The sequence below is a fragment of the Protobothrops mucrosquamatus genome, unplaced genomic scaffold, assembly GCF_001527695.2.
Source record: "Protobothrops mucrosquamatus isolate PMUCROS unplaced genomic scaffold, P.Mucros_1.0 scaffold637, whole genome shotgun sequence".
Taxonomy (NCBI): Eukaryota; Metazoa; Chordata; class Lepidosauria; order Squamata; family Viperidae; genus Protobothrops; species Protobothrops mucrosquamatus.
The window spans coordinates 328,803-400,891 of NW_015386929.1; the positions used below are offsets into that span (position 1 = coordinate 328,803).

The following is a 72,089-nucleotide window of genomic DNA, read 5'->3' on the forward strand; positions in this document are numbered from 1 at the left end:
GGAAGGTTGCAAATGGTGATCACCTCACCCTAGGGCAGGGCAACCATCGTAAATACATGCCAGTTGCCAAGCATCCAAATTTTGATTACGTGACTGTTGGGATGTCGTAACAGTTGTAAGTGTGAGAATCAGTTGCAAGTCACTTTTGTCTCTGCAATTGTAATTTTAAGTCGAGGATTATCTATATGGTCAAAATAGTGGGAATGTCCAGAATAATGACATTTCGCAGTTCTTTGGTACAAAAACAATGTTTTGCCATCATCATATGGCAATGTTCATACAATTTGCTAGGCCAAAGATATCTACAATATATTGCAATATAACATGCAATATGAACCCAGCTATTAGAGTTTATAAACTATGGTTTATGGTTCAGTATATTGTATGAATCTGGCTAATTGTGGTTTTATTTAATAGACAGAACCTATGATGTAGCACAAATATCAAACCCTTCTTTCACCAGTCACATCTGTTGCAGTCAAAACCTCATGAAGATACCAAATTAAGGAAAGCCAATGTATATATTCATTATGGATTTGCTCTTGGGCAATATTCAATATGTGTCTCTTTAAGTATGATCTTTAAAATCACAACCAACTATTTCATAATAATTCATAATATGCTAGGATTAGATTTATGGCTGCATGTATGTATGTATGCATACATTACAATGGGCAGAATTTATATAATACCATAAGCTACAGTGTGGTTTCTTCCTGTCTTATTATGTCATGTGAGCCATTCCATTAAGTTTCAGGTCAAAATACTAAGATCAGGTTGGCAGTATTTTTGTAGGTATATCTAGTTATCTGAAATATTCGGTTCTTATCTGAACTATAAATAGATTCCCCTGACTTTGGAAATGGGAATGGCTTTTTGCAAAATAGTTCAGAACAAGAACACATGGACATTCTATTTGTATCTCATCAAAGGCTAGCCACCTACTCCTAAATGAAAAGATTACAAGAAAGTAGACATTAAGGAGGGACTTATCTTAATTTACTTACTGACAAAAGGAGGGCTGAAGTACATGTTGCTCTGTAACCCAACGCTCTTTCCTTGCAATAAGCCTGGGTGTAACTCTGTGAGAATCCAACTTTTTTTAGTGCTGGGGCCATTTTTATATTCAGTGCAATATGCCTGGTTCTAGTTTCTTAAACGCTTTAAACCAATTTGGTAGTTGTGTTTGTTTAGGTTTTGAATGATTATGAACTAGCTCTCTTGGTTTGCTGAGAGAGATTTGCTTTGGGAGTAAGTAATGATTACAGGGAAGGCAGAATAGAGAAGTTCAAATTAAATATTTTGCTTTACTTCATTGGTCTAGGCAGCAATCAGGATACAAGAGTAACCATAATAGGTTATTCTGTATTTCCATTTACTAGTATTATAAATAGCTGAATTTAAGGGAGGCCTCCCTTAAACATTATTTTTTTGCTTTCTTTCGTATGACTGGTTTTAGTATTTGCTTTCATCATTTTGAACATTCTCAAAGCTGACTTTTTTTGTGGTACAATGTAGTCGTGAAGCTAACAGATCCTGATTTGCGCTGGGAATGTGTCCTAGGCCTATGTTACAAGTTCTTAACTTCATCTTAAAATGGCTCTTAAAGAAAGCTAGAAGTCAACCAGGATATTTAAATAGAAGAACATGCTACATCTTTAAAATTTATTCATCCCAATATGTGAAAGATTTAAGTTTGTCATAGATCAAAAATAAATTCAGAAAAAGTGTAACTTCTTCTAATTTTTAAATGCTTTTAGCTTTTCGATTAGAAACACTGTTCTATGAAAAGCTGGGTTGCTTAGACAAGATACCGAAAACTTATCAGGGTCCAACATCAGATGATGTTCCTTCTAATTTATAGGATGCTAAGGAACTAATTAACAAACTTGATTTAAACAAGGTATATTTTACTGTTTCAAAGAAGAGAAAATAATAAAATGATATAAAACAAGCATGCCACCTTCAAATCTGCCAGATGAAATCAGTATAGTACATTTGATAAAGTCACTATCTGAAAGCAAATTTTATACTGCACATCTGTGGGGTTGAAAAGCCATCTTGTTTTCAGAGGGCCACAAAACTTGTTGCAGCAGACTCCTACCTAATATTAACAAATGGCTAACTGCCATCATTAATACATAGATTTGAAATAATAACACAATCAAGGGATAGTCTGTTTCTCATTTTACCTAGGCAGCCCCCACATTTCCCATGCAGCAGTCACTGTCAGCCATTAACCATGTAGTAGCACTTAGACTGGTTTGTAATCCAACTTAGACTCCAGCTTCTTGGAATCCGCAACTTTCCTAACTGCCTTCATGAAGTCTTCCTGAACTACAAAGTCATGATCAGCACGAATAGCAAACATGCCTGTAAAAAGACAGTGTGAAAAACATATATTTATTGGAAACAAAAGGGCCTGAAACCAGATTCTGCACAATAGGCAAGATTTCCTTTGTGAACCACAAGAGATGGAGCTATAATAACTGCATAAAACTGTTCTTCATTCCACATAAGCATTTTTTGTCAAATACAGCAAGGGTCTCCAACCCCTGGTCCGTGGACTGGCACTGGTCCACAGCATGCTAGAAGCCGGTCCGCACAAATATGCGAAGCGGGAGGCAGGCAGCACGCAAAACCACACTCCCTCCAGGCTGTGGAAAAACCTCTTTCCATGGAACCGACCCCTGGTGCCCAAAAGGTTGGGGGCCGCTGAAATACAGTCAGTGACTTATGACCTTAATTGAGCCAGGAATTACGACTGTATGTCGTGCCGGTCATCACTGTGCCAAATTTTAAACCTTTTCTGTGGCAGTTGTTAAATGAATCACTGCAGCTGTTAAGCAAACACAGCAGTTGTTAAATATCTCCATTGTCTGCAATGGGTGTTTTTTTTTTTTTTTACAAGAAACTAGAAGTAAATGCTGGTTTCTGGCAAAAATGCCATATATTATGATCATCTGACCGCAGATGGCCATAAATGTGCGCTGGTTGCTGTGCAACCAAACTGTGATCACATGACTACAGAGGTGGCAGTAGCCATTGGATCTTCAGACCTGGCGAGGTCTGTTAGAACTTTGGTCCCTAAGCAATTGATCATAAGTTGAGGACTACTGTAAGGTTTATTTTAAATTATTACACCTCTTTGATTTAACACTCACACCAGATTTGGTATGGCAAGTTAAGAGTCCGCCCTGAGTCCGCGAGGAGAAGGGCGGGATATAAATTTAAATATAATAATAATAATAATAATAATAAGACTTCATTCCACAAGTGGTGGGACCAAATCCACCTTGAGATGGGCTTTTAAGAGTTTGAAAAGGTGACCACACAGTTTAAAATGCTTATTTTAACCCTTAAAACCACTCAAGCCAAAGAAATACAAAAAAATCTCACCCACTGGGTGTGCATGTGTGCATGCGCTGGCAGCCACACAAGAGAGGCTCGGATGCCACAAGTAGCTCCTGAATACTCTTTTGCACCCTATGTTAAACTAAGAACTAAAGAAAATAGAAAGAATTCATTACCTGCTTCAGTACAGACATTCCTTAGGTCAGCACCATTAAATCCATCAGAAAGCTTCACAATTGCTTCATAGTCTAATAGTAAGAGTCAAATGGCTAGGTTAATCAGAACTGTGACCCACAGTGCCTGTTGTAAAGATGAGAACCAAATTTTCTGCTTTGAAATACCAAAGAATCTCTGGATCTTTTCACTACCTATCAAGCTTCAGTGGAGGCGAGCAAGCAAGTCTGATGCTGACTGGAGTATTGCAATTCTAGAGCTATACAATAATATGGGAACGCTATTTTGAACTAGTTGAAGATTCTTCAAAACTCCCCTTGTTAAGATCGTATTTACAATTGGCTGTTTTGACTAGACAATTTCCAAAAGGAAGATGAATACAACTCTGGAAGCAGGGACAATCCATGGAGCATTTCTAAATTGGTAAACTTCAACCCCAACTAGGGCCTGCTTTATAGATTATGCTGTTCTAAACCTCCAGGAGGAAAAGGAAATTATATAAAATAAACGAATACAGTATGTAAATGTTTCAGAAAAAATAAAGGATTATACTTTAAAAAGCTATTGCATGATTGAAATTTCTGCTCCGAACAGTCCAAATTTACAATGAATTGCATTAAATATTGAACAGGAACTGTATAAAACAATGCCTTAAGATGTGAACATGATCTTGGGAACTTACCTATTTCTCCATGTTTAGTTATAGGTCCAGCATGGATTTTCAGGATGTCTAACCTAGCTTGTTCATTTGGCAAATCAATATCTAGGTGAAAAGAATTTTTTTTTTCAATTACTAATTTTGGCTGCATACCAAACAAAGGCAAAGGCTTATGCTGACATACTGAGTTTACTCACGAATCTTCCTATCCAATCTTCCGGGTCGCAACAATGCTGGATCTAGAGTATCTGGTCTGTTTGTAGCCATTATCATTTTGACTCTGTGTAAAGTATCAAATCCATCCATCTGATTCAATAACTGGAAAAATATTCCAAGGAAGCATAAGTTTTAGTGAACTTTGGTATTTTTCCATTGAGAAGTTGATTCCAACAAGACAGTTAAGAAATGTATTGACAGTTGTTGATTTGGACAGCGTTTGTCATATTTCAGAAACACGACTAAGAAACAACCTAAGAATCCACGAGAATTTTAATTCTCGGTTAAAAAGAACATCTATGAAAGTTGCAATTTTTGCAAATATGAAAATATCAGCTTGTTCCTCTGGCCAGAGCACTTTGCAATAGGAACTTTATATAAAGGCCATTCATTTTATGAAATGTTGATATACCAAGTGAAGGAAAAGTTTCTCTCTTGTAAAATACAAAGCCCAGATACACAGTAATTTTAGAAAGTTACTTAATCATATCTCCATGTATATAACTGAACAATATAAAGCCACCATTTTATTCAGAATAAAAAGTAAGAGCACACCAAATATGGTGTAGAAAACCCAACTGAACTCAATACTTCACTTTTTGGTTGCCTGCCTAAAACTAATGTTTGACTTAACACATATAAGTTTTACCTCCATTAAAGTTCTCTGGATCTCTCTGTCAGCTGAAGTTCCCTCAGAAAAACGGCGACCACCTAAAGAGCATGGAAGAGTAGTAGTTGGTATTTCACCAAGGAGAACATTTGACATAAGGTTTTAATTTAGAATACAGCCAAATATAAAATGATATCCAGTATTTCCAAAACTGTCCAATGATAAGCTAACTTACATGGGCATTAAGATTTAAAAGGTATTTGTCCAAAAATAAACCAGTTTTAGTTGCAGCTCCCTTCCCTCCTTCGACATAAAAGCCTGATGGGTGTCTTTGGACTGCTGTTTCAGCTCAACCCACCTCACAGAGTTGTCTCAAAAGGAGGAGAAAGGAGAATTAGATATGTTGGCTGCCTTGAGTTATTTATAAAAATAATAAATACGGGTTAAAAGTAAAATAAATAGTGTCGTGGATTTTTTGCTGAAGAAAGGAGTCCAGTGCTAAGGAGAAATGATCAAACTTTATTGGGTGCCAGTTTCCAATACAGACAGAGAGAGACCCTGAGCAATAGAAAGATATATTGTACACTTTGAGATTCAGAGACGAGAAATTCAAGGGATTTGATTCACAAGTAGGTTTCTTTTGAGGAAGTGAGGCAGGTGTTAGACAGGGAGAAAGGCTTTTCTGTTGTAAAACTAAAGTTACACCTCTGTGACAAATGGAATTTTGAGACAGCCAGGCGCCCATGCATGGTTATGATGGGCTCCACCATTAGATGAGCCTTTGGGGGATGGGTGAGAGTTTTCTTTTCCTTTGCAAGTGGAGGAAGCAGGAATAGCAGAGAGAGAGGAGAGAAAGTGTTTACAACAGGAGATAGAGGGGAGGAGGGCAGAAAGAAAAGACAAAAAAAAGGTGGTGGGAGAGTTCGGAGAAGTGTTTGCAGCTTTATTATTTTTTCCATCACAATGGATTCCAGTCAGTTATGTTCCAGAATGGCTGCTGATAGCAATACTGTAGTAATATATTGGACTTTAAGTGTCAACAGATCTTTGGTATTGTGCAGGGGTAAGCAACCTTGGCTCTTTTATGACTCGTGGACTTCAACTCCCAGAATTCCTGAGCCAGCTATGCTGGCTCAGGAACTCTGGGAGTTGAAGTCCACGAGTCATAAAAGAGCCAAGGTTGCCTACCCCTGGTATAGTGACAGGAGTAGTTACATTGTTGACTTTTTCCATCCTCAACTCCTGCTAAGTTCACTTTCCCATTCCAATCTTGAAACTGCAGGAACACGGCAGTTCTTTGAGCAGCTAATAAAAAAAAAAAAAAACTCGACACACCCTCAGATTTTAAGAAGCCTGCATCCTTACCAATAGCATCAATTTCATCCATGAAGATGATACAGGGCTGATGGTCCCTGGCATAGTTGAACATTTCTCTGATCAGCCGAGCGCTTTCCCCAATGTATTTATCTACAATGGAACTAGACACAACCTGTGAAAAAATGACCAATGAGTGATGCTTGAAAGTCAAACAAGTTTGGGCTAAGAGTTCAGGAGAAAAAAAAACACCTATTATTTTACCTTTAAGAAATTGCAGTCCAGCTGACTGGCAACAGCTCTAGCCAGGAGAGTCTTTCCTGTTCCTGAAGTGGGAATATACCAAAGATGATTCAAGAACTAAAGAATCAATGTGACAGACCTATAGTTGAGGTTACATGATGAAGGGGGTTGGACTAGATGACCTCCAAGGTCCCTTCCAACTTTATCATTATTATTAGTGCACAGACCTTCAAGGGCCTGGCTTTGGTAGCATATTGGGGCGGAACTCCTAAAGTGGATAAAGCCACTTTAAGTACCCACAATTAATATGATTATTCAGCCTATTTGTTTTTAACAATTTCCCCCCTTTAACTCAATTAAAATTTACAAGCCAGCAATTTCTGCTGGAGATGGCACTCTTACTAAAATGAAATATAGGCCTGGGACAAGAAAGTCTGGGTTCATAAAAAAAAAATCTTGACAGATTTGGAAAACCCTGTTCTCTCAACCTGGGATGACCTTTAACCAAAAAGCGCACTTCTAACTGCCTTTCTCATGAGGCAGGAGTATGATATTGAATCTTATAAAAGAAATTAGAAAATAAAACCATTCTTCTAGAAAGGATTTTACAAGCTCTAAAATATACACAACTGCACAGGACTGAAACAGTCCTAAATACCCAAATATCCAAAATAAAATCCTTGCAACAAAAAGCTTCAGTATTCAATCAATTCTATTTCAATCTTGTTTTCTTCTAGCATCTGCCATAAGTCTATTTCATTTTTCTTAGAGAAATCCTAATTCAGAACAAAAGGGATAAGGCCATGTGCTTGAAATAAGCAGACTATGGGGCTTCCAGATCGAGTAATACCCCTCACAGTTTACATTTGGTACATTCTGTACCAAATCAGATTACATCTTTCTTTGTGAAATTATATCTTCCTTTATGAAGTTGCATACAATTTGTATGAGGGAAGGGGATGGTAGTTGAGCATTTATGCCAAAGATTCTGAAGACACATCAACTTAATTTTGTCTTTTATCTACCAGGATCTTTTATCTACCAGGATCTACCATGAACTAAGAATGTGCACTGGAGCCGGTCAGAAAATAAATATCCCACATGATGTACCTCTTTGCTAAGGCATAAGAGACAGCCATACAAATTTATTAAAGTGGGCCTACCTGGTGGGCCATACAGCAAGCAGCCTTTGGGAGGTATAATCCCCACACGTTGGAATAATTCTGGATTTGTCAGGGGTAACTCTATAACCTGCAAAGAGGAAAATCTGTTTTTGTGCTCAAGTAATTCAAAGTGCACCAAAAGATACAAACTTTGTGTCATTTATACAATCTTCCTTCTAAAACTCTCAAAACAGTCTGTGGTCTTTTACACTTCAGATGGATTTCTTTGAAACAAACTCACTGCATTGTGAAGTTTGGTTAAAGCTCCTAGTTTTAAATTTTAAAACCTCAGCAGTTCCATTTATGTATTTTCCTGAAGTTCTGCAATGGGCATCTAACTGACCCTGCAGAGTCAAATATTTTTCCTCTTGCAAAGATACAAGTAGCTTAGCCATAACTAGAATACAGGCTGGTATAATAAAGAAACATGTACCTCTCTTAGTTCTCTGATTTGTTCTGACAATCCGCCAATCTCAGAATAAGATACATCTCCAGGATCTTCATGAGACATGTTGTAAACAAGTGGATCAACTTCTCTTGGCAAATATCTATAAATATGTGAAGCAATTCCAGTTATCCAATCCGATGATTCTGCAGCAGTGATTTTTTTAAAAAATAATTTCCAAATAATATTTCCCCCACCTAATGAAGACAAATAAATTACTAAGTTCTATAATGGTCTCGCAGGAGGGTTGTTAACAAGCAGCATAAAACTGTAGCTTAAGGGCTACTTGCACAAAAAGGAGGAATCCTAACCAAAGCCTTTGGGGCTCATGTTTCCTCCTCCCCCTTCCTTCCTGTATAATGAAGAAGGGAATGTTGCTTTCCACCCTTTCGATTTCTCTCATCTCCAATCTTAGCATACAAAGGCAAGATTTTACCTCATAATTGTTAAGGTGGTCATATCCAGTGCAACTCTCGTCCCAGGTTTCAATTTGCTTTTATCAAGCTGGAGGCAAAAAAAAGGCAATTATTAAATCTGCAGCAGCCTTATGTCAAACGTGTTCAACCAGGAAATGTTAACTATACTGTTTTGGGGAGCTGGAGGGAGGACCCAAAAATATATTCAAAGGAGTACGTATGATAATGACTGAAAGCACAACAAAGCCCATTCAGATAATAGCAAACAACAATCAAAGTTGAAAACGTGCTGCTTGTACAAGGATGATTACTCTTTTTCCACAGCAGGTGGATGTAGGCTGGACAATTTTCACACATCCAGCCTAGGCCTGCAGAAATCAATTAGGCATTTCCCACTGGGAGTTGCTTAGGTAGGACACCAAGCCACAACTTAGTGCTACAACTTTAAATTCTATTTTGAGAAACCAACACATAAACAAGATCTAGGTAGTCCTCAGTTTACAACCCTATTTAGAGCCACTAAGCAAAGCAATCACTAAATGGGAAATCATGAGACCACACTTGTGTTTCCCAACTGGAAAGAGATAAGGCTAGTCAGTTTCACACCACTCCCCCACCCCTTGGAATGGTAGAACACCTGCTTACTATCTTGTACACACTGAAAGTAATGCAATCATGCTAGCAGCCCAAGGTTGGGAGCCATGGGTGTGATACACAGCTTACTCTCTTGAAATCCTTCACCAATCTGTCTGGTTTGTGAGTGACAGAATAGAATAGAATAGAATAGAATAGAATAGAATAGAATCTGGAAGGGACCTTGGAGGTCTTCTAGTCCAGCCCCCTGTTCAAGCAGGAGAACCTATACCATTTCAGACAAGTGACTGTCTAGTCTCTTCTTAAAAATCTCCAGTGATGGAGCGCCCATGATTTCTGCAGGCAAGCTGTTCCACTGGTGAATTGTCCTCACTGTTAGGAAGTTTCTCCTTAATTCCAGGTTGCTTCTCTTTGGTCAGTTTCCAACTATTGTTTCTTGTCCTGCCCTCTGGTGCTTTGGAGAATAGTTTGATGCCCTCTTCTTTGTGGCAGCCCCTCAAATACTGAAATACTGCTATCATGTCGCCCGTTTCTTCTTTTCTTTAGACTAGCCAAATCCAAGTCCTGCAGCTGTTCTTCATATGTTTTAGTCTCCAGGTCTTTGATCATTTTAGTTGCTCTTCTCTGAACTTTTTCCAAAGTCTCAACATCTTTTTTGTAATATGGTGACCAAAATTGGTTGCAGTATTCCAGGTGTGGTCTTACTAGGGTTTTATAAAATGGTACTAATACTTCGTGTGATCTTGATTCTATGCCTCTAGTTTATACAACCCAGGATTGTATTAGCTTTTTTGGCTGCTGCTGCTGCACACTGTTGGCTCTTAGTCAAGTGATTGTCCACTAGGACTCCAAGATCCCTCTCACAATTACTGTTTTTGAGCCAGGTCTCGCCTAATCTGTACTTATACCTTTGGTTTTTCCTGCTTAAATGTAAAATTTTGCTTTTCTGCACTTTAAAATTCATTTTGTTGGATAGGACCCATTGTTCTTGTCTTCTGGGGTGTTGGCTATTCCTGCCAGTTTAGTGTCCTCTGCAAATTTGATGAGTTCCCCTTCTATTCCTCATCTAAGTCATTGATGAAGATATTAAAAGAGTATTGGGCCTAAGACGGAGCCTTGTGGTACCCCACTGCTTACTTTTCTCCATGTGGATATAGTACCATTGAGGACTACTCGCTGAGTACGGTTTGTCAGCCAGCTACAGATCCATCTGGTAGTGATGTTGTCTATCCCACCTTTTTCTAGCTTACTAAGCAGCAGGTTGTATCGACTTTGTCAAATGCCTTACTGAAATCTAAGTATACTATGTTCACAGCATTTCTCTGGTCTACTAATTTAGTCACTTGGGGGAGGGGGAAGGATCAGGCAAAGAAGAAATTGACTATAGAAATCATTTGCTTTCCTTCTTCTCCTCCCAAGAGACTGGAGAAAGATATTTCAAGAAAGCAAGCTGTTTGCTTTTCTACACATCAAAAGCAATGTGATCACGCCAGCTATGGGAGAAGATCAAGCAAAGGAGAGATGTCCTACAGAAATTCTTTAGTTTTTTCCTCTACCTCCCCATTCCTCATAGAGCAGAGAGATTGGAGAGAAAGAGACTTCAAGAGACTACTTATTTGCATTCTGTACCAATGGCTCCCAGCTCCAGACTGCCAGCGTGACTGCATTGTTTTCAATGTACAGAACAGCAAATCTTACTTTCTTGCATCTCCAATCTCTCTGACATGGGGAAAAGAAAAAAAAAACACAGCTCAAGCACAGGACTGATTGTAATGATGATCACGTGACTGGGAAGACTATGAAGATCAAGTGGGTTGTAAAGTTATTTTTGTTAGCACTGTCGGAAATTCAAACAGTCATTGAACAAATGATTGATAAGCAACTACTACCTGTACTCACCTGACGACGACAGCCAACTACATATCTTGGTCCATTTGTTGCTTTGACAATGACTAAAAGTAGCAAAGAAAAACAGGTGAGTGTGTGTTATTCAACCATGATTTGAATAACAAAAAAAACCCCAGACGTTTTAAAATAACACTTATGTGCCATTATAACTATGCTACTCATATTTCAAATCCAAAAATTATTTTAATAATTAAAGAAAATTAATAAAATGGTATCCCCATGTACTTACATTTCTCTTCTGTTAATTGTTTAAGAACCTCACCAACAATCTGATTTTAAAGGAAATGGAAAAATACTCTATTAGTATAATCTCCCTGCCTGTTTGAATTTCTGAAATGCAAAAGATCAGTTGGCTTTGATATAAAGTCACAATGCCATTAGTAACCATCATACATAATTAGGACTACTATTCAAACAGAATGAGACAGCTGCCTCAACCAACAGCTCTCAGTGTTGTGAAAAGGCAACAAAATAATAGTAAATTATATTTAATTATTATTGACAGAGGAGAGAAAGATCTTTAGGATGCCAAAATAACTTGACAAACTTTGTGCATTGTAACTTTATCATCTGTTGCTCAATTTAAGGCAGGCATGTCGAACTGCCGGCCCACGGGCCAGATGCATCACACCGAAACCGCGCCCACCCCATTGCCACCAATGGGGAAAAAGTCGCGATACTTTGTGCGACCTCCTGTGATGTCGCGAGTTTGACATGCCTGATTTAAGGCAATAACATTTCTGGAGAATGTACAAGTACTTCAGATCTCCCATGAACCACTAAGGAGTCCTCCCTGAACTCTGGGAGGTACCCATTAAAACACACACAATGTTGACATTTGTTCCTCAACGAAGAGCCAATGACAATTCTCAGAAAATTTGCTTTCTTACATTAAACCAGCAGTTCCCAATCTTTGCAGCTTCGCAGCCAGGCATGGGGGAGGGAGTGGGGAACTGGGCCATGTGAGTGGCAGACTGCGGTGCACATGCACACAACTCATCTTGCACAAGTTGAGCCGCACGGGTGTCTGCACATGTGCAGGCAGGCTGCTCGTGTGGCCCGGTTCCAAATAGGCCACGGCCCGGTAGTGGGCCTTGCATTAAACAACAGTATAATTCACTGAACATCGTGACTGTATGAGTGCTCACCTGTCCAACACTTTGTAGAGCTTTGAGGTCATTTTCTGATTTTTCATACTGCTTGGTAAGTTCCTTTAGTTGTTCCCTTACTAAGATAGAAGAACACTGCTTTCAGGTAAAATTCATACAATCCGTGCTAGTAGTTGTTACTGTCTGTTCTTCCATTTCTATCCTCAGAGGGGAAAAATTAAAGACGTAAAATTTTATTCTTGGACCATTGTATAGTACATTAAAAGTGCCTTGCCTATGTTTCTTTGATAGATACCTTGTATACCTTATATATTGTATACAATAGAAAGACAAATGGTACATTCAGGGCAGTCCCTTATCCTTATGAGGAAACAAAAACTAGTATTTTTCTCAAATTCACTTGTTTTAAACCCATTTTAATTTTTTAACATATACTTGGATATACTTAAGGAGGGGAGAATCAAGAATGAAGGGATAAAATTCCTTTTATTTACTGTATTTCCTATGCAGAATTCATCTTTGTGCCAATAAATTACATTCTGCTCATGTCTTTAGCAGGAGGTTGCTGCATAGGCATTGGGAGTTCTGCAGCATACAAATTTAATAATCAATAAATTAAATTAAGTGTAAAAGTTTAACATTTTCTAGAAAACTGAGGAAGAGACAAAGGAATTGGCTCTCCCATGTTTGACTCTAATGAATATATAAGAGCTTGTTGAAGAGGTAAAACAGTAGGAACCACAGGAGGCAGCAGCTATGGAATCTTACGTTCATGCTGCAGAACAAAAATTGGGGGTATAGTCATATATAGATGCTAAATTTCAGGAGAGCTAAATTCAACAAACTTTAAAAGATACTACTGGATGAGATCCCATGGAAAACTTTCCTCTGATCAAAGGGAGCACAAGAGAGTCAAGAATTTCTCAAAAATAAAATACTGAAAGTGCAACTGGCTACCACTTCAATGAGAAGGGGGAAAAAAGGGAAGCAGCTTAGGAAACTGCTTGGAAGACTCCACTAGCCAAAGAACCACTGCTGGAAATGGAAGATCACCAGGGAGATATACTAGCAAGTAGGTATTATCTGCAGGAAAAAAATGAGAAAAGCCAAAAGACAAAAGGAATTTAGATTCACAAGAGAAGTTGAAAGCAACAAAAATGGGGTGGGTTTTTTTTGCTGTATCAGCAGTAAAATAAACAAAACAGGAGGAATAGGACCTCTAGTAAGAGAAAATGGTAAAAAAAAAAATGACAAGAAGAGGGCAGAACTCCTCAACTTCTACTTTTATTTCTTTTCTCCTCATAAAAACCTAATGAGAATAACTGACCAAAGAAGGGAATGGTAACCCAAGGTCAGTTAAGGCATGTTTAGGAAACACCTGCATACCATAATTGAATTTAAGTCTCAAAAGCCAATTGTATCCAAAAATCTTGAAGTTCACAGATGTGGTTTCAGAAGTTCCTTTCTGTGACCTTTGAGAAATCATGGAGGATGGACAGTGCCCAAGAGTCAGAAAAAGGCACCTATCTTTTTAAAGCTTCAGTGTCTGAATACTATAAGGGTCTGGATGGGGAAAAACAGGTTGAAACTCACCCCTAGCAAGACAGAGTGGCTGTAGATTTAAAAACCGACTGAGGCCGAACAATACCAACTTTAGTTCTTGATGGGATTCTGCTCCTCCAGAAAGAGCTGATGCACAATCTGGGGTGCTTCTAGACTGTCAGCTCCTACTGGAATAACAGATGCAATTCAAGTTGTTGGTGACAATCTACCTGCCCAAAATATGCCTTTAGAGTGTATTTACTCTGAGAACTCCCTACTCTAAATGGGGTGTGATAAGAGGAAACATGGAGATCAGGTTTCTCCACCAGAGCTTCTATCTGGTGGAATACCGTCCCATCAGAAATAAGAACTGCATCGTCATTCCTAGCACTCTGGGAAATTTAAAATGTGAATATGTTTGGGGAGTGACTAAAAATGAGATGTGACTGCATTGAAATGATTCCAGCTGCTTTGGTGTTATTACGATTAAGCTGAATTTATATTAGCATTTATTACTTATTTGTATGTATGTATATATGTGGGGCGGCACAGTGGCTCATCAGTTAAGATGCTGGGCTTGTCAGCTGAAAGCCTGGCAGCCCAGGTCCCAGACCAGGCTGAGCTCCCATCCTTGCCCCAGCTCCTGCCCACCTAGCAGTTTGGAAGCATGCAAATGCAAGTAGATAAATAGGTACCACTTCAGCGGGAAGGTAACAGCACCCTGTGACATCATGCTGGCTACATGACTGTGGAAATGTCTCTGGACAGCACTGGCTGAATGGCCTTGAAACGGAGATGAGTACCACTCCCTAGAATTGGCAATGACTAGTGGAGTAAAATCCGCAGGGACTCCTTATATATTTAACATAATTGTTTAAAAAAATACAAAATTTTATACACACACACACACACACACACACACATAAATATACATAAATCTTTACAATTTTTAACAATGATATGTTATGTATTGTTAGGTATGTTTTGGTATAAATCTTTTTATAGTTGAGTGACTAAAGTGAAAAAAAAGCATTTCTAATAATAGAAAAAAATATATGACAACCTGGCTAATCGACCTGGGGAAAACTCTGGAACAAACTATTAAGCATTCGGTTTGTGAGCATTTAGAAAAGAATGTCTTGATTGACAGAAACCAAGCATAGGGTTATCAGAAACCAAGCATGGAGTTATCAAGAATAAATCATACCAAGTCAACATAATCTTTCTTTGATACATAAAGTTAACAGAACAGAATAACAGAGTTGGAAGAGACCTTGGAAGTCTTCTAGTCAACTCCCTGCTCAAGCAGAAAACCCTATAGTATTTCAGATTGGATGTCCAATCTCTTCTTTAAAATCTCCAGTGTTGGAGCAGCCACAACTTCTGGAGGCAAGCCATTCCATTGATTAATTCTCACTCTCAGGAAATTTCTCCTTAGTTCTAGATTGCATTTCTCCTTGATTAGTTTCCATCTGTTGTGTCTTGTTCTGCCTTCAGGTACTTTGAAGAATAGGTCAACCCCCTCTTCTTTGTGGCAGCCCCTCAAATACTGGAAGACTGCTATCATGTTACCTCTAGTCCTTCTTTTCACTAGACTAGCTATACCCAAGTCCTGCAGTTGTTCTTCGTGTTTTATCCTCCAGTCCCCTAATCATCTTTGTTGCTCTTCTCTGCACTCTTTCTAGAGTCTCAACATCTTTTTTTGTATTGTGGCGACCAAAACTGGATGCAATATTTTAAGTATGGTCTTACCAAGGCATTATGAAGCAATACTAATATTTCACATGATCTTGATTCTGTCCCTCTATTAATGCAGCCCACGACTGTGTTGTTCTCTCCTCTTTACACAAATACTTTCTTCTTCAACTAGCTTAGTTGACCACAGGGAAGCAGTGGACATAGTATATCTGACTTCTGAAATAGTTCAACGAAGTCTCTCATGTAATTCTAGCAAAGATGACAAAAAGAGCACAACTATACTACCATTTGATGGCTACAGGCTGGTTCAATAACGATAGACAAAAAGAGTACACGAATGACTCCCATGTCAAAATAAAAGGAAGTATTCAGTGGTATATCACAGGTCCTGTTCAGTGCAATATATTTAAAAATGATTTAGATGAAGATTAGGAAATGATCATCACATTTGCTAACAACACAAATATAAGGGGACAGCAAACACCTCAAAGAGTAGTATCAGGATTTAGGAAGAACTTCCCAAACAGGAACAATGGACAGTAGCCAGCAAGATGATTTTCAACAGAGGTGAATGCAAAATCCTACATCAAAGTAAGAAAACTCAAAAACATGAGTATATGATGGGGGAACTATGGTGGACAAGAATACATGTGAAAGGGATCTTGGTTTCTTGGTGGATTACAAGCCTGGATATGAGCCAATAGCGTAACACAGCTGCAAAGAAAACAAATGTAATCTTCAGCTGCATTAACAAATATACAGTACAGTGTCAAGATCAAGAATAGTATTTGTTCTGTTCTAGAATATTCAGAAGACAATAACCAAGATGAATAAGGAACTGAAAGGAAAAACTTATAAGGAATAAAGATACTAGGTACGTTTAGCCTGAGGAAGAGAAGACTAAGGGGAGAATTGATAGCTGTTTTCAAATATCTGAAGGACTATAGTATCGTGTAAAAAGGCAGAATTGTTTAGTTGTTCCAGAAAACAGAGATTGGATAATTCGTTGATACTACTTGATTAGAAGTATTACTGGACAAAGGAGGGCAAAATGATGTCCATGGTACCTTCTAATTCTTACATTCTATAATTATGAATGATTCTATATGTTGCAGCCCACCTGACCATCTCATTTTTACCAAATTTTGCCAAATCTCAACTTTCTTCTATATAAAATATGCATGAGGGAGTGGGTTGCTACAGGTAGCTAAGGAGGCCTACTGGCACCTGCTGGAAGTCACCTCCTCTCAGTTTATGTTTTCTTCTGCACAGCAAGCACACACACATTTCCACACACTTAATACAAATATTTTAGATACTTGCTTTGGTTTTTAAAATTTTATTTGGCTTTTCTATTTTGGTGGGAGGTTTCTATTTTTCCTTCTGTTTAGTTTTTTTTAGCTCATTAACTGTAGTTCATTAACTGTCTTTAGTATTTCATTGCTTATTTACCTTTTGTACTGTATTTTATTTCTGTAATCTTTGTTGGGCTTTTTCAAAGCAGTTGTCTAAGTCTACTGCATATTGCATGTAAATCTGGAGGAAATGTGTGCAGAATGTGGAAGTCAAGGAAAAAAAGGTATTTTGTTTTTGTTCCACACATAAATCTCAGCTATCTCTCCTTTTTATCTTTCTCCTTTTTTCATTTCTTACGTTCCTCTAAGATTAATGAAACAAAATTAGACCTTTATTTTTGTTTATTTTTTTAAAATAAACCTGTTATAGCTGGATTCATATATTACAAACTCAGAGTTTAATAATGGTTGGTTGAATAAACCACAATTCTCTGCATTCACAAATCTATTAAACTATGAACCATGATTTTCAAACTATTATGACTACACCACATACTACACTAAAACCCAACTGATATTTCTCATCCATATGAATTTTGTGCTGAAATCGGATTGAAATTCATTCTCAGCCATGGAAGTTCACAAAACTTGTCAGTCCATTAAGTCGTCATCTTAACTTACTTCACAGGATTGTTACTATTGGGAGAGATATGGAAGGAAGAACGCTGCATGTAGTAATGTGGGCATCGGAAGGAGTGGCAGGATATAAATGCAATGATTAAAATGAAATTATTTATTTTATCAAATTTAGAAGAGCCCATCGAACTCACGGAGCGACTCCAATGTGCCCTCCCAATCCTGTATTTGAGGGTCAGTTGCACTGACCGCAGACAGTAAATGTCCCTAAGGAAACATGCACAGGATCTGAGTGGGGGGGGGAATCTGAATATTATATGGAAAAGGACTTTTCACTCCAACGCGTCTTCCCCACCCTGTTTGATTTAAGATTATTAAGAAATCTGGTTTTGGGGGGATCCCGAGAGAGGGATGAAATCAGGGAGAAGTATAGAGACCAGGCTTCCTTCTCCATCACCGAGGAGTCACTCACGCTCCTTGAGGCGCCCATCGANCTTGCCTGTGTTCGATCGAATTCGGTTCGGCTCACCCTCCAACTGCTCTCTAGGCGTCTTTTCCGGCGCTTCATCTCTCTCAGCTCCTCGGTAAACCAGGGAGCCAATTGAGATCTGCGCCGGGTCAGAGGCCGCAAAGGCACGACTCGGTCCAATGCTGCGGCAGCGGCCACTTCCCAGGCCGCCGCCAGATTTTCAAAAACTAGTATTTTTCTCAAATTCACTTGTTTTAAACCCATTTTAATTTTTTAACATATACTTGGATATACTTAAGGAGGGGAGAATCAAGAATGAAGGGATAAAATTCCTTTTATTTACTGTATTTCCTATGCAGAATTCATCTTTGTGCCAATAAATTACATTCTGCTCATGTCTTTAGCAGGAGGTTGCTGCATAGGCATTGGGAGTTCTGCAGCATACAAATTTAATAATCAATAAATTAAATTAAGTGTAAAAGTTTAACATTTTCTAGAAAACTGAGGAAGAGACAAAGGAATTGGCTCTCCCATGTTTGACTCTAATGAATATATAAGAGCTTGTTGAAGAGGTAAAACAGTAGGAACCACAGGAGGCAGCAGCTATGGGATCTTACGTTCATGCTGCAGAACAAAAATTGGGGGTATAGTCATATATAGATGCTAAATTTCAGGAGAGCTAAATTCAACAAACTTTAAAAGATACTACTGGATGAGATCCCATGGAAAACTTTCCTCTGATCAAAGGGAGCACAAGAGAGTCAAGAATTTCTCAAAAATAAAATACTGAAAGTGCAACTGGCTACCACTTCAATGAGAAGGGGAAAAAAAGGGAAGCAGCTTAGGAAACTGCTTGGAAGACTCCACTAGCCAAAGAACCACTGCTGGAAATGGAAGATCACCAGGGAGATATACTAGCAAGTAGGTATTATCTGCAGGAAAAAAAATGAGAAAAGCCAAAAGACAAAAGGAATTTAGATTCACAAGAGAAGTTGAAAGCAACAAAAATGGGGTGGGTTTTTTTTTGCTGTATCAGCAGTAAAATAAACAAAACAGGAGGAATAGGACCTCTAGTAAGAGAAAATGGTAAAAAAAAAATGACAAGAAGAGGGCAGAACTCCTCAACTTCTACTTTTATTTCTTTTCTCCTCATAAAAACCTAATGAGAATAACTGACCAAAGAAGGGAATGGTAACCCAAGGTCAGTTAAGGCATGTTTAGGGAACACCTGCATACCATAATTGAATTTAAGTCTCAAAAGCCAATTGTATCCAAAAATCTTGAAGAAGTTCACAGATGTGATTTCAGAAGTTCCTTTCTGTGACCTTTGAGAAATCATGGAGGATGGACAGTGCTCAAGAGTCAGAAAAAGGCACCTATCTTTTTAAAGCTTCAGTGTCTGAATACTATAAGGGTCTGGGTGGGGGAAAACAGGTTGAAACTCATCCCTAGCAAGACAGAGTGGCTGTAGATTTAAAAACCGACTGAGGCCGAACAATACCAACTTTAGTTCTTGATGGGATTCTGCTCCTCCAGAAAGAGCTGATGCACCATCTGGGGTGCTTCTAGACCAGTGGTTCTCAACCTTTTTAATGCCGCGACCCCCAACCGGTCGTAAGTCAAGGACTAAACCAGTCGTAAGTCGAGGACTAAACCGGTCGTAAGTCGAGGACTGAACCGGTCGTAAATCGAGGACTGAACCGGTTGTAAGTCGAGGACTAGCCAACTGGTCGTAAGTCGAGGACTTTCCCTGCCCAGGAGCGCCGCGCATGCGGGGTTCCGCCCCCTGCGCCGGCCGAGGCGTAGCTGGCAAGCGGCAGAGACGGAGCAGGCCGACCACCAGCTGGCCCAGCTCAAGGGAGGTAAGGCACCCGCCGGAAAAGGGGGAAAAAATGGCGGACAAAAAAAATGGCGGACAAAAAAATGGCGGACAGCCTTGCTTGGCGACCCCCATGAAATGGTCGATCGACCCCAAATGGGCTCGTGACCCATAGGTTGAGAACCGCTGTTCTAGACTGTCAGCTCCTACTGGAATAACAGATGCAATTCAAGTTGTTGGTGACAATCTACCTGCCCAAAATATGCCTTTAGAGTGTATTTACTGTGAGAACTCCCTACTCTAAATGGGGTGTGATAAGAGGAAACATGGAGGTCAGGTTTCTCCACCAGAGCTTCTATCTGGTGGAATACCGTCCCATCAGAAATAAGAACTGCATCGTCATTCCTAGCACTCTGGGAAATTTAAAATATGAATGTTTGGGGAGTGACTAAAAATGAGATGTGACTGCATTGAAATGATTCCAGCTGCTTTGGTGTTATTACGATTAAGCTGAATTTATATTAGCATTTATTATTTATTTGTATGTATGTATATATGTGGGGCGGCACAGTGGCTCATCAGTTAAGATGCTGGGCTTGTCAGCTGAAAGCCTGGCAGCCCAGGTCCCAGACCAGGCTGAGCTCCCATCCTTGCCCCAGCTCCTGCCCACCTGGCAGTTTGGAAGCATGCAAATGCAAGTAGATAAATAGGTACCACTTCAGCGGGAAGGTAACAGCACCCTGTGACATCTTGCTGGCTACATGACTGTGGAAATGTCTCTGGACAGCACTGGCTGAATGGCCTTGAAACGGAGATGAGTACCACTCCCTAGAGTTGGCAATGACGAGTGGAGTAAAATCCGCAGGGACTCCTTATATATTTAACATAATTCAGTGGTTCTCAACCTTTTTAATGCCGCGACCCCCAACCGGTCGTAAGTCAAGGACTAAACCGGTCGTAAGTTGAGGACTACCCAACAGGTCATAAGTCGAGGACTTTCCCTGCCCGGGAGCGCCGCGCATGCGTGGTTCTGCCCCCTGCGCCGGCCGAGGCATAGCTGGCAAGCGGCAGAGATGGAGCAGGCCGACCACCAGCTGGCCCAGCTCAAGGGAGGTAAGGCACCCGCCGGAAAAGGGGGAAAAAAATGGCAGACAGCCTTGCTTGGCGACCCCCGTGAAATGGTCGATCGACCCCAAATGGGCTAGCGACCCATAGGTTGAGAACCGCTGACATAATTGTTTAAAAAAATACAACATTTTATACACACACACACACACAGACACATACACACATAAATATACATAAATCTTTACAATTTTTAACAATGATATGTTATGTATTGTTAGGTATGTTTTGTTATAAATCTTTTTATAATTGGGTGACTAAAGTGAAATAAAAGCATTTCTAATAATAGAAAAATATATATGACAATCTGGCTAATCGACCTGGGGAAAACTCTGGAACAAATTATTAAGCATTTGGTTTGTGAGCATTTAGAAAAGAATGTCTTGATTGACAGAAACCAAGCATAGGGTTATCAGAAACCAAGCATGGAGTTATCAAGAATAAATCATACCAAGTCAACATAATCTTTCTTTGATACATAAAGTTAACAGAATAGAATAACAGAGTTGGAAGGGACCTTGGAGGTCTTCTAGTTCAACTCCCTGCTCAAGCAGAAAACCCTATAGTATTTCAGATTGGATGTCCAATCTCTTCTTAAAAATCTCCAGTGTTGGAGCACCCACAACTTCTGGAGGCAAGCCATTCCATTGATTAATTGTTCTCACTCTCAGGAAATTTCTCCTTAGTTCTAGATTGCATCTCTCCTTGATTAGTTTCCATCTGTTGTGTCTTGTTCTGCCTTCAAGTACTTTGAAGAATAAGTTGACCCCCTCTTCTTTGTGGCAGCCCCTCAAATACTGGAAAACTGCTATCATGTCATCTCTAGTCCTTCTTTTCACTAGCTATACCCAAGTCCTGCAGCCGTTCTTTGTGTTTTATCCTCCAGTCCCCTAATTATCTTTATTGCTCTTCTCTGCACTCTTTCTAGAGTCTCAACATCTTTTTTGTATTGTGGCGACCAAAACTGGATGCAATATTTTAAGTATGGTCTTACCAAGGCATTATGAAGCAATACTAATACTTCACATGATCTTGATTCTGTCCCTCTATTAATGTAGCCCACAACTGCGTTGTTCTCTCCTCTTTACACAAATACTTTCTTCTTCAACTAGCTTAGCTGACCACAGGGAAGCAGTGGACATAGTATATCTGACTTCTGAAATAGTTCAATAAAGTCTCTCATGAAATTCTAGCAAAGATGACAAAAAAAAGAGCACAACTATACTACCATTTGATGGCTACAGGCTGGTTCAATAATGATGGACAAAAAGGGTACATGAATGACTCCCATGTCAAAATAAAAGGAAGTATTCAATGGTATATCACAGGTCCTGTTCAATATATTTAAAAATGATTTAGATGAAGATTAGGAAATGATCATCACATTTGCTAACAACACAAATATAAGGGGACAGCAAACACCTCAAAGAATAGTATCAGGATTCAGGAAGAACTTCCCAAATAGGAACAATGGACAGTAGACAGCAAGATGATTTTCAGCAGAGGTGAATGCAAAATCCTACATCAAAGTAAGAAAACTCAAAACATGAGTATATGATGGGGGGACTATAGTGGATAGGAATACATGTGAAAGGGATCTTGGTTTCTTGGTGGATTACAAGCCCGGACATGAGCCAATAGCGTAACACAGCTTCAAAGAAAACAAATATAATCTTCAGCTGCATTAACAAATGTACAGTACAGTGTCAAGATCAAGAACAGCATTTGTTCTTTTCTAGAATATTCAGAAGACAATAACCAAGATGAATAAGGAACTGAAAGGAAAAACTTATAAGGAATAAAGATACTAGATACGTTTAGCCTGAGGAAGAGAAGACTAAGGGGAGAATTGATAGCTGTTTTCAAATATCTGAAAGACTATAGTATCATGTAAAAAGGCAGAATTGTTTAGTTGTTCCAGAAAACAGAGATTGGATAATTCGTTGATACTACTTGATTAGAAGTATTACTGGACAAAGGAGGGCAAAATGATGTCCATGGTACCTTCTAATTCTTACATTCTATAATTATGAATGATTCTATATGTTGCAGCCCACCTGACCATCTCATTTTTACCAAATTTTGCCAAATCTCAACTTTCTTCTATATAAAATATGCATGAGGGAATGGGTTGCTACAGGTAGCTAAGGAGGCCTACTGGCACCTGCTGGAAGTCACCTCCTCTCAGTTTATGTTTTCTTCTGCACAGCAAGCACACACACATTTCCACACACTTAATATAAATATTTTAGATACTTGCTTTGGTTTTTAAAATTTTATTTGGCTTTTCTATTTTGGTGGGAGGTTTCTATTTTTCCTTCTGTTTAGTTTTTTTTAGCTCATTAACTGTAGTTCATTAACTGTCTTTAGTATTTCATTGCTTATTTACCTTTTGTACTGTATTTTATTTCTGTAATCTTTGTTGGGCTTTTTCAAAGCAGTTGTCTAAGTCTACTGCATATTGCATGTAAATCTGGAGGAAATGTGTGCAGAATATGGAAGTCAAGGAAAAAAAGGTATTTTGTTTTTGTTCCACACATAAATCTCAGCTATCTCTCCTTTTTATCTTTCTCATTTTTTCATTTCTTACGTTCCTCTAAGATTAATGAAACAAAATTAGACCTTTATTTTTGTTTATTTTTTTAAAATAAACCTGTTATAGCTGGATTCATATATTACAAACTCAGAGTTTAATAATGGTTGGTTGAATAAACCACAATTCTCTGCATTCACAAATCTATTAAACTATGAACCATGATTTTCAAACTATTATGACTACACCACACACTACACTAAAACCCAACCGATATTTCTCATCCATATGAATTTTGTGCTGAAATCGGATTGAAATTCATTCTCAGCCATGGAAGTTCATAAAACTTGTCAGTCCATTAAGTCGTCATCTTAACTTACTTCACAGGATTGTTACTATTGGGAGAGATATGGAAGAAAGAACGCTGCATGTAGTAATGTGGGCATCGGAAGGAGTGGCAGGATATAAATGCAATGATTAAAATGAAATTATTTATTTTATCAAATTTAGAAGAGCCCATCGAACTCACGGAGCGACTCCAATGTGCCCTCCCAATCCTGTATTTGAGGGTCAGTTGCACTGACCGCAGACAGTAAATGTCCCTAAGGAAACATGCACAGGATCTGAGTGCCCCCCCCCTTAGACTTATAATATACCTTTTCCTGAAAAGTGAGGTTGCGCAGAAGGGGTGGGACAAACTAAATTCTAATAATTCTTTAGACCAAAACCCCCCTAGGGCTCTCTCCCTACTTTAGTCCCTCTTCATATCTCTGGTCCGAAGGAAGAGGTAGTGGCTCCTCAGTGAGTGCGAGGAACTCCGCGGGTAGCTTCTCCTTGTGCTCTAGCAATTTCTTGCGATAGTCTTGCAGAGCCTTGTCTCGCGGCTCCGCCATGATGATGAGACGAAAGCCCAGCTATGCCGGTAGTAATGCGCAAAGGACGCCGGGAATGACGGCCCAAACCGGAGAATCTGCTTCCTCTTAGGGTTAGGGTTTCCTCTTTCCGAATGGTTGCTTCTGCCAGAACGCCCCCTGCTGACTTGGAGGGGAACTGCTTAGAAAAAGAAAAGGAAAACGACACGTATACACCTTTTAGCGTGATAAACCGTATTAGCCAATGTTCATGTAATACGATACCGATAAATAATTTAGATTTAAGACGGTTCACTATCATTGTGGGAAATGTAGGAAATTGATATAGAATAATGGATATAGGCCAAATGTATAAATAAATTCAGAGGGTTAGGATTAGGGGTTAGGTACCACACCATGGAAGTATTGATGGGGAATGCATGGCTTTGTTATCAATCTCATTTTTAGGAGAGAAAAAACAACAACTCCTCTGAATATTGTTTATGTTTATTGTCCCATTACTTTCCAAAGTATTGGCATATAATACAAAATATAGACAACTGCAATAAGGCAAAAGTAACATGTTCCAGAACAAAATCAATATGTGAATTGAATTCTGTCCCCAAGGGAACCCTTATGGCACTTGTTCTCACTTGCATTTTGAGTGCCATATCCATATAATGTTCACATACTGAACATTCCAATTACTTCTCCTGCAAGAAGGAGGTTATCCAGAATGGAAGAAAGTGCCTTTTTCATCAACAAGGTTAAATAGACCCCAGATTCTTCCCTCCAAGGATTCTGCACCCTCTCAAACACAATCCTTGGTGCTCTTTGACTTTGGTTGTTTTCTTGCAGACTTTTTATTACCCAAACTAGGTAACATCATTTCAACCTTGAGCTACAAATATTCTCCTTTATTGGCAACTCAGTCCTCTGAGTTAACAGAATTCTGCAGCTAACTAACCCAACCTACTCTTCAGCTCAAACTTGCTGTAACCTAAATCCCCCATTTAATAGGTGAAACTTTGTAAAGTTTGTGGAAAGCCTATTTCACCATTGGAGGGAATTCTTACTCTTCTTTTCCCTTACTCAACCTTGTCATTCCTGAGCTCCTTAGCTCCTTTAAGCAAGCAAGGCTTTAGACGAAGCTGTTTGCACATTTCTATTTGATCTGGAAAAAGCTAAGTTGAGCGGGACCACTTATTTGGATGGGAGCCACAAAGAAATCCCACTCTAGTACCCGTATTAAAAAAAACAAAAAACACAAAAAAATCCATGAAAGTGACAATGGCAAATTACTACTATAACACTTCCAGGAAACTGCATGAATTAAGTTATTTATTAAGTCATTAGGAACATTTGAGTTCACCTCCTAATGACTTACCTTACCCTTCCCTTGTTTTTCTATAGGCTTCTCTTTTTGAGAATGTGGAAGGAAAGTACTGAAATTACTGGCTTATGATATTCTGAGTGTCATCTGAAGTTAGCAGAAATCAAGACAATTTAGCAAGACTACTTTCAGTTTTAAAGGACTGGGGGAAGGGGGGACTAGAAAGAATGTTACATGGAAGTGCCCCAAATGCTAATGCTAATAATAAAGTGTAACAATATATTTTCCTCTTCCATCATTCTAAAGTAAATGGCAAAGCCAATGCAACTCCTGGGCCTTAGTTCAAAGTAGATACTTTGAAATCTACAGTAGTTTAAAATTGACACTAAGAAATCAAGTTTAAAATCTGCAGAGTAAATATAGAATAAAATAGGTGGAACTGATTTTTTAAAACCCTCTGCTGTTGTCTTACATGCCACTGATTCATCTTTACAGGAAATTTTAATGCAATATGAAAGTATATGGGTTTGGGTAGAGGCCAAAGTGGACTTGTTCAATGGTTACTTCAGTAGTATTTTTGTCAAAGTCCAAGAAGTATTTCTGAAACCACCACTGCATTCCAAACACACATGATGCAAGCATCACAGGAAGCTTCATAGGGGTGTGTCCCTAATCATTCAGCTTAGGAGCTTGATGGGGATGTTACACAGAGCAGTAGATATTGGTCTGTGAACACCCCTGCAATCTTTTGGGTATGACCCAATAAAACTATTATTAAAATGTTTACAGCCAGGCATTCTGCTTTCTCCCTAGCATGTGTAAGGCAACTGACATAAATATGATTAAGCTAGTAACATCATTAAAGACAAGACAAATAAAATAACAAAAACCAAACAAGGCAGAGGGATAACTCATGAAGGCTGTTGACCTGATGGAATAAGAAAATCTTTCAAAGGATATTTAAATGAACAACAAAAAAAACCCCAAACTGGATTTGAGATTTTCAAATGCTGTTCCACAATGCTTATGCTTCCGCTACACACAGAATCGTTGATTAGCTAAGCACATTTTACAATAACATGCTCTGCAAACCCAGATTGTATGTTAGTTTAGAATTCAATTTTATCATGGAAATCCAGAAAATTGGGTGGAGTATAATAGAATTACAATACATTAATAATGAGTGTATTGTGCACCTCATTTAGGGTGTGACAATAATTAAGGTATTATACTGTGGACCATAGCCAGGCCCATCTATCAAAGCACAGACAGATATGCAAAACACTCCCCATTGCCTATGCTTTAGTTTAGATCAATCTTCCAATATCTCTATATTGGGAGTGAGTGAAATGCACTGGCCTGAAAATGGAATGTGTAGAATAGGAGATCATACTATCTACTACTCTGGTGAAAATAGCAAATACCATTGAAATGGAGTAGCTATAATCGTAAACAATCTTGTAAATAAATGCATCAAGTCCTTTATTATTGTATCTGATAGAGTGATGAAGATCCAAATAAATAGTACTCCAGTAAATATGAATGTTATACAAGTTTACGCTCCCATAGCTGACAGCGATGAGGACGATTTAGAGAAGTTCTACAAAGATATAAGCAGTGTACTGAAAATCCTAAAAAGTGATGATATCACAATACTCATGGGGGACTTCAATGCAAAAGTGGGAGAAGGAAGTGATGCTCCTGTAGTTGGAAACTTTGGCTTAGGAACCAGAAATGGTAGAGGTGACAGATTTGTAGACTTCTGCAAGGAACATAGGCAATGTATGATGAATACTTTTTTCAACTTGCCAAAAAGACGTCTCTACACTTGGAGATCACCAGCAGATACACGAAATAATGTAGTAAGGAATCAAATTGACTATTTTACAATAAACAAAAGATTTAGAAGCTCAGGTGTAATAAAGACCCCATATGGCCCTTTAGTTTAACAGTATGAGCAATTGAAGACCTAGTTACATAACGTCCATTTATCAGAAGGCAAACTGGTAAGAGTAACACCCACCACCCCTTCAAGGATTTTAAGATCACACATTAAAACTAAGAGTATCAAGATTTGAGATCAATAAAAGGAAATATTATGTACCAAACACATGGTTAAACAAATGAATTTATCATCAGATGCACGCGATGGCACAAGGTAGAGGGTTTTAAGCAAGAGTAGATAAATAATACTATCAGTTCTGAGTGAGGTTAGAATTCGGTATTTTGCTAAGCTGCATTATTTTGTATGGATTATTTGATATTTTGCTTTATATATTTTTGCTACTTTTTTGCATTTTGCATTTCTTTCTACTTGCTATTAATTTCTCCTTCCTCAGGGAGGAAGCATATTGGAAGTGGGTTGGGATGGAATTACTACTGTCAAAACAAACAATTTTTTAAAAATTCTCCCCCCAGAATTTTTTCAGTTTTTCAGCCTGGATAAAACTCATTAGAAGCTAAGTATCTTATTTTCTTCACTTGATGGCAGAAGACAAATTCTGCTTTTAGCTGTAGGCTGATCATTTCTGTCCTAAAAAAAATGGTACAATCTAATTATTATTATTTTTGTGCTTTGAGTGAGTGTTGACACTTGTGACTGCCTGGACCAGTTTTCTGCTGTTTTCTTGGCAAGATTTCAGAAGTGGTTTGCCATTGCCTACTTCCTAGGATAAGAAGATAGCAAAGGGCTCAAGGTCACCCAGCTGGCTAAGTGATAAGGCAGGACAATGATTTATGGCCTGGTGCCTTAACCACTACACCAAACTAGCCCTTAAATGAATGTGCAAATATGAAGAACGTTTATAATTTTGACACATTTGCTTTCTTCCTGTCCTTCAGAGCTAGCTGGCTCAATAAAACCTATAATCTCCCCTTGATCTTTTCCATATAGCTTGATTCTCTAACCTCAATAATGTTCCCTCGCTCAAGTTTATTGGTATCTTTTTCCAATCCAACAGATACGCAAGCAAGATGCAACTCAAAATCAGACTGAATTAGAACCAAACTGGAGAGCCATTTCTCTTTCCCACTGAGGAATTGAATTGCTGTACCATCCTCTGTGGTTTTAATGTTTATATAGTTCACTATAACTTTACATTTTTTCTTCAAGGTTAGTCAGTTTCCAAACATTTTATATTACAATCAATTTTTATTCCTAATATTGATACAGATACACCTAAAATTCCAATTATTTTCTATATGTCAGTGAAAATTTTTTGAATTTGCTGCAGTCAAAAATACTAAGTTTCTCTGTGATTTGTATGGTGTTGAAACATTTCTATTTTTGCTCCCAAAACATTTAGGGAGATGAGTGTTATGGAGCAGTCTCTTAACGTTACCACCTAAAACAATGCTGATTCACAGATTGCAATACTATACTTTGGGTGTGGCTAACAATCAAGAGTGCATCCACCTGATGTTATTTATGCATTTTGCCATGTATAAAACACCAGAGTTTGCTCTAGGGAATTAAGTCATATATTATACTGTTGATCAGATACATCTAGGTATATCAGCATGATGCCTCACCCATACTACATACATTAATAGCTGACACACACTAATAGTGTTTACACAGCATGTACACCTAGACAACAGAACAAATATGGAGTTAGCGATTCAGATCCTAGATATCACAACTTAGATCACAGCCAAACTGCAAGTACCTTAAATAGAGGTAATTTACTCCTAAACATATCCCAGAAAACTGATTCTGGTTTTATCTGATAGCTTGACTTTCAACAAAACAAAACCCCTGCACTGGCAACTTTATTAAATTATTAACAGCAATGGCTGCACAAATCAAACAACAATCTTGGCATGCAAGTCCTGGAACAATCTCCATTTCCCTGTCTGATCTCTCCCATAGAAGTGTTACAAGAAACAGTGTGAAGGCATTATAGTCTAGTGCAGGCACCTTCAAACTTGGCCCTTTTATGACTTGTGGACTTCAACTCCCAGAATTCCTCAGCCAGTGTGCCTGGCTGAGGAATTCTGGGAGTTGAAGTCCACAAGTCATAAAAGGGCCAAGTATGACAACCCCTAGTCTAGTGGCTAAGGCACCAGGCTAGAAATCAGGGGACTGTGAGTTCTAGTCCTACTTTAAGCGTAAATGATGGCTGGATGACTTTTGGCCAGTCACTCTCCCTCAGCCCAATTCACCTCCCAGGGTTGTTGTAGGGAAAACAGGAAGAGGAAGTCATATTAGATATGTTCACTGCTTTGCATTATTTATGAAAATAATAAAGGCAGGATAAAAAAATCAAAATGATAAATAAGAATAAATTATCTGAAAGTCTTAAACTCTCAGGACTTTGTGTGAATAGTTCTCCTATGCTCTCTGCAAAATGACCCACCTAGCACCCACCTTTATGTAATTTCTGTGCAGGCCCTTAGCTAACGTAAGAATTTGAGGCAAGGGTGGATGGAGATACTTAACAAGAGTATAAATGAGCACATGCAACTTCTGCTGCAGAAGCTGTTAAAAAGGTGGAGAATATATTGCGGTTATTAGAATCTATTTGTAAACTATCCTTTAATTATTTTTCATTGCTGTTGCTTCTTGTAAGTTGTTTCAACCCTCTTGTCGGTTGATCACTATTTCAGTGTTTATTTCCGGTGAAAATCTTACTTTATGTTATTTCTTAACCTGATTAAGATTTGGGAGGGTTGAGGTTACCAAGTTGAAAAAAATCTGGAAGTTTTCCTTTTATAAAAGGAAATAAATCCAGGCAGGCAGCCACCTTAATCAGGAACTTAACAGAGTTGAGGTGTGTCTCAAAGGTGCTTTTTCTTCAAAAGGCAATTGGACTGTTTTTTTCCTTGAGTAAGAAAAAAGCACCTCTGAGACAACTGTGACCTGGGTGACTGAGAATCTCCACAGACAGATCTAAGGTGTGTATTTGCCCTGCGGACAAAACCATCCCAATCCCGCCCCGCCAGTATCCGCGTGAAAAAACACACACACACACAAAAAAACACGAAGGCGGAGTAGAGAGAAGTGCCACCGAGGGTCAAGCCGATCTGCACGTCCGGGCCGATCCCCAGAGAGCGGCTGGAGCGGTGAGCTCAGGGTCTGGAGGAGGCACGGAGGAGGGCAGGACGGTGCTGGCAGATCGGCGGACCCGGGGCAGGGAGGGTCAGGGCAAGGCGAGGCCGAGCAAGTGACGAGGCTCCCGCCTGGCTTTTCGCCAACGGGCCCCTCCCAGCGCTGGATGGGGAAAGCCGCGACGCCTCTTGTTGTGTGCGGTCTGCGCCGCACGTCCCCTCGAACTGAAAGATGACGCTCCGGCAGGAGGAAGGCGGGAGGCGTGTCTGCCCGGAGGAGCAGAAGATCTTCAGCCCAGGCTCGCTTTAGCTGCGGGAGAGGCGACATGTCGCGGGTGCCTTCTCGCCGCCTGTGTCGGGCGCTGCTGCTCCTCCTCCTCGCCCTGCTCTCCGGAGGCGCTTCCGAGGAAGCCCCGACGGCGGAGCAGCGCTGCTTTTGTCAGGTGAGACGGGCCGGCAGGTAAGCGGGTGCCTCCTTCGCCCACCCCGTAGGGCTCACTCCGCCTGGGGCAGCTCCGGTATAGGTGCTGCGGGAGGATAGCCACTCTTCCCCGCGTGGCTCCCGGCTTTGCTGGGGAAGCCTCTCTCTACAGTAGCGGGGCTCGGATCCAGGAGGCGACCCGGCTTTGGGCTTGGGGAGATGTCCGAATGGGGGCGCGCGTCCTTCTTTGCCTCCCCCCCCCTCTGGAAAGGAAAGGCTTCCCTCTTTCGCATTTCTCCTTGGATATTTGGTGGCGGATTTGGGGGAAGAGTTGCAGTACCGTAAGCGCCAGGACGGCGGGCCGGAGCTCTAACCCTCGCTAGGTAAGCCCCAAGGCGCAGGCTTTCTCTGTAATTAAACTGGGATCATAAAAGTGGAAGGGCCATTAACGCTACGGGAGCCCGGATCCTGCTGCCTTTCTGGATAACTCGTTCCCACGGGCTATCTGGTTCTGTAAGGAGAAATTATGGCCTTTGGTAGGGCTAGAAAGATTAGGAGAAAGGGGCTTTGATGCTAAAAGGTATTATAAGGCTGTCCTAGCGTGCTACAACATCTTTATTGTACCACCTGCGATGAGCTATATTATGGTTGGTGGCTACATTCTTAAAAAAAATTAAGGATTCAGCTCGACTCTCTTCTGTGTAAAACAAATTGTTGAAAGAAAGTTGAATGGAGGAACAGGAAAGGATGTACAGCATCCTTTCCCAGGCTGGTACCTTCTAGATGTGTTGGAAACTGTTGGAAATTTTGCAGTTTGGGTTGGGCTTAACTACAGGCACCCAGATACTTGGTATGTTCCTAAGGATAAGTGGCTATCTTGGTAATTTGCTTTTTAAAAAACTTTTTTAAAAAAATTCATAATAATGAATGGGAGGCTACTGTGTTGTAAAGCAAAGAAGCATCAACTTCAAACATGCTATGTAGTATTTTTAATTATACCCTTAGGCCAGGGGTTCCCAACCCCCAGTTTGTGGACCAGTACCGGGCTGCAGCATGCCAGCAACCAGTCCACACAAACAAGCAAAGCTCCATCCATGGGATGCAGGCAGCACACAAAACCATGCACCCTCCGGTCTGTGGAAAAACCTCTCTCCACCGAACTGGTCCCTGGTGCCCCAAAGGTTGGGGACCTCTACCTTAGGCTACATAAAATGTTGTAGCTGTATTTTGTTTGCTGTCTGATATATGGGGATTTTGTGATTGGTCACATCCACTGTGGTAGTCATTTCATGTGGAATTTTAACATGCTTTTGAAATTCACTAGTCTAAAATGTTGGTGACCCCTGGCTTAACATAAATACCCATTGTAAACTATAAACTACGTGTGTTAACCCAGAGAACTCTGAATCTAGCAAGCTATAATTTGAGTTACTTGAATCAGGTCTGAGAATTTCAATCCCAAAATACTGAGCCTGGAATTTTACATAATCGCACAGCAGTAGATCTCATTGAACTTATTGTAACTTCTGAGTGGACATGTAGAGCAAAACAGCTAAAGATTGTTTCTCTGATATGGCCCCTGGTTGTGTGGACTAATCTCTCATCTGAAACTAACTTGTCACACCATAGAGTAGACCAAGACTTGATAAAGACAAGAACTCTTCCAAAGAGTTTTTGTTATTGATTAGAAGATAATGTCTGTGAGTGGGATGGGTGACTATTTTTAATGTGTAGTTTTATTATGATGATTTATTCCAATGGACAGTTTCACTTAACTGTGGATGATTCATTGCACTATATTATGTTGTAATTGGAGGAGTCATTATACAATATGGCAGTATACAAGAAAGATTCCAAGTTTTTTTGTGGCTTCTCAGAAACTAATTGCTATTATCTCTGGGTGGTCGTGCTAAGTATTCTTAAAGATAGTCTATTTTTATTGCTAATTACCATGCCTATGATAAGAATAAGTACCAGCAGAAGAAAATGTTTGTAGCTCAGGGTTTTGCTGTGGGGTCCTTGGTGATCTATGAACTTGCAGACGTTTCATTATCAAACTACCCGTGTTTTCCTGAAAGTAAGACCCGGTCTTATATTATTTTTGCCTCCAAAAGAGGCAGTAGGTCTTACTTTCGGGCGGTGTCATATTTTTTGTGACACCTGCCTCGCCTCAGGGCGGCGGCGCCAACAGCCCCATCCAGCACTGGCCCACTTCTGCTGTGGCCGCAAGGAATGGCCTGGCTGTGGGGGCCCTGGAGGAAGTGGGTGCAGGGCGGGTGGGGCAGCTCCACCCTCTCCCCTACCTGCCTTGCCTCATTGTGGTGGCAGCGGCACGATGTGCTGTGTGGCCTCCTGCCCCATTGTGGCAGTCAGGTGGGACGGAGTGGGAGGGGTTCTAATTAGGGCTTATTTTTGGAGTAGTGCTTATATTAGGCCCACCCCCACAAATCAGGGTAGGACTTTTTTTCGGGGTGGGGTTTATTTTCGGGGAAACACGGTAGGTAACATCATCTGCACATTAAAGATCATCCCCATATCGCTGCTCTCATTTGCTAGCACTGATGATGTTGCCTAGTTTGGTAATGAAATCTCTGCAAGAAAACCACCAAGCTCAGAGAGCATCAAGGAACCCTGTAAGAAAAAGTAACCTGATGGTCTCCAGATATTTAGGAATTCCATACCATTAATTCTAACCTTCATTGCTCATGTCAAGGAATATAATCCAAAGAGGGTTCCAGATTCCTGATTTGTGTGCTGCTTCAGATTAAGGACTTGTTTTTATTAATAGGAATGTGTGTGTTTGAGGTGACAGACATGATTGAGACTTGAATATATGCTCCAATGAACATCATCACTTTTTTCAAGGTCCCTATTTACTGTGGTTGACTCCCTTCTAGGTAGATTGTAATTACTGTACTGTCAGACCTGCCACAATTTAAACCTCTAAATAGAAATAATCCTTGGCTCCATTTGTTCAGAAAGGTATAGTTTATTAGAGATCAAGTGTATTACAGTAGTTTCTTTCATTGGGATTCATGCAGTAGGCTAAGCTGTAATATCTTCTTGTTTACGGTTTGCTATTATATAAAGTCAGCCAATTATCATGTGTTCAGTAAGTAATTCATGGTTAAGAAAAGTACAGTTCATTGTGTTGTACAAAAATAGCTGAGCTTGTTTGAGGCCAAATTACGTACATCTCCAAACTGATGTATGTTGAGTTGGAGTATCAGGCCATATGGAGAGTATTATTTCAGAAAGGATGCTTTAAAGACATAGCTAGCAGAAATGTATTCCAGAATCACTCTGAAATAAGATTGCAGGGTTTACTCTAATCCTAACCTCCTTCACTGATCTTTCCTGAAATCAGCATTGCAAGAACAGCATACTCTCATACTTTGGTTTTACAATTCACTTCATTTGCCCACGTTGGTCTATTGATTGGTTCAGGCAGAGTATAATATAAATTGATTTTAAGAGGTACATGTTTATTTCAGAAGCAGTAATAAGGCACATTCATTCTTAAATTAATAGATATCCCTAATGACTAAGAATGAAAATTAGTTCAAATTCTTACTGAGGTTTATATTCAGTGCTTTCATCTATAGGTATATTGCCCCTATTCTTTATCAAGGGAAGAGTTTATTGCTAGAAGATTAATTTTGTCTAGCATGGTTTGAGCATCTTTTAAGTTAAAGGCACTCTCCCATCTTGTGGGACTGAATTCTAGAATATATACACAATATGTAATGACTGTGCTTAAGGTGTATTTCTGTTTGGCCTTTATGAAGTCCTTACTGGCTGGCTCCATTGGATGATGTGATTTTTTTTAGTAGAAAGCATACATTAATAAACATACGCTGATTAAAAATGTATGCATTTGCAATGCTTGCCAGTCTCTGGATCATACAAGGAAGTGAGACATTGCTACCAGCTGTAGGACTTTGTCAACAAATTTTGTTAGCACTTCAGTGTAAAACTCTTAATTGTGACTAATAACTTGAATTCTACTAGGTAGAAGTCAAACGGGTAGCATGTAGGAATTTCTCTCTCTCTCTCTCTCTCTCTTTGAACTTCCTTGTAAGGCCACGTGCTATAAATCTCCCTTCCCCGGAAATTACTCTTTTCTGAGCTGTTTTTCAAAGACTTGTCTCAATTTAGCTTCTGAAGCAAACAATCACACAGCTAAAACAATAACTGAATCACTGAGTAACTTGAATACATTTGTTTTCAATGATAGGTTACTGAATGGATCTCCTGTTCCTCCCTTAAAGCACAAATGATGATGATTAAATTAATTTAAGCCCTGCCATTTTTGTTTAAAAAGCACTCAAGTCATGAAAAGAATCAATAATGCACACGAACTAGAATAAATGCTTGTCTTTCAACAAAATTAAATATATAACAATTTTATTGCTTGTCACTTTTAAGGTTTTTTTTTAAAGCCCGCATAAGTGGAATGGTTTTTACTGCCCATGAGAAAAATAGGGATCAGATGTTTTCCTTTGGGGTGACTCTTTCAACTTTTGCACGGTCTCAAACAAAAATAAATGTAACCTTGGATGGCTGAAGGAGGCTTCTGGACGGGGTGGAGATGTAATTTTGTTTTACTGAGGAGGTTTGGATGGAGAACAACGGGCTTCAACTGACCCTTGGTCCGATGGAGGTGGCTGTGGGTGGGGGATTCCTTTTATCTGAGGGTTTACCATCTTTGGTATTCGATGGAATTGCACTGCCCCAATGAACCTGGTGTGTAATCTGGGGGTTCTTCCAGAACTCAGTATTCCTGCTTAAGGAGTAGGTAACAGTTGTGGTTAGGAGAGCCTTTCCTCAATTTTGTGTTGTGTAACAGTTGTGCTCTTTCCTGTATTGGGAAACTCTTTTCTTAATCACTCACATCCTGTTCATCTCAAGTATGGACTAGTGCAGTGTGCTGTACATGGGGCTACCCTTGAAAAATACCCAGAAGCTGCAGCTGGGGCAGAGCGTGGCTATACAGATAGTTCTGGGAACCCCTGGAGTGCATATGTAACATTTCTGCTATGTGAGCATCATTGGGTGCCAGTTTGCTTCCGGGTCCAATTTATGGTGTTGGTTATCACCTTTAAACTCTTTCATAAGATGGGACCAGGTTACTTGAGGAACCGTCTTGTTCCAATTACATTGACCTAATCAGGCAGAGGGAGTACATTACAGACCTCATCTGCTAAACAATTCTGATCAAATTCTGACCAGTGAATCTAGGAAGAAAATCTTTCTACCATTGCTATTTTGCTTAAAAACAGAAGTAAATGCCAATTTCCAGCAAAAACGACATAAAATTAGGTCATATGATTGTGAGAAGCTGCAAACAGCCATAAATGTGGGCTGGTTGCTAAGCGCCGGATATGTGATCATACGACCTTGAGGAGGGCAACCGTTGGAACTTCAGTATTGGAAAATAGGGACCTTTGGGGGGAATCCATAATTTTGAATGGTTACTAAATGATTCGTCGTGAGTCGAGAATTATCTGTATGCCTTGTAGCTGAATAGAATATATGTAAGGTAGGAGTTCTTGTGTATTTTACTCCGCTAGTCATTGTGGACTACAGGGGGTGGTGCTCATCTCTGTTTCAAGCCCATTGAGCTGTCTGAAGACATTTCTGCGGTCATGTGGCCAGCAAGTAATACATATACATGAAAGAAAACTTACTAAATTTGGTGAAATTTTAATTTAGACAAATGAGTCCAGATATCTGTGTAAGAGAAAGAGCCCCTCCCTTATAGCTTAATATATTATAAGTTGGTTGTCAGGCGCAAGAATTAAGGAACAAGGATAGAGTTCAAAAGTCTTACAAGTTTATTTCATGCTACCTGTCCACAAGAATCTGAACTTCTAACAGTTGAGGTGAACTGGCACCAGATAAGGCTCAACGGACTTCGTGTGTGTGGGGGTGGACTTAGGTCTCTTACTGGAGCATTAGAGACTCCAAACTGATGATGCATTTGACTCCGCCCTCGATTTCTGCCTAGTCACCTCCTACACTGAGGTAGATAGTAGAGTTCTTTAGTTTGGCAAGATTCTGCTTCTACCATGTTTTCCCCAAAGTAAGACCTACCCCAAAAATAAGCCCTAGCTTATAAGCCTTATCCCCCAAATAAGCCCTAGTTTGGGGGCAAGGCGCATGCCTAAAAATCAAGCTAGGGCAGTGGAGTGGAGCTGCCTCCCATCCCCTGAAAATAAGACCTGATGCCTCTTTTGGAGGCAATAAAAAAAATAAGACCGGGTCTTATTTTCGGGAAAACACGGTAGGTGTGGAACAATAAAAAATTCAGCTTGGAAGAATCACCAGTTGTCATTCTTGATTTGGGGCCTGACAATTTGGACATAATGGCCAATCAGAACTTGGTGCGTGTTTGCATACTTTCCTCTTTTCAATAGCAAAACCATTGAGCAAGTCCAGGATAGTTGATCCAGTAAGAATGCTAGTTTGTTTAAAACAAAAAAAAAGTTAGGATTCATAAACCAGAAAAAAGTCCTGATAGTACTATGGGGCAAAGCCAGAACTACTGGTTTGAGTAACACTAAATTAAGCAAAATATCCTTTCCCCTTAAAAAGAAGTGTAAAAATATGAGGCAATGGGAGAAGGTGGAGTGAATTATTTCCTCTTCTAGTTTCAAGCATCTTTGGACACATTGAGAGCACAATTTTCTTTCAAGCATAGAGATAATTTGGATCTTGACATTCAGATATTTTTTTTTTACTAAATGCTGGGTAAATTGTTACAGGAATTATTTTGCTGTTTTTAAAATATCTAATCCTCTTTTTTTTTTCATTAGGTCACTGGCCATTTAGATGACTGCACTTGTGATGTTGAGACAATTGATACCTTCAACAATTATGAACTTTTCCCCCAGTTGCAAGAACTTCTACAAAGTGATTATTTCAGATATTACAAGGTAGCTGTTAGAACGGATCTACTTTTTATATGCATATACGCCCATATTCATCATGACATTCTTCTTTTGGGGAAAGCATTGTCATGCAGAGTGGAGTAAGAAACGCTAGGCCAAAGAAATTAAAAACATAGAGTAAGAAAAACCAGGTAAAACTTTTTATACTTACAAACAATCTTATTACTTCCATGCCCACTTACTAAACTATCTCCTTTAAACCTATCACCTGTCTTGTTTGAGGATCTTACCAGCTCCATCCAACCAAAACATTCTAAAACTTTCTGGCTGAGGAAGTCTGGGAATTGAAGTCCACATATCTTAAAATTCCCATGTTTGAAAAACACTGTTGTAAATGGTGAACCCACCTCACTTATTTTGTACTGATCAGTTCTGTATTTTACCCACATTCATTCTGCACACATTTATTTTTGACCTTATCAAGGGAATCACAAATCATCTCTTGTTATCTGCCCAGAGTTAAACTAATTTCTAAGCTATCCACATATTTTCATGCTCATTTTACTTCTATTTACATACAGCTGTTAATACATATGCCAACCAATTTTCAACTTCTCATTCACACAAAAAAGACTGTAATTCAGGCTTATTTTTATTTACATGATACGTTTTTTCGAAGTCCAAAAATGTACAAGATATTTCTCCAGATAAAACAACTGCATCAGTTGACTATGATGCAACCAAAAAAGCTAATACAATCCTGGGTTGCATAAACAGAGCATAGAATCAAGATCACGCGAAGTATTAGTACTGCTTTATAAAACCCTAGTAAGACCACACCTGGAATACTGCGGCCAGTTTTGGTCACCATATCATAAAAAAGATATTGAGAGTTTGGAAAAAATTCAGAGAAGAGCAACTAAGATGATCAAAGACTTGGAGACTAAAAAATGCGAAGAACGGCTATGGGACTTGGGTTTGGCTAGTCTAAAGAAAAGAAGAAACAGGGGAGACATGATAGCAGTGTTCAGTATCTGAGGGGCTGCCACAAGGCAGAGGAGGCCAGGTTGTTCACCAAAGCACCAGAGGGAAGGATGAGAAACAATGGTTGGAAATTGATCAAAGAGAGAGGCAACCTGGAATTAAGGAGAAACTTCCTGACAGTAAGGACAATCAACCATTGGAACAGCTTACCCCCAGAAATCGTGGACACTCCATCACTGGAGACTTTTAAGAAGAGACTAGACATTCACCTATCTGAGACGGTATAGGTTCTCCTGCTTGAGCAGGGGGCTGGACTAGAAGACCTCCAAGGTCCCTTCCAGTTCTATTCTATTCTATTCTAATAATAAACCCTTTATTATCAAAATATAACATGTATACAGTGAAATTGGCTGAGCCTCCCTCTGTGCCCCCCCTCACCACAAACTCACGGTGACTACAAACCCCCAATTTATTTCACCCGGTGAACTAATTGCACATCACGCCGGCCTCGCGAGTCTGTCATGCATAAAGTTATAAAATTATGTCCCATTCAGAAGCCTGACAGCCCATGGATAAAAGCTGTTCTTCAGCCTGTTGGTACGGCTGGCTATGTTTCTGTATCTCCTACCTGATGGTAGGAGAGTAAAAAGGTACCAACCAGGATGTGAGCCATCCCTGAGAATTTTCCTCACTCTGCCAAGGCAATGGGCCCTGGCGATGTCATCCAGTGGAGTCAGGGAACAGCCCACGATGTCTTGTGCCGTGCTCACCACCCTCTGCAATACCTTCCTGTCCACGGCTGTCAGGCCAGCATACCAAACCACAATACAATATGTGAGAACGCTTTCAATAGTAGACTGGTAGAAGAAGGTCATGAGTCGTCGTTCTACCCTGTTCTTCCGCAAAACCCTGAGGAAGTGGAGTCTCTGTTGGGCCTTTCTGGCCACCTGGGCTGTATTAATTTTCCAGATAAGATCTTCACAGAGGTAGACTCCCAGGAATTTGAAGGAGGAAACTCTCCACACAGTCCCCTCCGATGTAAAGTGGGGCAGGTTCCTCTCTTTTCCTCCGAAAGTCTAGCACCATCTCATTCTATTCTATTCTATTCTATTCTATTCTATTCTATTCTATTCTATTCTATTCTATTCTATTCTATTACATTTTTAATGTTCTCAGAGTGTTTATAAATCTTTTTATCATCTTTTTCTTAGGGGACGAATATTTATAGCATTAATTTCAGCTACGTTCTTCAACGTATGACTCTTACCTTGAAATAAACCTCTGAATTGCTCCATCCAACATTCCCTCACTTTCATTTCATCCCAAATCATTTTATCATTTTGATCTGTAAAAATAATTTTTCATTCCGCTAGTATAACTCCATAAACATCTGTGATATCCAAACCTCTTACTTTTCACATTGTTACAAGAAGCTACCATGTTCTCTTTCCCCGTTCATTTAGATTACAATAATTTAACTTCTGATACTTTTTCATACTCTTCAGAACCCACCATAAAATAGTTCCAGCATTTTCTATTTTTAAAAAATGCTGATTTTTTTTGAGACTGCTTATTGTACATATGTAGGTATGTTTACTTTTTTCAGCACTACTTTTCAAATTCTTAAAAATTATATGCATAAAGGAAAAAAGTTGTTTATGTGGTATATCCAGTTTGGTAAAAAAATAATGGTTAAGGCACCAGGTTACAAACCAGAAAACCAGTAAGTGACCAGGTTTAATTGTAGTTCTAGTCCTGCCTTAGGCATGAAAACCAGCTGGGTGATTTTGGGCCAGTCAGTCTCTCTCAGCCCAACTCTACCTCCCAGGGTGATTGTTATGAGAAAAATAGGAGGAGAAAGAAGTATTAGGTATGTTAGCCACCTTGAGTTGTTTATCAAGATAATAGAGGTAATAAGCCAATAATTAAAAGTATGCTTTAATGGATTGTCAAAAATATATTGCATTTAATTCCAACAGCTACTATTACACAATTCAGCCCATTTTTCAGTTGCATGACTTAGCCTTGGTTGAAATATGTAGTATTTTGATTATTGCTGAATCACAGAAGACAGTATAGAAGAAAGCGTTAGAAATGAATGACCAGACTTTTATTTCATCCTTAGTTTGTCTATAATTTAAAAACAGTATTCACCTTTTCCTCCTCTTTTCCAGGTTAACTTAAAGAAGCCTTGCCCTTTCTGGAGTGATGGTAGTCACTGTGGAGTTAGACACTGTGCTGTTAATCCATGCTCATCTGTAAGTATAAGGAAACAAAACAAAATCCTTTTCTATTTTCCAAATCCTGATATATTTTAATATATTCTATTTAGCCTGCAGAAGACTTACTATATGGAGAATACAAATGCCAAACCTTAGCAATATCCCAGCATGCTCCTTTGCTTTATTTTGTTATGAAAAATATGATAGAAAATCTGTTTCTTCTATTGGTTCTTTTAGAAGAACTGTCTGGCTTCTGTTTATTCTGTTGATGATATGACTCCCTGTACATGCTCAGAAAATACATAAGCTCTCCTTGCCTATTCATGGAGCTCTCCTAGCCCTTCTTCTCCTCCTCCATATGAGGGTCATCAGATGTTTCTTCAGAATTTCATCAGAGGGAAATATGCTTCCAGGAGTGGAGAGAGGCCTAGCCTTTGTAGCCCCTTATTCCATCTGTAATCCCTGTTAATACATTGAAAGCTGGTATATAAATATCACATCTTCAACCAACATGGAGTTCGCAGTATATTGAAAGTACTGCGTGGTACACCTGGAACTTGTCAGATTGTCAAAAGTGAATTGATAGCTTTCACATAATAAAATATTGTATGGTTAAATCAGGTAACTGAAGGACTATTATGCCCTCATGTCTCTTTAACATCTTTTGGTGGAACTATTTTGTGGCCCACTTTCTGGTTTGATAGATAGAACTTGGATAGAAATTGAAATTTCCTCAAAAAAAATGGTATCTTGTTCTGGAATGTCTTTTCCGATTCCCGTATTTTGTAGTTTTTTAGATCAATGTTAAGAATTAATTTTACTGGATTAGGGTTCTTTTCTTAAAAAAAAAAAGAGGGCCATTTTTGGTTTTTATGGGTTTATTATTACATTTCTGATGTTTCTAATTTAATACCCCTTTGATATTATTCTGCTGTTATGGATCATTGGATGATCTTTGTGATGCTTGCTCTATTGGTTAATTTCTGATCTAAAAATAATTTCAGTTGAAGGAGAATTAAATATGTCTTATTTTGTGACAGTAGTAATAAAAATTAAAAGATTAGAAAAAGGATCATGACTCATCAAAAAGCTACTGGTTTTTACTTAGAATGTTACATGAGCTTGCCCATTCTGAATTGTAAGCCTAATTTTAACAACAAGTATTAAATCAGTTATGATGGCTTGTCTAAGAAAGCATAGTTAAAACAAATCATGGCTTCATATGATCCCTGAAATCAGATATGACAATCTTTGGTTTATACTTCCTATTCAAATTGCTTCTCCAGCAAAAAATTGGTGGTGGGCCCAAAAGTTAAAACACTGTAGTTTTACATTGGCCTATTAAGTAAATGCATCAAACTTGACCTCATTATCTCTTGTTTCCAGGAAGCAGTTCCTTGTGGAATTAGATCAGAGACTAATAAGGTAAGTAACAATCACGTCCAGTCAGAACTCACTGGATCGAGGATAACTGTCCTGTTGTCTATGTGTGTTGAAGAGAGAAACATTGTTTTTTTTCTTAAACTAATGGAATCTTGAGTCATGAGTCATTGTGATAACCATCAAGACTTGGCCTAGGCCTGTCATTCCAATTTCAAGTATGCATTTAAGATCCCAAGAAACATGCATCCCTAAAAAAGCTCTTAGGTTTGTCTAGTAACTATTAGACTAATGCTTTAGCTAAAATAGAGACAAACGAGGATTTTAAAAAAACGATCACAAGGAAAGAGATTAAGGGATCCTGAGTGGCACATGGCCCATCTGGTGGACAGACTAGAGTTGGTCTGAGGATTGCTGGTTGCTAACTCACAGCGATGAGTGCACTTGACTCAGTTCCACATCTTCTGTCCTCTTTTGCAGTATTCAGAAGCAGCAGCTGCCGCGCTCTCTGCTGAAAGCTGTGGAAAAGCAGAAAACCTTGGGGCTGTTGACAAATCTTTGAGGTATAATTTGTTTTTCTGAATAAACATGATGGGGTGTTTGCTGGTCATGTGCATTTTCTTCTTCCCCGGCCTAGAAGTTAGTTTATTTGATTTTTATCCCGCCTTTATTACTTTACGAGTAACTCAAGGCAGTGAATATACCTAATACTTTTTCCTCCTCTTATTTTCCCTACAACAACAACTCTTTGAGGTGAGTTGGGCTGAGAGAGTGGCTGACCCAAAGTCACCCAGCTGGCTTTCATGCCTAATGTGGGACTAGAACTTACGGTCTCCTGGTTTCTAACTCAGCACCTTAACCACTTTAGCTTGTACTGTTTACTGTAGTCTGCCTGGACCCACTTTGTCAGAGAGGGCTAATGGAGGAATTGTATATCCTTTCCTCTGCAGAAGGCACTGGTGACTTTTTTTAATGTAAAAATTGTTTCATTTGTAAACCCCTTACTTTCGGGGGGGGGGGGAGTCCTTTATCCACAAGCAGTAAGTAGTTCAAGTACTTAATTTTACCTAAGAAGCATGTTTTCCTTGTGTTCTGCAGACATGGGTACTTATAAAAGTAGCTTAAAAGAGGGGGGAGTTTTTCTAGTTTGGCAACATCTGCTGCTATTATTCCAGCCAATTGCACTAGCACTTAGGCTTATAGCAATAGAACGTAGACTTATATACCGCTTCATAGTGCTTTACAGCTCTCTCTCAGTGGTTTACAGAGTCAGCTTATTGCTCCCAACAATCTGGGTCCTCATTTTACTGACCTCGAAAGGATGGACGGCTGAGTCATATATGGTAGATGGCCTGGATAGTACAATGTGCTTAGCCATAGTTTGTTTTAATTAAAGTGTATTGTATGAATGATTAAGCTATGTTTGCACATGACACTAAGTTATAAAATGAGGTTTCCAAACCACAATTGTTGGATTCATATTAACATAAATCAAAACCAAGCCAACTTTATTATGTTTTAGTGCACGTGGTGTTTCAGTTATATGTTCACCCATGTTGAAGTGCCAAATTCAGGGTTCCTGCCAGCCCTCTTAACTGTCACTAATCAATGTTCTTGGGCATGCTGACACTACATGTGACACTTTCACACGTCCCACAGGCCCCTGTATTTATGCAGAACCATTTTTATACACAAATATTTTCTTACTTATTTTGCAGTGAAGAAACTGCACGAGCTATGATTCAATGGACTCAGCATGATGACTCTTCAGAAAACTTTTGCGAAGCTGATGGTACTGTTGGTGTCTCCATTTCCTGTGTTTCTATTGAGGCATCTAAGGTGGTTGCAAGGGTTACAGAGTAACAGAGTTAGAAGGGACCTTGGAGGTCTTCTACTACAACCCCCTGCTCAAGCAGAGAAACCCTATATCATTTCAGACAAATGGTTGTCCAATCTCTATTTAAAAACCTCCAGTGTTGGAATATCCACAACTTCTGGAGAATTCGAAGAAAGTTGGCATATGTATTTGAGATACACAGAGATATGCCTATTATTTTGATGCTCACCCTCTTACTCTTATGTAAAATTTAAACGAACTCCTCTAAATTACCTGGAGTGGGAGGAGAAGGTAAAAGGCAAAAGAACAAAGGAAAAAGCTGTGGTCCAAATTATAGTGCTTGCCATTTTTTTAGTTACATGATGAAAACAGAAACTACCCCTGGGCATTATCTAGATGTCTGGGGAATAGCTGTGTGTATTCACAAGGGTACATCTTTAGGGAGCATTCAATGACATCAAAATGGCAGGTATGGCCAGGTGATCAAGGCCATTCTTTTTTACATGTGTAGGTTGGGTGCACTGCATATTAGAAAGGAGCAGAGTTTTGATTGCCTAGTATGCCCACCATTTTGATATTGATGCCACAGTGGACACATCTGTTTGCAAGTCTGCCCTGTTTATATAAAAAAACATAGGGAATTTTAATGCCAATTTTTAATGTCAAAAGAGATAATGGGGAAAATTTCAGGAGCAGCTGCAATTCTCAAATCTGAAATGGAGCCTGCTGCTGGGCTAACACCATAACAACCTCTGTATAGGGCAGTGGTGGTGAACCTATGGCACGCGTGCCAGAGGCAGCACTTAGAACCCTCTCTGTTGGCACACGCGCCACCGCCACCAGCAGCAGGTGCCTCAGGCCACCACTGCTACCCGGAGCAGGAGCCCCATCCAGCACAAAGGAGGTGAAGTGGCCAACTAGCAAGCTCGAGTAGAGGTGGTAGAGCAGAGGTCACCAACCATTGTTGATTGGTGGACTGGAAGAAAAGGGAGGGGGAAGCCTTTTACATGCATGCATGTGTGCACGGGGCCGCGAGCACACACGTGCTGCAAATGGGGCGGGGCTAGTGTCTGCATGATACTCACTAGCCCTGCCCCATTCTTGCATGGTGCAGCGTCTTATATCTGCACCGCACGGCACGGCCGTTTTTGTGCCTTGGCAGCATGGTGGCCCATTTTTGCACCCCTGGTTTTTGCGTGCCAGAGGCGGCACTCAGAGGCGCCTCCCTGCCCCCCCCCCCATGAGGGCACTACAATGCTGATGCAGCCCTGGCACTTTGTGATAAATAAATGGGTTTTGGGTTACGGTTTGGGCACTCAGTCTCTAAAAGGTTCGCCATCACTGGTATAGGGGGACCACAGAGCAGATCAACTGCTTCTTCCCAGTGGTGATCATCAGAAAAAATGGGCCAAGTCATGATAGAGGGGTGGTGAGTTGGAGGTGGTGGAAAGCAGGCCCAAAGGGATGGGAAGTGGGTAGTGGCTTGGGTTGGAGGGGGGCTGGGGCAGGCTGCATGTGAGCTGGGGAAGTGTTGCATTGTGGACCTGGCCCTGCAGCAGGTCTTCCAGGGCCTCTCCAATGCCTTGAGCCACTCTATACTCTGCTTAATGATTGCAAAGATTGTGGTTGTTAAGCAAGGTGATTGTGTGGATGCCTTGCTTAACAACCACTGTAACACATGATTGTAATCAGACTCTTGCCTGATTAAATGAGGAGGAGGGTGCCTTGCACAGCATGAGTCCACAACTGAGAAATTTGTGGTTCTTTTCCTCTCGTTTGTTTCATGTTGGAAAAAATGGAACACTCTGAGGTAAAAATTAGAAAAGCAATTGGCAAGATGCATTCTCAAATATATTCTTATTCTCTATCTCTCTTTTTAATGCAGTACTTTTTCCTTCCCAGATATCCACTCTCCTGAAGCAGAGTATGTAGATTTGCTTCTTAATCCGGAACGTTACACTGGCTACAAAGGTCCTGAAGCCTGGAAGATTTGGAACAGTATTTATGAAGAAAACTGTTTTAAGTATGTTTATTTGGCCAGGCTTTAAAATTTTAAGATTTTTTTTCCCCCATACGATACTCATCTATTTTCCTCCTGGCTATATTTCCTACTGATTTCTATCACTGGGCTATTTATTTATATTTTTAACATCTTTATAACCTGCCTTTCAATCTAGTTGCTGAAGTAACCTCAAAAACAGCAAAGTAATAGAATAGTTTTAGCCTCAGTGCATGGAAAAGATGTTTGTAAATGCCTTTAAAAGGGTGAAAAAGTAACAGCATTTTAAATACACACAGACACTGACTCACATGCTATGCTAACTCAGTTAACAATGGCTTATTTAAAAATATGGAGTTGGCTGGCATCACACAATCAAATCCATGCTCTGCAAACACAGCGACTATATTTCCTCAACTTGTTGAACTAAAACATACTATTTAATAAAATAATGGAGCTGTCTAGTGGCTTATCTTGGGGATCTCAGCTATGCACAGACATGTCCTCAGTACAGATCTCAGCTCTGTCACAAATTCCTTTGATGACCTTTGGCAAAGTATTTTTTCAGCCTTTGTTTCCTGTATCTCCAGAGCAGACAGAATATTACATTACAGTTATGCTTTCACTATTTTCAGTGTTCGTTTTGTGGTGCCGTTCTGCCTCCACATTTCATGCCACTCACATCTGAACATAAGAAATGGAAGGAGTTATGATAAAGTAAAGCAGATTTCATTTACTTTCATTACATTCTTTGCCCCATCTGTTCTCTTCACATCAAAGGTTGACAGCAGCCAGCATAATTTGAAAAAAATCAGCTCAGTTCAAATGTTAGAGCAGAAGGTTTTGGGGGAAATTCTTTATACTGTATCAAGTTCTCCAATTGGGAACCTTCCAGAGGTGCCGACTAAACTCTGAAAATCACAGTCCAAACACATTTGGAAGGTTTTTTTTAATGGGGACAAGCTGTTCTGTATTATCCAAAGAAAGGCATGCTGTTCAAATTCTTGAAGACTGCATGTAAATATGAAGGATTAATTCGTGTAGAGTTAGCCATAATGTAGACTATCTGAGAGAGTGCAGCAATATACAACTTGACTTGTCTTAAGGCAATATCTTATTCACTTCCTACTTTGCATTCAGCTCTTAAACTCAGAGTGATTTGGGGCCAGCTTACTTTTTACCTATGTCTCAGGACTGTTGGGCTGGGGGAATACCTTTTATATCAGCTTGAGCTTCAGGAAGGAAAGCAGTATACTATATATACCTAATAAATAAAGAGAGCATGTTAGAGAAATCATGGCTGTTTGACTAAAATAATGTAAAGGAACACCCTGTTTTCCCATAACTTCTTGAAGTTGTCTTACTTGTTAACTTTTTTTTTGGGGGGGGGCACCATTTCAATCTTGAATCCTGGGGATTAATGGCTAAATCTATATAGTTTTCTAGACAACATTTTCAGAAGTAATTTGTCATTCTTGTCTTCTGAGAACTGAGAGAAAGTGAATTGCCTAAAAGTACCCAGTTAGCTTTCATACCTAAGACAGGACTAAAACTCAGATTTCTCCACTCCTAATTCAGTGCCTTAACCATTGCACTAAACTGGCTATCTATCATCTGTGTGTCACTTGTTAAATATTGAAAGAATTATAGCAATGTGAAAATCTTTAGTGTCTTGCCTGGCTTCAGAGAATCGATTAAAACTTTCCCCACCCAGAAACTCTGTTGGATTGTAACTTCCATCATCCCCAGCAATGCCAATTGCATGGAATTACTAGTCCAATATATCCGGAAGGTGCCAGGTTGGGGATAAATAAAGACTTTAAAAGAAAGGATAAATCGGAGTGCATTCTTGAAAGAAGTTTGAAAGTTTGCCTTCTCCCACATAAACTAGTCCATTCAGCCATTAAGATGATATCTTTGAAGAATTTTTTCCATCCTTTTGAAATTGGTAACTATGATAAGTTCAAATGCTTCTCTCTAAATATTGGTCTAGTTCACTCCCTTTAGCCTTTTTAGACCTCAGTTAAATGTGATTTTATTTGCTAGAAGTTGCAATGAAAATAATCCAGTTCTATGGTGGTCAATTGCTTTTAGTTATACCTTTAACCAATATTATTTGTACAAGCTTTTAACTGTAAATAATTAAAATACATTTATCTTATAGGCCGCGCTCGGTAAAAAGGCCTTTAAATCCACTGGCATCTGGCAGAGGTAAACTTATCTTTCCATTATTTTTAAGAGAAGGTTGATATTGTTAGTGGATTGAGTTGCCGTGTGTTTGCAGGTATTAGGGTTATTGATAAAAGAAGAGGTGGGCAAAATTCAAATTGAATTAACATTTTTCGATGCCTACTAATGTCACATTTCATGCTATTATATTATAAAAATGGGAGGACAATCAAAAGAGGGGAAAGTGGCAAATAAGTATGGAATGGAGTAAAAAATGGGAAGAAAGAAAGTGGAAGACTGTGAGTTCAGATTCCATCTCAGTCATGAAAGCTAGCCGGGTGACCTTGAGCCAGTTATTCTCTCTCAGCCTAACCTACCTCGCAGGGTTATTGTTGTGGGGAAAATGGAAGGAATATTAGATATGTTCTCTGCCTTGAGTTATTTGTAAAAAAAATAAAGGCAGGATACAAACAAAATCCTTATGGATAAAAAATGTAGGCTACAAGGAGTACTACTGATATTGCAAGAAGTCAAAGGGTGGGCGAATAAGATTCTTTGTAGAATAGGAATAATGCTAAAGTACTTTGATTAGCTGCATGCCCCTCATCATGAGCCTGGAGATCTGGAATAAATTGTGTAAGTCTGATCAATGACTGAACTAAAGTAATTTCACTCCGAATCATGTATGTCTGGGGAAAAGAAACATAATAAATTCAGCAAAGCAAGATAAGATCATTACTATTTTAAAACAAAGTAGTAGTTCTTGGAGTAGAATAGAGATTGATGCACAAGCTTAATATTTTTAGTATCAGTTGTATTACATTGTGTTAGGCAATGGCTGCTCACTAGAGGCTTTGGACTGCAACTCCCATAATCCTTTACTATTGGCTTTATTGTCTGAGATTGATGGGAAAGGAAACCCAAAACATTCAGAGGCGCAAATATTTTCTATTTTATCAGAGTGCTGATACCCATAAAAAGAGCCTAGAGATAACTTAAGACATTTCATCTGATTGAAATGTAATCTCTTCCTTTTCTTTTTTTAATTTGCTTTTACAGCAGCAAGAGAAAATGAAGGTGAGTGCCTTTCCAGCAATAACTAAGAGGGTAGATCAGTGGTGGCGAACCTATGGCACGGGTGCCAGAGGCGGCACTCAGAGCCCTCTCTGTGGGCACACGCGCTGTCGCCCCAGTCCTAGGCCTTCAGCTGGGTTTTATAAAACTTTTTCGCTTTAGGCCTCCGCTGCCGTGTGCAGAAAAAAAAAGTGTCAATCAATCAGTCAATTTCAACTTCTCACGGGGGAAAAAAAAGATCTTACAAAGTTAGAATTGATTGATTGAACTTTTTAGTCCCACCCAGTCTGCCGTTACCACCGCAGCCATGCCCACCCAATGGGCCACACCCACCCAATTGACCATATCCAGCCAATGGGCCACACCCACCCGGCACCTGACGATGCATAAGTGGGTTTTGGGTTGCAATTTGGGCACTCGGTCTCTAAAAGGTTTGCCATCACTGGGGTAGATATATTGACAGTTGTAAATTATTTGGGAAAAAAATTATTGGGATTTAGCAAAATGCACACTGACTGCCATTTCTTCTTCCCTTCTTTATACTTCATACTCATTCTTCCAAAATTAGGTGCCCTCCAGATGTGTTAGGACTTCATTATGTTAGTTGGAAGGTGCCAGATTCATAAACACTAGGCTGGGTGAGGACCTAGTTGAGTTCCTGCTTCTTCTTAACAGTCCTTTATTCTGCTGTTGGAAGAATATGTTGCCATCATGTACCAATGTATTAGTTGATAGGATTGGAACTAAGAAGTGGAAGAGTTAAGACCATTTTACTAATGTGTGCAGCAGGAGGAGATGGATGTACCTATTTCAGGGTCATGAGATGCAATGTTGAGACGAGACCCTGCTTTTTGGGGGGAAAAACCTTCATATACTCTAGTAGTCAACCTTGGCATTAGATGCAACAAATGAAGCTATCATAGATACTTTTCTGTTGTGAGAAAACCTTTGTGATGGCTCTTTCTCTCTTTTCAGGGAATATGTTTTACAGCTGGTTGCAAGGTAACTGATTTTTTTTTACCACTTTAACTAATGCACTGTGGATTGCATTGCAGATGCAATGTTGATTACCCGGCAGAATTAAATTTCTATCTTTTGAATTACCATAGTTTTCTCTCAATGTTTCTTAACAGATCTCTGTGTGGAGAAGAGAGCTTTCTACAAACTTATTTCTGGTCTTCATGCAAGCATCAACATTCATCTCAGTGCCAGATACCTTTTGCAAGGTTGGTGGCTCCACTTTCTTCTTAGTGCTCCAAAGCATCTTTTTCCAACTTCTAGACAGGGGAAAGGGAAGAGTAGCATCACATGACCATTTCTTCTGCTCCATTGCCAGAGTGGCAAATGTGGACTCTTGAGATTTCCCTTCACTTCCTTTGACATTCAAAACTTAACTTAAAACCTCAACAACTTGTGATGGAAATTCCTTACGATGGAAATTCCGGTCCCAATTGTTGTCATAAGTCAGGGACTACCTGTAATGCAATATATTAACATAATGAACATCAGACTTGAATAGTTATACTGTTTGAGCTGTCATGAAAAGAATCTAAATTAAAAAAAATGTGAACTGAATTTGGACCTTTACTGATTTTTCAGTAAACTCTGGGCCCGCCCTTTCACTAGTATAGGATGTTGCTTAATAGCATAAATTTGGTTAGTTTTAATCTTGATTTGTTTTGTTTGTTGTGCAAACCCAAGCAATTTGTTAGGTTTATGATTTAGTATTATGTGAAATCAGAACAGATGTTCATTCAATAACCAGATTAAGTGTGTTATGTGCATTGAACATAACCCATTTGATTGAACCGTCTTGATTGTGTGTGTATAGAAAGACGCTAGCATGTGATTCAGGAAAGCGAGGCTTAGTTAGATGTATGGCTTCTGGGAAGAAAGAAAACAAAGTTTGTTAGGTTTTATTATGACTGTTCAGATATTTTTTTAGCCCAATACTGATTTAATCAAATGACTGAGCAAAACAGAAAAGAGAAGTTTTACAAGAAGTTCTGAGGCAATAAAATGCATGATGAAAGAGCCAAACCACACATATAATGGGAAATATGAGATCATAGAATGTCTTGAATTTTGTTTCACCTTTCAGCAGTATCAAAATTTAATTGGATTAGCCATACTGGCAAAAAAAGCTTCTTTAATATTTTATTTATGTGTTGTTTTCCCTGATCTAGATGGTTTTCTTTTTCATATGCTATCAAGAGGTCCCTAGCTGAGTCTTCTGTTTACCTTTATTAGTGAATTTAAGACACATGGAGCAAAAAAAGTGTGTCTTTGAAGATATCACAGGGGGGAAAACTTCCTGCAGTGACTGAGAAGTGGCAAATATATGAAACAGAAATAGATTTGATTGATTTGATCTGATCTGATTTATAAGAGTGCTCAAGTCCATGGCTATTCTGGGCGATACACAGTTATAAAATCTCTACTAAAAAGAGAGCAATAGCAATAGCAGTTAGACTTATATACTACTTCACAGTGCTTTACAGCCCTCTCTAAGCGGTTTACAGAGTCAGCATATGGCCCCCAACAATCTCGATCTTCGTTTTACTGATCTTGGTAGGATGGAAGGCTGAGTCAATTTTGAGCCGGTGAGAATCAAACTGCAGGCAGCTGGCAGTCAGTAGAAGTAGCGCCACCACAGCTCATACTGTTAAAAACCACAGACATCCGGAAGGAGAAAGATCATCCTTTCTAAAAACAATATCACACAGAGGATTGGATTAGATTAGATTAGGTTTTTTTTAAATCCTGCCTTTATTGTTTTTATAAATAACTCAAGGCAGCAAACATATCAAATTCTCCTTTCTCCTCCTATTTTCTGTACAACAAGAACCCTGTGTGGAGAGTTAGGCTGAGATAGAGGGACTGGCCCAAAGTAACCCAGCCGGCTTTCATGCCTAAAATTAGACTAGAACTCACAATCCCCTGGTTTCTAGCCGGGTGCCTTACTTGGAGAAACAGCCTGTTTTTACGGGGCCTTCTAAATATTGAAGTTAGGCATGCTTCAAGTCTCATCCATTAAGCAATGTCATTTGATGGGACTTACAAACTATGCCTTATCTGTTAAATGTCTATGGAGAGTCTCAGTCATCCAGGTCATGGTTGTCCCAAAGATGCTTTTTCAAGAGGCAACTGGACTTTCTTGTCTTTCTTTGAAGACCTTTTGCTTCTTTTTGCTCTGAAGAGCTGAAGAAGCTTTCTTGGATGAGAAGAAGAAAAAGAAAGTCAGTTGCCTCTTGAAAAAGCACTTTGGGACAACTTATCCCTAAGATCTGCTTGAGAGATAGATGGACATACAAATATGAAAGAATGAATGAGTCAGTCAGTCAATCAGTCAATCAATCAATCAATCAATCAATCAATCCCATTAATTTTTTTTACAATATGACTGAAGTGGTCCATCTACATATATAGATAAAAGAAAAAAGCAAATAGTCGTGGGATGGGTGGGTACTTTTTAAACAAAAAACATTTTGGCCATGGAGTTGAGTTTTGAGGTGATGATATTATTTAGCAAGTGCAACCTCTTCCTCCTATAGCTTTGATTTGTTCTAGGAGTCAGTATAATAATAATAAATACAACAGTCATGATGTATCTATTTTGGCCCGTTTGCCCTTGGCGGAATTTCAGCATCACAGTCTAGGGGTCTACACATTGTGAGATGGGAAGTTGCTTAGGATGAGATGGTTGAGGCTTGCCATGAATGATTCTTGAGCACAGCTACCTTCAGTATTACCTTTAACTTAATACAAGCCCCTTTCTTTTCTTTCATAAGACACATGGGCAGAGAAGAAATGGGGGCACAATGTTACAGAGTTCCAGCTGCGTTTTGATGAGGTCTTGACACAAAGCGAAGGTCCCAGGAGGCTGAAGAACCTGTATTTCATCTATCTAATTGAGTTACGGGCCCTCTCAAAAATTTTGCCCTTTTTTGAACGCCCTGATTTCCAGTTGTTCACAGGGGACGAGGATCAAGATGTAAAAACCAAGAACCACCTCCTGGAAATTCTTCATTTAATTAAGTAAGTGCAATCCATTTCAATGTGCTTCTTTGGTCACCCCCCAGTATGGTGTGCTGTTTGTAATTATTTTTGTTAGTGGTTATTTTTAATGGATTGTTAAGCCTCCCAGAATTGGATGTCGGGTGGGCATAAATTGAATACATAACAAAATATGTATGGGTTGATGGAATGATTGTGTGCTGCAAAGAGCAGGTTTTTATTCACTTTACTTGTGTAAAGTCACCAGTTCAAACAAAATTTTAATGTAGTTCAATTATTTAATTCCAGATATTATTGGAAGTCACTAAAAAGCATTTAAAATAATGTTTTGAATGTTAGAACGATATTGGGAAAATGCTGAATAATATTATAAATCTATTCACGTTTTGTATGTATATTTAAAGCATCTGAAAATTACAGCCTTTTCTCCATCCTAACCACTGAAGGATGAAAATTTATTTATTTATTTATTTCCCCCCTTTATTATTTTGATAAATAACTCAAGACAGCTAACATACCTAATACTCCTTCCTCCTCCTCTTTCCCCCACAACAGCCCTGTGAGGAGAGTTGGGTTGAATGAGAGGGACTGGTCAAAGCTTATCCAGCTGGCTTTCATGCCTACAGTGGGACTAGAACTCACAATCTTCTGGTGATTGACCCAAAGTCATCCAGCTGGTTTTCATGCTTACAGTGGGACTAGAACTCACAGTCTCCTGGCTTCTAGCCCAGGGGTAGTCAACCTTGGCTCTTTTATGACTCGTGGATGTCAACTCCGGAATTCTGGGAGTTGAAGTCCACGAGTCATAAAAGAGCCAAGGTTGACTACCCCTGTTCTAGCCTGATGTTTTCACCTCTATACCAAAAATGAGGAGCAAAGAATTTAAGATAAAGTTTGTAGCCCATTTATTTCATAAGATGTACAATGATACATTCATTGCACACTGTGTAAGAGAGCCAAACTAGGAACATTCCAGACAGATTCCGTAACTAAACTAGGCATAGAAATCAGGCATTCCAAGCTGCAGCCCACTCAGGAAGAGCTTCTCTTGCTCAAACTGAAATAGGATGCTGCTTATTAAATAGTGTAATTATTCTCTGCACCTTTTTGAATCTATCTTTCCCATTTTTCTTTGTTAGGATCCATCGTATCCATCATATGAGCCACAGGTCCTACTAAATGAGACGCTTTGCGAGATGGGTGGCATAGAAGTTAAATAAATAAATAAGAATAGAATAAGCAAGCTGTGACTAGCTGTGATAATTTTAGCTAAACCACATCCTGCAGCTTTAAACCAATCAACATCCTTTAAAAAATTTCACAGTGTGCGTGTCTGGATTTTAAGGTTTATATGCGGTTGAAGAATGCTGGATTCATCCTCATCTTGTTAAAGGGAGAACCAATAGCAGTGTTCTAATATTTAAAGGGCTGCCCCAGGGAAGAGGGGTTGGATTATTTTCCATAGCACCTGAGAGCAGAACAAGAACCAACAGAGTGGATATTTGATAGGGAGAGATCCAAACTAACTATGAGAGTTATAATACAGTGGAACAGCTTGCCTTGTGGGATGGTGGGTGCTCTATCACTTGAAGTTTTCAAATGAAGGTTGGATTGCCATTTGTCTGAGATGGTTTGGGAATTCTTGCCATGGGCAGGAGCGTGGACTAGAAGAACTTGATGACTCTTCCAGCCTCATGATTCTATCCTTCACAGTGATCTATAGCTCCAAGCTTTTTATCTTCTGGTTATCAGAACTAGACTGGAGGAAAAGTACTTTGGTCAATGGAATGTGGGAATATAAATCAGAGAAAAATCCAGTTCCAACCACCAAACATCTTTTGTTTGTATGTATCCCACCTTTATCATTTTTGCAAAGAATTCAGGGTGGTGAACATATCTAACACATCTTCCTCCTCCTATTTTCCCCACAACAACTCTCTGAGGTGGATTGGGCTGAGAGAATGACTGATCCAAAGTCATCCAGCAGGTTTTCATGGCTAAGGCAGGACTTGAACTCACAGTCTCCTGCTTTCTAGCCTTAACCACTAGATCAGATTGGCTCTCAAACTGGCTATTTTGGGAGAATGGGGTGTGTATTTAGATATACCTGGCTGGTGCAATGTCATCCACTTAGTCTTGCAGTGGAATGGTAGGTTGTTGCTTTAAAGAAATGCAAATAAAGAGTTAAGAATTGGGCACTTCCATAGGAACCTGGGACAGAAACTATAAGATAAAGACATGTGAGCAGGGCAGCAAGAAGCCAAACCGATAAAGAAAAGATAGCTAGCACATAGAGAAGAGTCAATTTTAAACCAAAGTGAACTTTAATTCTGAAAATAAGAATGAAGTGTTATTAAAATACAGTTTACCCTAAGCAATTTACATATTACAGTAGTTCATACAGTTCTGTTGTTAAATAACACTTTAATTGTTCACAAGCAAGCAATTAATATAATATATAGTATCTCTGCTTAAGCAAGAGATGCTATATTATTAGGAAAAGAACTGAGAGGATATATTAGTTACCAGATCTAGATAGAAATCAAGATGGCAGCAATGAGTTACAAGCCTATTGAGGGCTGACCCATACAACCAGCTCCTCCTAATGTGAGTGTGAGTTTCTCAAGTGCAAGAACACACAATACTCTGCTTGTACCCAGCCCACCTGAGAGGTAACCTCCGTTCATCTTTTCCTTCTGCACATCAAAATACTGTTTTTTGACTTCTATCAGTTCAAGCAATAAAGTCATCTATTGCTCTTCACTTCATTGTAGGAAACCCCTCCGTTTTATTTGGCTATTGCGCACTATAGGTAGTCCTAGATTTACGACCGGTAAATAAGCATGGAATTATGGTCATAAGTTATACTGGTTGTTAAATGAGTCAGCCCAATTTTATTACCTTTTAGCCGTGGTAATTAACAAATGGAGTGTTCTTTAAGCAAAGCCATTGTCTGCAATCAATTTTTTCCCCAAACAGAAGTTGGCAAAACTCTTTGCTAGCATTTAATTGTCTGAATTTTTGTTGCCAACATTTAGCAGCCCTAACATCAGTGTAAGATCTCGATTTTGGGTGGGTGGTTGTAACATTTTAAAATATATTGTTTTATCCTCTAAGTAAACATAGCTTTTATGCTGCTTCTGATCCTAGTTAAACCTGTCCTCATTCCAATTGCAGTTAAGGGCTAAAAGATAAACATACTAGTCTCTCTTGATTAGTGCCTCAAAGGAGTTTGGGTAGCATAAATCAAAGGTATGTTTAATTTAAGATTGTCATCCCCAGTACAATTGCTGTAGGCAATCAGCTTTCAACAAGGTTCACTGTAATGAATTGCAACCTTTGTGAAATACAAGGTGTAGCCCTGAAGGCAAATGACAGTAGTACAATAGTACATGGATCTCAAAATGTCACTAGAATCTTAAGATTCTAGTTACAGCAGAAACCAACACAACCCCCCCCCCTTAAAACAGGGGTGTCAAGCTGCCGGGCCAGTTGCATCATGCAGAGGCCGCACCCACCCAGCTCCCGCAATGTGAAAAAAGTCACGATACGTCGCAACACTACTTAAATTAATAACTGCTGAATAGAATTTTTTTCATTCTCTTCTACAATGAAAGACCTTCATTGTTAATTCATTGTTTGTCTTCCGCTTCAGATCTTTTCCTTTGCACTTTGATGAAAATTCACTTTTTGCTGGAAACCAAAAAGAAGCTGCTAAGTTAAAGGTAAAATTAAGTTACTTTCTGAGGGAAAAAACATACCTTTTGTTTGTAAGTTCAGCGGGACTCAAAAGCAAACACTCCTGATACAGGATTGCATTTGTGGCATGAAGGCTCTAAATCTAGTTTGTTAAATACTATAAAACATTTCAGTTAGAAATTACTTAGAAATTATAGCATCAAACAATAAAATATTCCTAACCAGCTTCTGGGAGAGAAGAACAAAGCTCACTTTGGCTCAGTGGGCCCTCTACAAAAATATGTGGAATAGGGCAAATCTTGCAAGGATTCCGTAAGATATGGATTGGAAACAGACAAGCCTTTAGAACAGACCCTGAGAAACTGAGATTCCAGGCATTAGTAGACTACAACTCCCAGCGTCCTTTACTATTGACTTTGCTGACTAGGACTACTGAAGTTGTAATTCAGCCATTTCTGCAGAAGAATGGATTTCCTATCTCCGAAAGATAGTTATAGAAAAGGGACTGTGCCATGCTTTGGATTCAAAGGCAAAAATGTACTTACAAATGCACAGGAGGCATAGATGTAGCACCTATATATCCAGGTAGTTCTTGAGTTATGACCGTAATGGAGCCTGCCCATTACAGTTGTAACCTGCTATGGTTAGAAAATGTGTTGGTCATGTGACTTATCTGAATTTACAGCCTTTTCTGTGGTGGTCATTGGGTGGATCCGTGTCATCAAGCAAATACTGCAATTATTAAGCGAACCAATGTTTCTCTGTGGGTGAGGTTTTGATGAAAATTTCGAATCTGGGTTGCAAGTACTCCCTAGTTCTATTGGAACTTCAAACAGTCGCTAAGCCAAGGACTAGATGTAACTGCTTAAGGCAGTTGTGTCTTTCCTTAGGGTTTGGTGATATTTCCATGAAAAAAGATACCTTTGGCTTTAAGGAACAGCAGACAGGACTCTGGGGTAGTTACCTGGATCCTAAAAAGCCTTGATGCTTTTAAGTGTTGCATAAAAAGAAGAATTCTTCCAATTGATCTTCCTGCATTTGCTGCAGAGTTGCATCCTGGAAAACTCAATAAACTCAAAAGATAATAACAGCTGAGAAGCATGATTCTGGGTTTTTCTATTTGAACTAGCTAAGGTATTGAATGGGAGAAATGCTGCAGATTCAAATCAAGGATAACAAATGCATTTTTAAATCACTAATTCATTAGTTCATTTATTCTTTCTCAGGAGGAATTTCGGTTCCATTTTAAGAACATTTCAAGGATCATGGATTGTGTAGAGTGCCTGAAATGTCGCCTTTGGGGGAAGCTGCAAGTAAGTTACTCCTTCTTTCTTTGCTGTTTCTTCAGCTTCTTTACAGTAGTGGCATCTGTTTTCTGTTGCTGTTTTTTCAATTCTGGCTTTCTATGCATTTGTTCTCAAGGCTTGATCTTATGCATCCAGAATTAGCCCATCTGTCTCTTTCTTCAACTTTCCTGCTCTTAGCCATTGTCAGGTCTTACATTATTATATTTTTATCCCTCTCCCATTTTTATATATAATTCAATGTGATGGACATGCTTAATTCTCCTGCCTCCTATTTTCTCCACATCAACAATCCTATGATTGATTTTACTTACATTTTGTTTGTGACATAGCAGAATTTAACTACATTTAGGGCATCTGTCTATGTGCGTCCATGTGAATGTGTAACTTAAAAACAAGGAAGTTCTATTTTCTTTTTTACTTTTATATTGAAATTGTATGGGTTTAGCTGATGTAATATTTGCATAGTGGTTTGGAGGGCCAGTCATTTATTTAATACCTTATTTAAATTGCCCAGTTTTTACTTAAAAAAAAACCTGATAGTGATTACAACCTCACTTCCTGGTGTGATGTTTAGCTGAAATCTTGTTCTTACTGTGTACAGACTCAGGGCTTGGGAACAGCACTGAAGATTCTGTTTTCTGAAAAACTGATAGAAAATATACCAGAAAAAGGTCCTTCGCATGATTTTCATCTAACAAGGCAGGAGATTGTGTCCCTCTTCAATGCTTTTGGAAGGTGAGTTTGACATTTTCTATTTGGAAGTTTAATTCAATGCCATGTATTCTCAAATTATGTTTTTTCTGCCCTTTTTACAGTCTCTTCCAGATTAGCTAAATATAGATGCCATGCTACACGTATATCCAAATAATTTTTTTTTCATTGTCTGATGCAGGATTTCAACAAGTGTTAAAGAATTAGAAAACTTCAAGGAACTCTTACGCCCACTTCAGTGAATTGACCCTGATGGAGACCAACTTCCTTGTTTTATGCAGATTGGGCTCAGAGTGATTTCTGCTGGTGTAGTGCCAGCATGATCCCATTCTTGGCAAGAAGGACTAAGTCAACATGATCATAAAAATTGATCACATTCTCTAGCTTACAAATTTATATTTGGCTTTGAGGTAGCTAAAATATTCATGCAAGACTCTTCTTCCAGAGGAGGATATACATCAAATATTGGCCTTATGCATTCTGTCTTCTTAAAACACACACACACACACACACACACATCCATACATCCATCATGAAGGTGGGAGAATTATATCCTTCCTGCAAATTGCTGAAATACAACTTTCGGCAGCCTTTTTCAGCATGACCATTAGTGAGAGATGCTAGGAGTTGTACTTCACCAATATGTGAAGGACTTCAGGTTTCTTACCCCTTGTTTACTAGGTTTCTTCCAGCCTGAAGGATCTTAGCGCTACTAATAAAAAGGCACAGTGCAGCTATTCTATACACTTTTCTATTTGTGGAAGGAAAAGGCTAGTTGAGAAAACCATGGTTACAAATGAGACATGATGACATCACCTGGATCCCCTGCAAAGCAACTGCATGATAAAATGCCTCATTTAGACACATGATTAGAATCTCTTCATCTTACATAACAATGTCTCTTAACAAAAAATATTTTTCTGCTTCAGTGTCCTTAAATAATCTTATGTAAAATGCCCGAATCAACCTAGTCTCACATATTTGAATGAAATCCCAATGAGTGCTAGACTTACAAGAGCCATTTGGGGCAGGCCCATCTGCCTGTTCAATATAGGAATTGAAAGTAAAGCATTCTCAGCAAGATGCCTCTCTCCTCTCATGCGGTTTGCATGTCATCTTTTGAAACTGGTTGGAAGTGGAGCTCCAGACTTCATACTTCCAGTCAACTCCTGTTTATCACTGAGTTTTATGAGATGGGCCTATGACAATTTGCTGCAGTCAACTCACCCCGGCAAACTCGCCATGGCCAACTTGCCATGGCCAACTTCCTGTGGCCAACTTACCACAGGGCAACATGGCAAGTTGACCACAGCAAGTTGGCCACGGCAAGTTGGCCATGGCGAGTTGGCCGTGGTGAGTTGACTGCAGCAAATTGTGGAACAAGAGTTACACTAATATAAAAGAAATAGTGGAATAGAATCATTAAAGAAAGGATGCAAAAGGAAGGACAAAATGAAATGTGAATGACAAAAATTAAAATAATTTTTTTATTTATTTTAAATAAGTATTATTAAATTGTCCCGCAGCGAGTTGTCCTATGGCAAATTGGCTGTGGTGAGTGTCCTATGGTGAGTTGTCCTATGGCAAGTTGGCCACAATGAGTTGGTCGTGGTGAGTTGTCCCATTTCAGTATGAAATGCTTCTTTATTCTCCAAAATTAAAAACCAAGGTCTGAGCAACTGATTCCCCATCCAGACACTCTCCCAAGATCCCATTATATATCTCTGTATTCCCAATTGAAATAGCCATTAGTTTGCTGGCTGGGAATGATGGAATTGAGACTACGTTACTGTGATTTTGGTACAACAATTTTTCATCATTTGGTGCCCACTATATAGTTCAAAGCTACGCCACAGAAGAACTTTAAGAACAATTTGAAACAGATCTGTCTTTTATTAGGACTGCCTGATTATTCTGCAGAAAAATTCAGGTTTGGTTTAAGGAGTTGCAGAAAAATGATTTGTGATTCCACACCTCCCAAATTCAGAACCACCTTTACAGCCCTATTTGTTGTTAATTGCGAAGTCGTGTCCGACCCATCGCGACCCCATGGACAACGTTCCTCCAGGTCTTCCTGTCCTCTACCATCTTCTGGAGTCCATTTAAGTTCACGCCTACTGCTTCAGTGACTCCATCCAGCCACCTCATTCTCTGTCGTCCCCTTCTTCTATTGCCCTCAATCTTTCCCAGTATTAGGCCCTTCTCCAGTGAGTCCTTCCTTCTCATTAGGTGGCCAAAGTATTTGAGTTTCAACTTCAGGATCTGGCCTTCTAAAGAGCAGTCAGGGTTGATCTCTTCTAGGACTGACTGGTTTGAACGCTTTGCAGTCCAAGGGACTCGCAGGAGTCTTCTCCAGCACCATAGTTCAAAGGCCTCAATTCTTTGTCGCTCAGCCTTTCTTATGGTCCAACTTTCACATCCATACATTGCAACTGGGAAAACCATGGCCTTGACTATACACACTTTTGTTGGCAGGGTGATGTACACCTTCCGACCTGAGGGGCTCATCTTCCAGCGTCATATCTTTTTGCCTTTTAGTACTGTCCATGGGGTTTTCATGGCAAAGATACTGGAGTGGTTTGCCATTTCCTTCTCCAGTGGATCACATTTTGTCAGAACTCTCTACTATGACCTGCCCGTCTTGGGTGGCCCTGCACGGCATAGCTCATAGCTTCATTGAGTTACGCAAGCCCCTTCGCCACGACAAGGCAGTAATCCATAAAGGGGTTACAGCCCTATTAGGATCCTATTTTTTTACTCACTGTTTTTAGTTGTACATTCCATTGAGTGTGTTTACTCCACACAATCTTTTGGTGATTAAAGGAAAGATTAGAAGGTTCAATAAAGGAAATACTGATCATAAAACAAGATATTTAAATGTTTAACAGTGAAAGTCATTGCACAGGGTTTTGAATGTTATAGCTGTTGTGCTCCATTTTACAGAGCTGTAGATTATGAACCTTTTACAAGTTTTAATAATATCCTTCAGAAGTTGGGGTAAAATTACACCTTAATTTTTCCCTTTTAGCATAATCCACAGCATTTCCAGAGTAAACCAAGGAAGGTGCCAGGGGTAAAAAAAAGAAATTTATATCTGTACTCACGATCCCCTCTCATCTTGCTTATTAGCCCGGCTTGGTGCAATTTTGACACTAGATTGCAACATTTTATACCCTGGTGTGAGAGTTTAAGGTTCCCTCCGGAAATTTTTCATGAAAAGAACACTCCATATTTGCCAAGCTGTTGCTTTGTGCCAGACTTCCCCAACTTGGGTACAGTGTTCCCAGAATTCTCAGCAACAAGTAGGTGGTTGGGGAATTCTGGGAATTGAATCCATGGGAATTTCCCCACTCACATTGGGGAAATTTTTCCTGTGTCAAGATAAACATTGGGGGGGAGGGGGTTGCAATAAAACCATAGGGAATTTCTGCAACTGAGCTAGATAGATTTGTAACTTAGTTTATAATAGCCTAGAGAAGTTTTTTTTAATTGCCTGGAAAATAAAAGCTACTCAGGGAACAACTGTTATACAGTTGTTATACAGTTATACAATAACAGTTACACTTGGGCTTTCCAATTCCCTACTGTTGCAGAAAAGATCTTCAGCAGAAATTGGATCCTGCAGATCAAGCAGGTCTTGTATTTCGGTAATCCTTCCATTAGCTCTGAAACCTCAACAGGACATATGCTATTGTAAATTGGCCTAAGGGGAAGGGCAGCCTTAATTTAGGCCAGCCCTTGAGATTACAAGCTGATGAGATGGGAACTGGGCATTTCAAGCTTAAAGTAAAAAAAAAGTAAAGGCTTTTTGGCCCTCACCACTGAATGTAATATTTTGGAGCTGCCTCTACCTTTTATGTGTTTAGTTTCTTATTTGTTTAGTAAAATGATGCTTCTTTGATTGATTGATTCTATTTTCAAGGAAAGCACAGAAATAATTTTGTCTTGTACTTGAATTGCTCTTTACTGTGAAGATTAAAGACTTCAAAATAAGATTAAAGATTAAGACTACTTCCAACCCACCCCCCAGTTTCCTTCTTTTTGATTAAATCAGCGTAGAGAGGACTTCTAAGAGAATAATGCAAACTTTGCTAACTAGCCTTGGGGGTTGGGAGCTGAGATGGACAATACTTGAATGTAAAAGTAGATGTAAATACAAAAACTGGATATGACAGCTGAGTGCATATGTTATTTACTTCTCTTTCTTTTGATGTTTCCAAAATGAGGCCAAGAGGCTTTGGGGGATTTGAAGGAATGGTTGTTGAAAGTGTTAACAATTACACTGTGGTGATGGCTTTCTTTAAAGAAGGACTGGTAGTACAGTATAAACTTTCAACAAACAAGGATTAATGTTGAATGAAGAAAATTTTTCATAGGTGGGGGGTGTTCCTGCAACATGCTTCCACATGTAGTTTATTCAGTCTTGAGCACATGCTGAGGGTAGCCTAACTAACACATACTAAGCTAAAATGTAGATTTTGTGTGGTAAGCTGCGTCTGATAAACAGCCAGAATGTCCCCTTCAGGCATGTAAATTCTGATTTGTTACAGCTACTGGTATTTGGAAAGTCACCATTTTAAATAGAAGCTCTTCCATAGAATGTTTGTGGAAGTGCAATTCCATATACTTTAGAATTGTGATCTAGGAATACACAGTTTGGGTAGGGGGGGACTTTTAATAACTTTCCCTAAACTTTCTCCTTCACGTTTACTTGAAGATATAATAAATACATTCATGTTTTAAAATAGTGAATGCTCTACCTCCTATTTTACTAGAGAACATCTTAAGGACTACATAAAAGCCTGTTCTGGTTTCTGTTCTTTTAGGAGATATGTACAAGTTGTTCAAACCATCGGAGTTATAAGAATGTACACATGTAGCCTTTTTGAAAGTCTATAGGCGTTTGTAGTTGTTATCCCTTATCCATCCAGTCTCAACTGTCAGTACCTATCCTTCCATTCCTCCCATCATCACAACTGGTGAAGCTTCTTGGATGAGAGGTGAAATGTTTTCTTCTTCAAGGAAAAAAAACCAGTCCAGTTGCCTTTTGAAAAAGCTCCTTTGAGACCTTATCCAAGTTCTGCTTATTTTTTCTGGCAGCAGACCAGAAAAGCAATATTCTGGCAATTTGGAAGAAGATTCAGGGAAGAAGATGACAAAAATAACTGAAGAAGTCAACTGTAGTCTTTTCACAAGATAAAAAGAAGCCTCTTTATTTTAAAATGTAACATTACAATTCAAGAGGAGGAAATGAACATGGTAGAGCCAGGGTTGCCTCTTTTAGCCTCTCCAGTGATTGGAGAGAAAACAGGCAAATAGTGTCAAACAAAACACACGTAAAATACCCCATTCTTGATAAAGGCTTAATTTCTTGATTATTTATAAAAAGTAGTAACAGATATAAATAAAATGCAAGACTGGCCCTCTTCAATGCAGTCAGAATTTCAACAGCCATGTGAATAAAACGGACTCAAACGCTTTAATAAAGAAGCTCAGCTTATGACTGGAAGGAATAGCCATCTTCATTCAATGCAATTCAGTGCAAAGAGAAAGAGTCCCGTGGCCTTTATGCAATAGCCTTCCCTCCCAAGAAACAAACTTAAAGTGCTCCAAGTGCATTATAAAACTGATAAAGGAGAAAGTCAGGATATTTGGGGCAGAGAAAGGAGTTAGCTCAACTAGTCTTTGGTGGCTTGTTGAAAAAAGGGCAGACAATTCAAGTCTTGGCTAAACTTTTGCTACAAGTCAAGGACCAGTTAAGCAGGGAGGGAAGGAGAGAGGTCTTAAGAGCAGAGCCTTATAGTAATATGCTCAAGGAATGTTTGAAATAACTTAAGTTTCACATGTCAATACTGAAAAATTACCTCTCTTCTTCCTACCCAAAATTTTGAACATTGTGCAGCAAATATTTCTCCCAGCACATGTGAAATGCTTACGGCTGTGCACATGTGATTAATACCTGAAGCTATACCTAGCACATCCAGGAAAGTCAACTCAGTTGTCCAGCCTATCTCATGGGAAATGCAGCCGTTAACTGCAGTACAATCTACTTGCGTTGCAGCTGAGGTGAAACAGCTTGAGATTTGAAAAATGAAGCACCTCAAATTTAAATATTTTCTCCTAATAGTTTTGCAGTCATCTCTTAATGGTTTATGTAAATCTTCCCCAACCTGGCCTCTTTTGGATTTATGGAGACTCTCAACACTTAGATTTCCTCCTCCAGTATGACCCCTGGCAGCTGCAGTTCCAATCTACTTGGAGACACCATAGTGGAGATGGATGTTTATATACACCAGCTCTCTTCATGCTGTAATGCAGGTTCTCAGCCTTGATCACGGTAAGATGTGTGGACTTCAACTCCCAGGAGTCCTAGTCAGCCATGGGAGGGAATTCTGGGAGTTGAAGCCCACACAGCTTAAAGTGGCCAAGGTTGAGAAACACTGTTCTAGTTTGATAATCAGTCTTTGCTCCAGATGGAGAGTGCTCCTAATCACAATCTTATTCCACACCAGATGATCTACCTAATTACAAAGAGAGTTTGTCTACCACTTTTTGAGTTTATGTGCCTTGTGAGGAAGATGAAATGATAGACTTACCAACTTTACAGAGAATTAGTATTAACTGATTAGGAAGCCACTATGGAAATTCAAGAACTTGTAACTCTAAAGGTTTCTGTCTACCCTGTACCTACTCTTGGGCCAAGGAGTGAGTTGTAATACATTAGTAATAACAGAGGGGAGAAGTGATTAGAAACAAAAACCATTTAGTCATGTTTAGAAACGTTCACCCCAGCTGATAACTTCAATTCAGTTTTAAAACCCTTATTGAAGCAAAATGCTAAACACACAGTCCAAGAATTTATTTCTCAGACTTTTATTTTATATCTTCAAGTCAGTCTTGATTCCTATACACTGCCTGAACAAGACACTGTATTTTTAGCAAGGTTTTTCAGAAATGGATTGCCATTGCTTCCTTCCTAAGTCTGAGAGGGAGGGAGTGGCCCAAAAGTACCCAGCTGGTTTTATGCCTAAGGTGGGACTAGAATTGTCTCCCAGTTTCTAACCAGATGCCTTACCACCTTACCAAACTGGCTCACACTTTAAGGATGGTAAGCCATAGCTTCTTGTAATCCTCTTTGTGGGTTACATCAGTTGGAGATGCTAGGGGTTGTTAATTCACTTCTTGAGGGCAATAGGTTCATTGTCTCCGTTTTAACATTAGGGTAGTGTTTTAAGTTTCTTTTCAACTAGGAGTATGTGGGAACCCAACAGTTCTATTAAAGGGTACATAGGCACATGTACCCTTTTCATGAGGGAATAAAATGCATTTGGTCCCACTGTATGCAGATTCACCCAAAAAAGTGTTCAGGAAACCTGGAGGTCACTGAGAGTTCCATCAGGCTGAGATTCATACAACACCTTCAGGGAAAGGTCCTTTCAATTCTAAGAATTTAGGAATTTTTTTGCTCTAACAGAGTTGCAGTTGCAGAACTGCAGAGTTGCAGTTATGGGTTGTAAAAAGACTGATCCCAAAGCTTCAGAATAATACAGTTGGCTGAAGCCATTTGCGAAATTATGGCTGTTAACACTAGTAGAAGATGTACAGTAGTTCTGATTCAAGTTAAAAATGGATGTACTTCAGTTTTCTACATTCCCCCAAGCTGTCTCATCCTTAAATCTTCCAGATGCATTAGGGGCTATGTCTCCCATAATTCCCAAGCAGCAAGAAAATACTGGAAGTTGATGCTATGCATCTGAAGGCCATGAAGTTGAGAACAGAAATCTAAAAAATACTTTTAGAAGCCTCTGTTGCCTGGAGTATAAATAGGAATCGCACACTTCTGAGTGGGGGCAGATATAATTAACACTTTCTACTAGACTGGATCTAACTGCAAATCTTTCAGGAGATGCATCCATGGCTACAGTTGCCCTTATCTTCCCTGCTTGCCTCATCTCCTGGTGATCTCATTGCCTACTACTGTTTCCTTGGTAGGTGGAAGAAGAAGAAAAAATGACTTTGCTTCACATTCCAAACAGTTGTTTTCTCAGAGAATGATGCTCTTGGGTGGTGGTTAAGCAATCCAGGAGCAATTTACATCTCTGTGGTTGCAAAGAAATCAGTCTTGCTTTCATTCCATTGTGGAACATAAAAGCAGTTGCCAGACAAAGCAGTGAAGGACATCTGCACCAGTTGGCTATGCATCACCCCAAACAAGCCTACAATTCTCATAGGTCCACCTGGCCTGTAACCCACTCTGAAACTGCTTTTCCAGTATAAAATAAGTTACTGTTCTTTAAAATGAAGTATTACTGTAATGCTAGAAATAGGCCAAAACAACACAAGGACGCTGCAGGGAATATAACAAACATGCAATAATGGAACTTGCTCTAGCAATCTCAGTAATGATTGATGGCAAAACATAACCACAAGCTAAGTTATCCTTGTGAGACTGGCACTTGTGCCATACTTATAAAATGCTCTCCAAGAATTTAAAAGCAAAAGAGATTCTTCATCCCACCCCACTTTCAAAAGTTCTCCACTGTTAAATATGTAGAGTTGTTTGCCATCATAGGAAGACAGAACAATTTTCCCAACCAGAGATGTGCAATTTAAAAGTGTTGTCCGGAACAAACATTTCATGATACTGCAAAGAGGAGATTGGGAGGGAAGAGAACTATCCCTTGGAAATTGTTGATTAAAAGTGCAAATATCCATCTGGACAACAGTCATGGTCTGTTGGCCAATAAAATAGAATGCTTTCAGAATATGCTCTCCTTTGGCTTTTGTTATTTCCAGTACTACATAGCAACAATTGGTCTCTCCAGTCCAAAGTGCAGAGCTATGAGCCAATATTGTTCCATTCCCATATTAGAAGATCAATGGAAATTACGATATGCATTAGGGGGAACCTGGAGGTCACTGGGAATTCCTCCAGGTCTGAGATTCATACAACACCTTTAGGACAATGTCCTTTCAATCCTAGGACTTTAGGATTTCTTTTTCTCTAACCAGGTTGCAGTTATCGGTTGTAAGGAAAAGACTGATCCTAAAGGGAGTCCTGTTTTTCACACCTCACAGGAACCCTTCCCCCAAAGCTACTCTAGGATTAGTTTGGTGGCTTTGGATGTGAACTGTGATGACTTCTGGATTCCAAGCTTTCATGGCTGAACAGCAGTGGAGCAACATCCATTGGAGGTGCAACCAAAGGTGGAATCATGATGCAGCTGTCGTTCCCTGTCAGAGAGCCATACCACCCAGAATTCTGAGGAGTAGCCAAGCTGAAAAATACAAAATGGAAATTTGGGAGAGTAAGACATAGAAAGACCACATTAGAAAATAGCAGCATCAAAAAGTCAGCATTGCACAACCTTCTCCAACCTAAGCATCCTCCAAATGTAGACTTCACTTCCCCAAATTCCCACAAACATAGCAGATGTTCATGTTGGAGACAACTGCCTTAATACAGTAACAGACTTAATTTGAACATTAATATTTATGGCTATCTGCCAATTTTTTTTTGGGGGGGGGAAAGCTACAATTAAGGAACCCATTTTTTTTCAGCAAAGGTATCTAATTGTGGAATGCGGTCTACTGTATATACAAGGCCACCCGGAGTTGCTGTTCCTGAAGGAGCACTGAAAAAAGCAGACAATTTATGCTCCTAATTAAGGAAGTGCAAGGTGGATTCAGCAGCTTCAACATGTTGTCCAACAATGAAAGAAGCATGTAAAAATAAAAACAGAACCTCACTGTACAAGGAGAGGCAGATTGTGAGAGCTTTCTGACTTCTGCTTTGTGAATGGGCATAGACAGTCATTACTCCCAGGTTTGAAGTTACAAAGCTTTCGTGTGTTGCTTTTGAGTTTCCAGAAGACATCTGGTTGATCCCCGGAAGAAATCAGATGTTGATTGGGTTGACCTAGCAGAGCCTTTCTCATATTTATTCATTATTTTTAAACTACATTTTTATTATCCCAAAATGGATATTTTTTACTATCTATGCAGAACATACAGAATATTTATGCAGAGATTACAACAGGGCATAGACAAGAACATTGGCAATATAAACAACTGGAATATCATGATGCCCAAGAGTCTGAGCAATTAAACCTGGGGTTCAAACTTTTTAGTGGTCTGCTGGCTGTAAAAAAATTACTATTGCTTCTGCCCCAAATCTGCACATAGTGATAGTATTGGCTTATATTAGAGAATAGTTGCAAATATACAGATCACTAGATCTCTTGATTTGCAGTAAACTAAAAAGAAAATAATTGATTATGTAATCATAGCAGCATAAAATTACACCCCATCATACTGCTAAAATGAAGAACTATGGCAGGGAGTGAAACAAGCTGTTTGGTTCCAATGATCAAAATGCATTTCAGAGTCTTACATCCCAAGTGTAGTACTTCTACATGAGCTGTGGTGACACAGTGGTTAGAATGCGGTATTGCAGGCTAATTCTGCTGACTGCCAGCAGTTCGATTCTCACCCGCTCAAGGTTGATTCAGCCTTCCATCCTTCCGAGGTCGGTAAAATGAGGACCCAGATTGTTGGGGGCAATATGCTGACTCTGTAAACTGCTTAGAGAGGGCTATAAAGCACTGTGAAGCGGTATATAAGTCTAAGTGCTATTGCTATTGCTACATCAGGCTCCAACTAATGAATCTTCAGCTGAAATAGATGTTCCATAAGCATCAAATCTGCCAGTCTTTACTGTAAGCTATATTTCCCTCCTCTTAGTGAAATCAAGTTACCTTCCTCCACCAAGCCTTGGGAGGTCATCATCACTGTCATATCTTCTTGGATTGTCAAAGAAATAGGCCCGTGAACTGTAACTGTGGCTGTTGATCATTCCAGCAGGTGCCTTTCGGGTTAAGAGGGATAATAAGGGGGGGGGGAGTTAAGAACAAAAGAAAATATTTGCTTTAGAGATCTGGAAGGAAAAATATGCCAGTTTTTTGCCTTTTCCAAAATCAAGATATGTAGATATACATGTTATTTTAAAAAACTTTTTACAGCATTTGTAATAAACTACTCCAGTCTGATAAATGAAGGAGATGTCAGATCCTCTGTAGCAGTTACAGAGTCTTTACAACAAGAGAGGGGAGGCAAAGTGAAAAGAAGATGTTGAAAACAACTACTAGCATATGAAACAATCTTGTGCAAGCCAATTAAGCAAAATATGACATATGACAGCAGCACGTGCTACTGCTAAGTAATGAACAAAATTAAATTAGTCTTCAGATCAAGTAACTAAAATAGCTGCCATTCTCTTTTGCAGACTGCATTCTCCAGGGGCCTGCAAAAGCTACAGTAGAATTTTACTTTTTAATGTAAGAGAAGGGGAAATTATTAAATAAGTAGCAATTATCTGAAATACACTAAATTAATGCAATTCAGTTCAACTAAAAATTCACCGTATCTTAACATACTGGTTTTTTTCTGACCGGTTCATTTTTGAAATATGCCCTTCAATTTGCCAGTCAAAAGCTTTAAACAAAAGCTGTTATATAACAGCATTTTTCAATCTCAGCAACTTTAAAATGTAGAATTTCAACTCTCAGAGTTCCCCAGCCAGCCTACACCTTGAGAAACATTTTTATACAGTAAAGAGAGAAAAGTCTGTGAACCCTCAGAAGTACTCATAATGCTGTAATACTGTGACCAGCAGTCAGATTAAAGCCTAATTTATGAAGAGAATTTCTGAATCAGCAACATACAAAACAGTATGCTTTCTGTTGTCCTTATTGAATGCACTGAGTCAATGTTTACTGACTGTTGGAAAAAAGTGTGTGAATTTGAGATACAGTAATTGGTGGCACTTCCTTAACAGTGATGACCTCAACCAAATACTTTTCTTGCTTGTTGATCAGTCCCACACAAGCTTAAAATTATTTGGCCCAGGTCTTCTTTGCAGAACTAATTCAAAACAATGATCGTTGGGGCTCTGTACATGAACTGCTTCAAGTTTTGAATTGAGCATTGGCTGTAAAACTTCTACTTTGGCTATTCTTTTGCAGATTTACTTTTGTGTTCAGAATTACTGCCTTGCTGAATAACTCACATTTTCTTAGGAGTAGATCTCTTGACATTCTCCTACATAATTTGGTTTTGTGAATCTGCCTTTAAATCATCCCCAACTCTTGGGTATTCCATAAACAAATCCATGCAGTTTTCTTGGAATATTTTTTCAGTAATAGTTTGATAGTATCTTCTTTCTAGGGTTGAGAGAGAGAGAGAGAGACTGACTCCAGTCATCCAGCTGGCTTCATGCCTAAGGCAGAATTAGAACTCCCAGTCTCCACTTTCTAACTAAGTGGCTTTAACTACTACACCAAATCAGCTCTGTAGAATTTGCTGGTAAATATGATTTGCTGGTAAATCTAAATGATTGCAATCTGCTTGGGTCCTGAAGCTGCAAACATGATACCTTCAACATTATACTTCACAATTGGGATAAGACTCTTTTGCTAGCATACTGCTTATTATTTTCTCCAGAAAAAATATTTTGTTTAAGTTACTTCTCCTATTTCCACAAGACATTATTTTAATAACCTGCTGTATCATCCAGGTGGGTCTAGGTAAATCTGGGTTGGGTAGCACTGTGCTTTCTTGAGAGTCATCACTTCCTCCTTGGATAAATATTTTTCTATTTATACCATCCTTGCTTATAGTGAACTCATGAACTACAATAACAGATAATGTAAGCATAATCCAAAATCCTTTGTCATTTCACTGGGATCCTTTGCAATCTCCCAAGTATTATAGTCTAAGCCCTTGGGATGATATTCATTCAATGATCACTTTGGAAAGAGTAAT

At 39.3% G+C, this 72,089-nt stretch overlaps 3 protein-coding genes across 3 annotated transcripts in view; 1 reads left to right on the forward strand and 2 right to left on the reverse strand.

Annotated features, from left to right (window-relative positions):
• Positions 1 to 1,889: 1,889 nt before the first annotated feature.
• PSMC6 (proteasome 26S subunit, ATPase 6) lies at positions 1,890 to 24,254 on the reverse strand. Its single transcript, XM_015817778.1, has 15 exons — positions 24,151 to 24,254; positions 17,848 to 17,868; positions 12,244 to 12,323; positions 11,325 to 11,364; positions 11,087 to 11,139; positions 8,614 to 8,681; positions 8,166 to 8,280; positions 7,733 to 7,820; positions 6,591 to 6,652; positions 6,378 to 6,501; positions 5,052 to 5,113; positions 4,384 to 4,504; positions 4,211 to 4,291; positions 3,531 to 3,602; positions 1,890 to 2,373 (listed from the first exon to the last, which is right to left on the reverse strand). Exons 1-15 carry the CDS (start codon positions 24,212 to 24,214, stop codon positions 2,255 to 2,257), a joined length of 1,170 nt encoding a protein of 389 aa, XP_015673264.1. The 5' UTR covers positions 24,215 to 24,254; the 3' UTR covers positions 1,890 to 2,254.
• Positions 24,255 to 30,880: 6,626 nt separating this feature from the next.
• Positions 30,881 to 60,182, forward strand: ERO1A (endoplasmic reticulum oxidoreductase 1 alpha). The gene is made up of 16 exons (XM_015817784.1): positions 30,881 to 30,997; positions 37,794 to 37,913; positions 41,027 to 41,110; positions 42,461 to 42,499; positions 42,935 to 43,017; positions 44,173 to 44,246; positions 46,194 to 46,314; positions 48,455 to 48,501; positions 49,519 to 49,536; positions 50,509 to 50,535; positions 50,667 to 50,759; positions 53,325 to 53,571; positions 57,206 to 57,275; positions 58,476 to 58,562; positions 59,158 to 59,291; positions 59,449 to 60,182. Exons 1-16 carry the CDS (start codon positions 30,881 to 30,883, stop codon positions 59,507 to 59,509), a joined length of 1,422 nt encoding a protein of 473 aa, XP_015673270.1. The 3' UTR covers positions 59,510 to 60,182.
• Positions 60,183 to 68,373: 8,191 nt separating this feature from the next.
• The window catches only part of GPR137C (G protein-coupled receptor 137C), an 18,999-nt gene continuing 15,283 nt past the window's right edge, over positions 68,374 to 72,089 (reverse strand). The window contains exons 6-7 of the mRNA XM_015817780.1: positions 70,025 to 70,134; positions 68,374 to 68,545 (exon numbers count right to left, since the gene is read on the reverse strand). Coding sequence (XP_015673266.1) covers positions 68,374 to 68,545; positions 70,025 to 70,134 — 282 coding nt within the window. The remainder of the gene's footprint in view (positions 68,546 to 70,024; positions 70,135 to 72,089) is intronic.

What these genes read in the sequence shown, in the direction of transcription:
- PSMC6 (XM_015817778.1), bottom strand. Translation starts at nt 24,214, where the DNA reads ATGGCGGAGCCGCGAGACAAGGCTCTGCAAGACTATCGCAAGAAATTG. An exon ending in TAGTTGGCTGTCGTCGTCAG is followed by an intron (nt 8,682 to 11,086) that starts GTGAGTACAGGT and finishes TTTTGCCTCCAG; the next exon opens with CTTGATAAAAGCAAATTGAA. An exon ending in AACTAAACATGGAGAAATAG is followed by an intron (nt 3,603 to 4,210) that starts GTAAGTTCCCAA and finishes TCTTACTATTAG; the next exon opens with ACTATGAAGCAATTGTGAAG.
- ERO1A (XM_015817784.1), top strand. Translation starts at nt 30,881, where the DNA reads ATGTCGCGGGTGCCTTCTCGCCGCCTGTGTCGGGCGCTGCTGCTCCTC. An exon ending in GCTGTTGACAAATCTTTGAG is followed by an intron (nt 43,018 to 44,172) that starts GTATAATTTGTT and finishes CTTATTTTGCAG; the next exon opens with TGAAGAAACTGCACGAGCTA. An exon ending in GTTTTACAGCTGGTTGCAAG is followed by an intron (nt 50,536 to 50,666) that starts GTAACTGATTTT and finishes GTTTCTTAACAG; the next exon opens with ATCTCTGTGTGGAGAAGAGA.